The 67,155-nt window shown below is 40.6% G+C and overlaps 1 protein-coding gene across 1 annotated transcript; it reads left to right on the forward strand.

Moving 5' to 3' along the window:
- The first annotated feature begins 5,516 nt into the window (after nucleotides 1-5,516).
- Nucleotides 5,517-39,847, forward strand: LOC109996704 (alpha-2-macroglobulin-like). The gene is made up of 36 exons (XM_020650965.3): nucleotides 5,517-5,669; nucleotides 5,771-5,951; nucleotides 6,689-6,842; nucleotides 7,061-7,113; nucleotides 7,487-7,507; nucleotides 8,328-8,493; nucleotides 8,575-8,659; nucleotides 8,773-8,923; nucleotides 9,158-9,275; nucleotides 9,389-9,498; nucleotides 9,586-9,753; nucleotides 11,576-11,803; nucleotides 11,924-11,987; nucleotides 13,408-13,553; nucleotides 13,639-13,788; nucleotides 13,936-14,082; nucleotides 14,173-14,260; nucleotides 14,437-14,584; nucleotides 15,353-15,578; nucleotides 26,750-26,876; nucleotides 27,489-27,610; nucleotides 28,137-28,188; nucleotides 28,313-28,396; nucleotides 29,726-29,902; nucleotides 30,816-30,891; nucleotides 31,106-31,262; nucleotides 31,458-31,532; nucleotides 33,277-33,439; nucleotides 33,529-33,719; nucleotides 37,236-37,448; nucleotides 37,960-38,084; nucleotides 38,433-38,523; nucleotides 38,611-38,679; nucleotides 38,767-38,872; nucleotides 39,285-39,326; nucleotides 39,779-39,847. Exons 1-36 carry the CDS (start codon nucleotides 5,584-5,586, stop codon nucleotides 39,781-39,783), a joined length of 4,365 nt encoding a protein of 1,454 aa, XP_020506621.2. The 5' UTR covers nucleotides 5,517-5,583; the 3' UTR covers nucleotides 39,784-39,847.
- The last annotated feature ends 27,308 nt before the right edge of the window (nucleotides 39,848-67,155 follow it).

Here is a 67,155-nt window from a genome sequence, read left to right on the forward strand (position 1 = left end):
TCGAACGCACCCGTGGACTAGGGTGGGTTTTGCGAGCGGGTTTGGACACCAGAGAGAAGAGCTTGTTCAGAGATGAGGCTAGTGTGGAGCAGAGTATGTCTGTAGCCTCGTCTGTAGAGAGTGCGGTAAAGACCTTTTGGGCAGGCATGGCAGCCATTACCTCATTAGACAGCTGAGCTGGCTTGAGGGATCACATGTTTTGGTGGTATGACACCATTTGTGGGTGTGCCTGAGGGCGTTCCGGCAAGGAGATTGTGAATTGAATAAAGAAGTGGTCTGATAGATGCAGAGGGGTGACAGTCAGGTTTGCTGTTGAGCAGTTCCGAGTCAGAATTAAATCAAGAGTGTTGCCAGCTTTGTGGGTAGGAGGAGTTGGGACCTGCGTGAGGTCAAATCAGGATAGGAGAGCAAGGAAGTCTGTTGCCTGGGCTTTATCAGTGTGTATATTCATGTCTCCCATTACAATCAGTGGTGTTCCATCATCAGGGATTTCTGAGAGGAGCATGTCCAGTTCCACAACAAAATCATTCAGATTAAACCCTGGTGGGCGGTAAATGATAGCAATGTACATTTTAATAGGAGCAGTAACCAAGATTGTGTGATATTCAAATGAGGAGTTGTTGCTCAGTGGGAAGAGTTTATTGAATTTCCAGGTTTTAGAAATGAGGATACCTGTACCACCTCCACGTCCAACAGAGCGAGGTGTGTGTGAGAACCATAGACTGTAAATATTACTGGACGAACCCTGACCCGTCTGTTACATAGGAAGAAAATGAGTCCAATCGACGGCCGCATCCATATTGGATTTGCAGTCTCAACCTAACTTCGGATCAACCTAACAACAGCAGTAAGGCGGGACCGGCGGGACTTAACTCCGCCCATTCAGCTCAACGTTAGCAGTCCACTTCACAGCATAGCTAACAGCTAGGCTGCTATCATCCCCTATTCCTGCTCGTCCTGAGAAAACTCTACAAACAGTAAGTTAACATTTTACTTTTCTACAACACAGTTAAAACGAATTATATTCAATCCAGATATTTAATTAAAGTCTTAAAACTACACTTTTTTAAATATACAACTATGGTTATTAGTTATTTGTCAGAGCAGTTAGACTTTGTCAGTGTTAGCAGAGAAATACATTAGCAAAGTTTTATCCATAAACTGTAAATAAATGAGACATCCAGAAGAAATCAATATTACAAAGCATACAGTTCATGTTACTGTTCTGAGAAAAAGAGGAATGTCTGTGTCTTATATTTACTGATGTCAACAGCGATGAGGTGAACATGACAATTGAAAAATAAATATTTAGTATTTATTATAAGACATTTGTTTTCTATTGAACCCTGTGAAGTCATGGAGTCTGTGGACAGTGTCAGCTTCACACCAAAAACTTTAAGTATTAGAAAAAATAGTGTTTAAGACTAGCATCTATTATTAGGAGTTGCAGCTACCTTGTTCAATATTATTCCTGCAGATGTGGCTAATAACAAAAAAACAGCCTGAGCTGTCACATGTAGTTAACTGTACATTTTGTCTGAGGCATTAATTGAACACCTTTGTATTTCTCCTATAGACACAGTGTGGATTATTGGTGACTTGTCTGTCGAGGTGCCCAGAGAGCTGCAGAGACAGAGGAAGAAACCTGAGCCTCAACAACATCTGTATTTGTTGGTTCTTCTGGGGTGGACTTCAGTTGCTTCTCTTCAACAGCTCGCTGCGAGGGAGGTCTCCCCCGGATGGCCTGAGTGATGTCACCCACAGGCTGAGAGCTGAGACAGGTTTTAAGCCTCTTGACAAACCGTTACACCGCACCTGCCTGTCAAGCTGGTCAGCTACACGCCTTATTGTGAATAACTCTTATTCTTCATCAAATCAAAACTGATGAGTCATCAGTCATCAGACATGAGCTAATCACACCTATTTGTTTGTTTTGTACCAAGCTGTAAACATGTTAATCTCTGCTGTAAAAACAGACTTTTTTTAATGTTGTTTTTCAGATTAAATAAATATTTCTATATAAATGCACTCTTTTATGTCTACTTATGAGTATACAGTTCAGATTTGAAATGACAAGACTAAAATGTGCATTAATGCTCAACTCAATAGCTAAGAGAAGGAAGTCTACTTTTACACAACTTTTTATTCTTTTGATAAATACTAATGTAGTTCATTTCTTAAAATGCGATGGAACAGAGTCATTGCAAAAATATGCCCTTAAACACAGCCCCACTCTTAAATCAAGATACATGGAGAGTAAATAAAATCAATAACTTGTGAATAAAAACACAGAAAATGGTTTGATTACAAGTTGTTTGGAGGAGATCTATTTTTATTTGAACAGCTGAAGCATGAACACAGTTTTCTAAGGTGCAAACCCTCCTCCTCCTCCTGAAGCCTGTGGAGCTCCTTCATGTACTGCTGTCTTATCTGCTGGCCATCTTCTCTCACCAGAACTTTGACTGTTGAAATGTCATTCAGAAGAAGCTCGAACATGTGACATGGATCCAGGAGAACATGGACTTTTAGTGAGGGGTCTTCAGGATGGAAAAGAAAGAGAGAAAATATCAGTTATTCATTAAATCATTTGTTTGTTCTCATCTATTTTTCTGTATTCATCTGTGTGTAAGAGCACATTTATAAATTCAACAGTGTACTACCCAGACAACAAAGGTACAGTATTCAGATAATCAACATTTAAAGTTAAGAAGATAAACATTATTGTAATCATGCTATTTTCAGCTCTCTCACTCACACAATGATATTCCACATCAAATTGTCTCAGATTTTGTGTGAGGAAAAATTAAGCAGTTTATTGTGGATAGTACTTCATCTTAACATGAAACAAATATAACCTGAATTATTTAAATCATTAACAGGTCCCAACTCTCTGTGCTTTAGTACAGAACATACAGTAACTCATTTATTATTAACATGAGCTCAGTACATGGCTGTAGTCTTCAAACTATTTATTGTACTAATTGCTTTATATCTTATTTTCATTCCACATGTTATTTATATTTTATATTTCTACTGCTATATTCTGTGTATGAGTTCAGTGAAATTTAATATGGTTATGAATATAGTTCTTAATGGTTACAGATGCTCTTACAAAGTGCACTTTTTTAAAAATTTGTTAACAGTTTGCTCAAATCTTAAGACACTACATCAACCATGTAACATTAAAGTCATCCTCTATAACCTACACAGCACATTAGGTTCAGTTTAGTTTATGTTACTGACGGATAATTACTACACAAAGTTTGTTTTTTAATGTCCACATTTACGTGGAGTATAACATTCATCATAACATCAGATAACCATATTTACAGTCTGTGGTTAACCACCGAGGTGAACCTTTAGCTTCTAACATCACACAAACTCATTATTTTCAACAACAACATCTTAACAAACATTTCTAAACCATTGACCGTAAATAATGAGCTACACTGTTAGCCGACTGGTTTACAAGCTAACGCTAAACAAGCTAGGTCCGTAAATATAAACACGAGTAAGCAGTAAATATAACACTACTATATCACTTACCGAAAATAACTGAAGCATCAACTTGTTGGATGGTTTGTTAACCGCACAGCAAGCCATGTATGTTGTCAGATATGTGTTAAACAAACTCTCCAAACGAAGTAAGAAAGAGGAGAAATCAGACGGATCAAGCTGTTAGCCTCCTAACCTGACAGACAGATGCAGCGCGCAGAGCTGTCAATCAAATCTGACACAACCCTAATATGGGCATAGCCGTTTTCCTTAATAGAATAAAATCCGATGAGTTATAAAAAAATTCACCCCCCCCCCCCCCCCCCCCCACAGTGTGAGGAGAAGGGGCCGTCAACTTCTCAGATATATCTCGTTTTTTGAACCACGCTGTAAACATGTTGATTCCTGTGGTAAAAACGGGCTTTTTTGGCTGTGGGCTTATGGCACTTCCGGCGCTTCTGCAGCCAGCCTCAAGCAGAACCTCGAGGAACTGCAGTTTTTTATACTTCCGCATAGGCTTCATTTTTCGAGACCGGAGGTTGCCCCTTGGTGAGAACACTGTGTCAACAGAAAGAGCAGCTGGTGTGACTGTGTTTTCTGGGCGGATCCAGGTTTCAGTAAGGGCAAGTGCCTGAATGTCTGACATTTTTGCAAGTGCTTGGATGAATTCAGTTTTATTCACAGCAGATTGACAGTCCCAGAGGCCAAAAGTAAATGAAGGGTGGGTAGAAGAGGCTTTCTTAAGCAGAGACAAGTTGTTAAGATTTCGTTGTCTATGACAGGTTTGTCTTTTCCTGTTCCCATGAATGACAGAGATTTCTTTGTAGCACATGTTGCGTTTAGCAGATGACCAGAGAAAATAGGCAAAGCAGTAGTCGTGGATGCCCGGGCTCTGTGGCCACAGCTTCCTAGTTTTCAGATCAGAGCTTGTTCTGCTGGCAGTTTCAGATTCAGACTCTTTTAAGCTTGGATTTCTGTGAAAATCCCACCCCAGATTTTCAGCTTGCAATCAACAGAGGGTGTGACACGCGTCAACTGCCTGTACTGTTGATGCTCAGAGAATGAAACTTAAGTGCTCACTCCAAACAAAGCCTGACAACGACCCACTATCAATATCACCCACCTAGCTTACAAGACCTTCCTAGTTTTCAGATCAGAGCTTGTTCAACATCCTCTGTCGAGTGATGTTGTTAAATTTTGCGTTTGTGTCTCCTCTTCCAAACCCTCTGTTATCTCTGCACATTGTGTTTACATTTTACATGCTGGACTTCGCTCTCCAAAGGCATGTTTTGTTTACTGTACTCGTGGAGCAATTCCCAAATTGTGGGCAGAAATGTGGGTGTATCACTTTGGTGTTGTAAGTCTGTTTACAAAGAAGCATCCCACACAGTTTAAAGGGCAATGTTTCAGAGCTAACCTTCAGTTACTTTTAAAAATGCATCTATTTAGCTGTTTTCACAAACAGAAAGCTCTAATTTAACTCCCACTAATTACAGTTTCAACACTGTGTCCTCTCTGTCTTCTTGGTTACCGTAGCGACTGCATGATTTTCTAGCGGTTTGATTTGACACAAACGTTAGACATGTATTTCTGATCAAGGGTACTTTATTTACTTTAAAAGAAATCCAGTTTTTATAGAAAAATGATTGATCTTGCTGTATTTACCTTTCACTTAAGAGGCCAAAAAAAGAAACCTTTCACATATTAATTTGACATATTTGAGCTTTAGAGACCTAGACCATTGTTTTGTTCAGCCTCAAGTGGCCACACGTGGAACTGCAGTTTTTTTGTACTAAAGCACCGGCTTTATTGTTCAGCTCCAGTTGATTTAAGTCAAGTCAAGTCTTTTGCATCTAAATCACTGAATGAAAAAAATTAAATTGTAGGCTAAATGTAAATTGAAAGCCTTATTTTATGCAGGCCTTCTGACTAAAAACCATGACTTTGGCTTCATATGTACGGTAAATGATTGAATAAAAAGCTTTCCAGAATGGATGAGTGGGCGTGTGTGATGTGGGCGAGAGGTGCATTGATTTTTGGCAGAGTTTATTTAACACAGGCCGTCTCTGGGGCTCATCACAGTCAGCCATGGGTCGTCCTGGGGTTCAGAGGTTAACATGGACACTGTTTGTCTACCTGAGTTGGATGTGTGTGGATCAAGCAGTGGCAGGGCCGTAAGTTCACTTTCATTGTCTATAAATTGGATCAAATTCACACTTTTGTTTGATTGTTAGCTCAATGTTAAATATTTCGATGCTCAATTTTATGTGTGTAGGCAGTTCATGGTCACCATTCCTGCAGTCATCGAAGCAGGAGCTGAAACGCCGTTCTGTGCGAGCCTCTTGAAGCCCAACGAGACTCTGGTCATGACCGTCACTCTGAGGTCCCTGCAGCAGAATGTGACTCTCATGGAGGAAACATCCAGTCAGGAGTTTCACACCTGCATTAAGTTCATGGTCAGCTTTTGAGATTCTTTTTGCTTAAATTCTCTGTGGAATTTGTGTTATAACTTCTAAAAACACGACTTCATTTGGACACTAAAAATGGAAAATCATAAGACAGGGGTACCAACAAAATAATCAGCTTTCACAACCAATTGAACCCCTGTGAGCAACTTTCTGTTTGTGTTCATTTTGGCGCCCCCTGTAGACAAAGTGGCACCTCTCATACTTTGCTTATCTTGTTCTGAAATCTCCCTGCATTCATCGAACAATTAAATGTTGAATATCTTAGGTGGAAAATGTCACAAAAGGATGTTTCTGCAACATGCAGGAAATGATCTGTTCTAACACCGACCCCCCAGCAGTGATTACGGGCTTAATACATGACAAAACAAATGAACTAATATCTGATGTTCTTCTTTGTGTTTGCAGCTCATAAAGAGACATTGATATAAATGTCCATCCGTTTCATGATCAATTAATCACCCCACTTTAACCAAACAAGTGTCTCTATTTTGCTTCTAAAACCTATAAAAGCTCATTTTTAAATGTGCTGTTTGAATCAAGAAATTATTTACCAATAAGTGATCTAAAAATATTGAGCTTTCTTATAAATTCTTCAAGATCATTAAAGTAAATATATGTAAACACAAGCCTGACAGTTAGGATTGAAATTCTACCAAAGTATTTGAGAGAGTTTTCATGTGCAAGTGTTTCTCCAGGTGTCTAAGAAAAGTACTCTTCTTCCACAGGCTCCTTTAGTGCAAGATGAAGTCCGAATGTTGGAGGTGGAGGTCCGAGGGGCAACGTTTTACTCAAAAGAAGTCAGAAAAGTTATGATCAAAGCCTACCAGCCAAGCACATTCGTCCAAACAGATAAACCGATCTACCTCCCAGGACAAACAGGTGACGCTGATTAATTTATCTATGATGATGTGAACAGAAGATCTCTGTTTGTGTATGAAATAATCAATAACATTTGAGTAGTTTACAATTGGTATTTAAAGGGTCTGAGAATATTTTTAATGATTTATAAATTGATTTGATTGATTGATTGATGGATTGAATAGAATACTCAGATGATGAGGTGTTTTAACTTCATGATATCTTTTCAAATTCCTCAGTGAATTTCAGAGTCGTCTCACTGGACAGCAAATTGAGACCTGTCAATCGCTTGGTAAGTGTTTCAATTCCTGGATTATTAGATTTTATTCATCTAAAGATTGGTACTTGGGCTGATCTGATTATATATTTGAATAGATTTACTGTAACAGTTAAATATGTGTTGTTTTGTTCAACCATTGTAAAAGTTGTTCCTGAAACTCACTAGAAAGCCAACTCTGTGATTATGATGAGAAGCCTCTTAAAAAGTAGAAATAAAGAAATACATTAACAGTGTTTTATACAATAAAAACTGAAAATAATTAAACAGACTGATTTTCTATGGAAAGTGAAATGTAACTAAGATTCATAAAGACACTGACAACAATGAAAAGAATATAATTCAAAATGCCCTCTAATGCATCTCTCTATTTTTATTTTTTTCACAGTACACTGTCATTGAAATTGAGGTAAGACAATATCGACATGCCTTTTTTAATGTTGCTGAATCAGGACCTGTTTCACAAAAGGATTACATGACTTTTGCAGATGCTAAACCTGTGCAAAAGTGTCAAAAAGACAATGTCTAATTCACAAATCATGCAAAGTGTTCACTGCACCCCTAACTGCACTGCAGAGCAAACAGCGTCTCTACGCGGTGGTGTTTCTTGTGTGTATTAAAATGAGCTTTTATGCTGTCATTTGAGAAAGAAGTTGGCTCCATTTCATGCAAATCGACGTTATTGCAAAAAGCATCTAATTCCCAAACACAGGTGCTAACAGCCACACGTTTTTAGGGAAGTAAAAAGCGCCTGTTGTGAGTTGGTGGTAACTGCGCCGCAGTATTTATAAGAGATGTCAGTCGTAAACTTTCCAGTAGTCAGAAAAACAATTCCCCCCTCTGTCTGTTATAAAAATGAATGAATTGTAAATTAATTCTGTAAATGGGACGTTGACCTTACTTCTATATAAACAGATGTTAAAACTGTCCATAGCTGTCAGCGTCCCCGCACTTCATCCACATGTGTAGAGACGCTCTGGAGCTGTTAGGCACAAGGAAGCATGTGTTTTATTCTTTGAGTTAACCATTCTTGCTTTTTTCAGGGAGGAAGTTTTGTTTGAAAAAGTGAAAGCCATTTTACATTTTTTTACTTTTATGCTAAATGCATTGCCCAATGTTGTCTAACATTTAGAGAAGGATCAACATGAATCAGGGTGGTCTGGGCTTTATTCTGTTTTGAAGACATGTTTTCTCTGTATTTTAATTCCCCACTTTTGTCATGACTACAGGATTCAGCCAGCAACAGGGTTGGACAGTGGTTACAAAAAGAATCCAACGGGAAAATATTGCAGCTTTCATACTCCTTGAACTCTGAGGCCCGCGAAGGAACCTACAATGTCATTGTGTCGATTGGTGATGAGAAGATTATTCATGACTTTAAGGTGGAGAAATATGGTGAGTTATTGTTTGTTTTAATACCTTCTATTGCAATACATTTGTATTGTAGCAATAATAAAAATGAGGTTTTGTCTGCAGTTTTGCCAAGATTTGAGGTAAAAGTAGAAGCACCTGGTGAAGTTAGTATTGGGCATGAAGACATCAAAGTTGAAGTTTGTGCAAAGTAAGTCATGCTTTTTTTCATTCGTTCACTCTTAAACAAACTAACATAGTTACAGTTTGGTGAGAAAATGTCTCTATTCAAACAGCACACGTTTTATTTGTCTATCTATGTAGGTATACATACGGGCAGCCTGTACCAGGAAATGTTAAAATTGAGATGCACCGACCTCTCAGTCGCTATTATACAAGGAACTATGTAGCTACCACTGATAATTCAGATGGCGTCCCTGAGATAACTGCCCCATCTTACATGGAGATAAAACAGGTAGAGTCTGCTGGAACCTTACAAAGCTTGTGCACTATTTCACATACAACATACTGTTTACATCAAAAAACAGAAGAGAATATATAAAGTCACCTGTGTTATCATTCCAAAACAATAACTGAAGATTGTTTTACACCATGGAAACCAGCTTGAACCCAGCTTCAACTCGTTGGGGATTGAACCTAAATGTACTTTATTTGATTTTAATTTATTATCTTTGATTAAACTCTTTAGGCAGATAAGGCCGGCTGCGCAACTTTTCTCATCATGATGTCAACTTTCACAAAACTTGACCAAAAAGTGCTGCGAGATTCACTGCATCTCAAGGCCAGCGTGGAGGAGGAGGGAACAGGCAAGTGTCAATCTTGGATATAAATTTGAGAATGACAGTTAATCCCTCAAGAGAATCAAATGTATTTATTGTTTACATCTTTAAGAGCTTTAACACTGAGGCTTCTTGAACAGGAATTGCACATGATAGTCAGAAGAGACTCGATATATCCTACGCTATCGGAAAGGTTTTCTTCATGGACACACCCAAGATTTACAACAAAGGATCAGATGTGGAGGGAAAAGTAAGTGCACGCTCACCACTTATGCATCAGATCGTGTACACAGTCCAACCTTGTATTCTTAGTCGTACACCTTTGTGCTTTTAACAGGTCAAAGCTGTTACTTACGACAACACGCCCATTCCTGACATGAAGGTGCACCTGTTTGAGGGAGAGAGGTGGTCATCCCGTCTGCTGCAGAATCTCACAACTGACAGTGAGGGTGTCGCAGCTTTCACGATAAGCACAGCTGAGTTTAAACAAGACATCCAGCTTGTCGTAAGTACGATGTGAAACTGCACTAAAAACTAAGACAACATCAAAACACACAAAAAGGCCAAGACCTAAATTATCAATATGCTTCTACTGATCCTCTCAGATCATCTGCACAAATATCTGCATATGACTGGATTTTGGAGTCTTATGAAGAGAAATGTACTGCTTTCTGTTTTGTTGAGACTAAAGCCTGGTACACACTACACGATTTTTTAAATCTTAAACGATTTTGAAAACGTGAGAGACTCCACACATGACAACAATCCTGACTGATTAACAGTTCAGATCGCACAGTGTGTGGAGTGCCGAGTTGATCGTCTTGTTGCACACCACACACTAACCGATTAATTCGCCGACAACCAGAGTCTCGACTATCACAAAGTGTAATCTTGCGCAGTCAGTCGCGATTTAAGAGAAAACAAACATGACGGGCAAACTAAATGTGGCTAGCTGTTAGCTGGTACATCCATTACGGTAAACATTTTGGTCAAAGTGGTTTGTTTTACAGGACACGTTGTATATAACTCGTGTTGTTGCCACAAATCAACAAGTTGGTCCTGACTTCATGACATCCATTTAACTTTATGCTTCGCGATTGCTGTTGTTGCCATGGTAATGTTTGTTGTGCTTCCTGCTTCAGTCAGCTTGCTTCCCTATTGGCTATTGTTCCATTCCACGTGACAATTCACAGAGACCGTGCTTGGCCGTCTACACCACAGGATTTCTGATCGTAAATGTTGAACACGTTTAATATTTACGATTTTAAATCGGGGCGGCACCGATCGTCTTCCTAGAAGATCGGAAAGAGGTTAAAATCAATCTTAACACACCTCACACCACAGGAGAATCTGACCAGATAATCTTTGGAACATCAGATAGTCAGGCCTTTGCTGACTTTGGTCGGAAGGAGGGAATCAGGCCCAAAATCGGCCCGATTATCTTGCAGTGTGAACCCCGCTTTAGTTGAGTTGACCAATCGTGTTGAATGGGATTTGGTTTCTTTGCAGGGAAACAGTCCTTGTCGAGAACAGAATATGTGATATACAGATTTCGTCTTCCATCAGTTATAATGATCAACAGTTATGCCTTTTAGGGATCTGTATCAACATGTATCTACAAACACAAAAACAAAACATACAGACATAAAATCTGATGATTGACATCACTACCCATATACTCCCATGTCGGGATAGTAATAATAAGTTACACAGAGGGTTCTGAAGTTGTATACTGAGTTGACTACCAAGTTGTTTTATACTATGCAGTATATTACTCCATCATAGTTTACCCTGGTTTACTTCAGCGGCATAAACCTGAACAAGATACTGTGTTACTTGCAATAAACAGGTTTAAAGTTCAAACCCAAAAATAACATGATGCAGTGTGCAATATTCCAGAGGAGGGGGGGATGGAATTCAAATTGAAATTATTCTCTCTTTGACTTAGACTTAGACTTTCTTTATTGTCAATCAAACTTATACTTTACAGTGCAGATAAGAACGAAATTTCGTTGCATTTGGCTCGTTGTAGTGCAGGATAAAAACAGCAGCATGTATTTACATATAAAAAATAAAAATAAGGTGCAGATATAAATAGATATAAAAAGAAAAACTATGAGTAAAAATACTATACAGATAAATATATTGCACGTTATATTGTGTTTTACAGTCCAGTGAGGTAGTCCTGTGTGGGGGTTTGAGGGGGAATGGAGGGATTTTTTTTTTCCTGTTCAAAAGTCTTATGGCCTGTGGGAAGAAGCTGTTACAGAACTTGGTTTAAGGTCAACAGACGTAGGCTCATTTCTGAACTTCACTCCACAATCTAGGTAAGCAGTAAACCCTCAGTGAGGTACGACGGGCATCGATCTCCTTACTACCAAACCGGAGAGCACACACTGACCTCGGTCAAACCTTTTGCTCCAGAAACTAAAACAATCAGCTCCCTGGAGGTGCAGAAGAAGGATCAACCACTGGCCTGTGACACAGAAGAAGAAATCTTCATCCGTTTCCTTGTCGTCGGGGAAGCCCAGGGCTCTGCGGATGTGATGTATCTGGTAGGTGAACTGTTTCTAAGTATATTCATATCTTATATCAGTTTATAATCTGCTGTAATGAGAATGAGGTGTCACTGTGAGAGAGTATTACTTATTCTATGTGTCTTTTAAACTCCACAGGTCTTATCCCGAGGAGTCATTGTATGGCAAGGATTCAAACAGGTTGAAGTCCAAGATAAATCAGGTATTAAAATATTGGCTTTAATCATGAATCAGGAACTTTCTTGCCACGAGGGCCCAGAATGTAAATGTTTGTCTAACCTCTCAGGTTAAAGATTTCTTCACTAGAGAGAGGGAGGCAGAATTGCATATCTTTTTGCGTAACCCAGAGGTTGTTCACTCAACAAACACAAACTGAACTTTGTTTTAAAGCCACTGGAAACCTAAATCCATAAAAGTCTTCTTACTTTGTAATACAGGGTCTCCTGTACATAAGAGGGGGCATCTAAAAGTATCAAAATTCCAAGCACTGTTTTTAAGATTCTGTTAACTTTTACTGTAGTGGATTTGGTGTGGTTATATTTGAATATTTATTATGAAATGTTAAACAATAAATTCAAATTCATCCGGTGATTCCCAAAATATGGACTGGGAGCCTAAGGTCAGGCCCGGAGTTATGATAGGGGGACCTGGCAACGCTTAAAGGCAGTGTTGGTAATTTTTGAAAACTAGCATGATTTTGAGAGTAGCATTCCCTCGGTGTTCCGTCTGCACCCACCTCTATGCTCCCTCAAAAGCCACGCCCCTCACTTACATGCGCAAGCGCCATTTGTCAAGAAGCGGACCTCAGCTCATGCTTTGAGTGTGGGCTCGTTCAAGCATGGGGTAGAGAATGAACAGGGAGACAGGGAGGCGTGTGATTGGTTCATCAGATTGGTACCTCGTGCAGACATTGGTCAAAGTTTTTACAGGCTTACAAACTGATACAGATGACGGATTTTCTTCATTCCTTTTTCAGAGCACGAGTTATTAATTTCTGTAAGGACCCAAAGACAAGTTCAACCAAAATATTAAAAAGTGTATTTAGAGAAAATGATCAACCTTACCTTTAACCTAAACAATGCATATTGTTTTTTCACAAAAGCAAAGCATGGGAAATATTTTGAAGACTTTCAGCAAAGATTCAATCACCTTCCAAACCAGACGTCACAAATGTAGGAGTTTCAGTTTAGTCGCTTGCTAGTGTTTTCAGTTTGTCACACACTGAACTGCTATTCTGAACTTTTTGCAGCCAATCTTGACATCACTTCTAAAAATATAGGATTTGTTTTCAAAGCAGTAAAAGTGGATACATCTTGATGTGTTAGATGAAGGGTGGGGGCACATTTTCATCTTCCCGGAAAAGTTCCAGAACCACTGAATTAATCAATCATATGAAGTGTGATATCACATTCAGCCAGCCTGATGAAGCCACAGGCGAAACGTGTTGTTCGATCACAATAAAATGCAGTTATTTTCAGTGTGCCACGGAGTTTTGATTTATTTTTCATGGTTTTTCTTTCAAGTTCCAACCGTGCGTACCTGAGAACATATCAGCTGTGCACGGGGAACCTGTTGACCATTTAGATAATTCTGTCTATTAAAAGCCTGTTTCACTTTTTCAGTGACTGAGGGCGAGATGTCCTTTAAGTTCAGAGTGTCCCCTGAGATGTCCCCAGACGTCCAGGTTGTGGCTTACGCTGTCCTCCCCAGTGAGACGGTGATCGCCCACAGTTCTGACTTCTCCACTGAGAAATGCTTCAGTCACAAGGTCAGTGTTGACATCTCCCAGATTTGTTGGTTTTGAAAATAGTTATTGTTGTCCCATTGACAACATCAGTTTTTCCTTGTGTCAGGTGTCGCTGGAGTTTTCTCCGTCCTCAGCTGTCCCAGGAGAAGAAAACACCCTAAAGTTGACAGCCCAGCCGGACTCTCTGTGTGGTGTGAGCGCTATCGACCAGAGCGTCCTCATCAAGGAGCCCGGGAAAACTCTGGACGCAGAAAAGGTAAATGCTTCAATAAGGTAAGTGCCTATTAGTCTCCTTCAAGAACCAGGTGACTCTTTTTAACATGACAGACCAATATTTCCCCTGTTGGAACCTCATTGGAAACTTGTTGGAAACTTATTTTTGCTGCCATTCCTTTCTTTTCAGATATTTAATCTGTTGCCAGTCAGAAAATCCACCCATATTCCATACTCAGCTGAAGACGCTTTAGAGTGCCTGACAGTGAGATCAAAAAGATCATATCTGCCGTACCGCTCACGGCGTGCCGAAGATGATGCTTACAACGTTTTCCAGGTAATTCTTGTGCAATGTTTCCAATATTAAATGTTGTGTTTAATACATTTTTAAATAATCTTTATTTCTTGTTGTTGTTGGATTATCTAGAATGTTGGGCTGAAGATGGTAACCAATTTGTTTATTCGGACGCCATCGTGCCTCACCTATAGAGGAGAAGAATACCACCGGGGCTATGGTGACTTTTTATCTTTAATTTATCATACTTGCTCGTTGAATTTGTCATTGTTTGGTATTGTTGTTTTTTTGCATCTGTTTGATAAGGAGCCTTTCCCGAGCCATTCAGAAGCTGTCCTAAAATTTAAAGCAGAACATCCTCATGTTCTGATGAAATATTTTCCGGTTTCTCTACAGGACACAGAGTTTATGACATGGATACTCTTATTATGGCAAAGGTGAGCCTGGAACGTCCACCAGGTCCTGGCAATGAGGAGTCTTTAGTTATAGAGACAGTCCGCAGTTTTTTTCCTGAGACTTGGATCTGGGACCTTGTGAAAGTTGGGTGAGCTTTTCAAACTTTTACACATGATGGTATGCAGTGATGCCTGCAGGATTAAATGTTATAGCATGCACTTCACGATAAGGCGCTAGAAATGTTTTGATGTTATATCGTTACGTCATTATGTTACACCAAAGATTCACATTCAAATCCATGTGTCATGTGGTGAGTGGAGCGGCCAAAGACCTCATCTTAAAAACAAAAGGGTGGAAAGAAAACCTTAAGAAGAAAGGAACCAAAATGAAGTTTAGACAATTACAACAAACTGGAAATTTATTTTTAAATGGTATGGGTTTAAGGCTGAGCCTTAAACCCATACCATCTAGAGTGGGACCTTGTTCAGTACTTCCTATTATTTGTTGATGTGAGCGTTTTACAGTAAGCATCTTATTTTAATTTACCAAACAGCTTACAGACTCACATCAAGCCCCCGATGATATGAAATGTTTGTGCTTCATAAAAACATGGCTTAGGTCTTACTCTCCAAGCAGGATCACAACAGCCAATCAGAGGAAAGATAAAAAAAAGGGTTTACTTAAGAAGTGTTTGTTGATCCGTCCCATACAGCTTTGATGCTGATGGTAAGGTTGTAATCAGGTTTGAAAGCACTTAAATAATGCTGGACTGTTTAATTTTTTAACTGTGAAAACTCTTAATGCTGTTATTCAGTGTGACAATTAGTGTCAGATTTCCTGTAGAGAAATCTGAGATCTCTTGAAATTTTCAAGCCATAACGGAGACCGATGTGTTTCTTTGTTTTTGCTGTTTCAGAGAGTCTGGGACAAAGGATGTGCCCCTCACTGTTCCTGACACCATCACCACCTGGGAGACAGAGGCTTATTGTTTGTCCCCTCAGGGTTTCGGTTTAGCTCCTCGTAAAGAGCTCACTGTCTTCCAGCCTTTCTTCCTGGAGCTCAGCCTGCCTTACTCCATCATCCGAGGCGAGAACTTTGAGCTGAAGGCGACTGTCTTCAACTACCTGTCCAGCTGCATCATGGTAATGAATGTTTTTACCCCTACAACATAACAATGTGAAACGTTTGCTTTAATATCCGAAAAGAACCACTACTTGTCTTGGTCTCAACACTTCCACAACCTGAAGAAGAACAGATCTGGTCAGTGCCCGAAGAAGGCCCTTTAGCATCCCTCCTACCTTAGACAATATGATTGTAAACTTCAAGAGCCCCTGGCGTCACCTCGAGTTTACCCCCACTGCACTGACAGCATCCGTTTTTTTTTTATTAAGTCTAACAAAGCTCTTCTGAAAGTGGTGAAACCGGTGTCCTACTGGTTAATCTGTCCCATGTGCAGATTGTAGCGGTGTGGTGAAACATTACATATAGTAAGCACTTCACTGATGATTCAATTTCGTGTAATGTGTCCGTTATCAACGTGTTTAATCAAGGCGTTTATAATTTGTGTGTGAGCGTAATCAACCTGTACAATCAACTGAAGTGGCTCAATGCTTTTGAGTAAATTTATTTAAGGCTAAGCTGCTTTGACTACTTAGAGTGTATCTTTTAATGGTTGTTTAATTATTTTGGAACAGATGTTGTCCGTTTATTTTGATCAGAATATTGTGATTTTCCTAATCTAAGTCACCGAAGTGTAGTTCGACAGTGGATAGAATGATCGAGTTAATAGAGGAAACACAGATGGTTACTATGGTAGTTAGCCAAATTATGTTAAAGTCTGGTTGGTGGACAGAGACCTGGCAGTCTGCGATTTGAAACAATATGGCAGACGAGAGAGGCAAAAGATGAATAGAGAAAGACCAAAATCGAAACAACAACAACAAAAAGGTTTTTTCTGAACTATTCTACGAAGTAAAGTGTAACTTTACTTTCTTTGATACTTTCTAGATTTATGACCTAACTGGGACATTGGAGTCCCCTGCTAGTCCCATAGGGTTTTTGTGTAACTTGATTTGGTTGTGGTGTATCCATTTGAGGGTAGGCATTGTCTGTCCTTTGGTGACCTTGATCTGGTAGACGACAGGTGAAAGTTTCTCTGTGATAACCTAGGGCTTGGCCCAATGAAAAGGGGGCTACCTGTAGAGACTTCAGGATTGCCTTTATGTCTCTGTGTCCTGTGCAAGGGGAGTCATGGGCCTGAGTTAGCATCACCCCCTTGCGGCTCTGAGGCACAACAAACGCAGGTGCAGCGAGTGGGTCAGAGGCAAGTATAAAGTGGTCCTTGACGACCTTAAGAGAGGCACGGAAAAGGAAGCGTAAAGATGTGCTAGCAGCACGATCTTCAGCTGAAATTGGATGTTTAGAAGGATCTGAAAGGAACAAGGTCATGGCACAAATAGAAGGGTCCCCCGCTTGGATCGAGTTGGGGTCTGAGAAAGTGACAGCAGGATCTGCTGCAGGTATGCCTGAAGTAGAGTCTGGAGGCTCTGTCTTGGAGAATGGTGTATTTTGATCGGGGCATGAATTGACTGACATGACATGGGCTGTTTGCAGAACCATTTATGTGCAGTCAGTGAAATCAACTCGACAAACCGCTTCTTGGGTTAGAGTCGCAGCAGGGAAGAGTGTTATAATCTCTGATGGTGCTGTATGCGCCACATGTACATTTTCGTTGCCTGAAAGCACCTGTAGAGGAATAACCCCTATCCCTGGAATTGAAAAATAGAAGCGATGGTTGAAATATCAACTGTGAGTGATGGCGGCATTGCCCTGGTTGGATGTTCAATCTTCTCATCTCTGCCGTGTTGGCAGGTATGACCACATTAAGTTCGTTGACCACCTGACATGCCTCAGGAATGGATTGTCCTGATTTTGGGTTGTCAGTGTCTGGAGTCGCGTCGTTACCGACAGTCTTGAGGGACCACAGCATGTTGTTAGTGCTGTCGACTTGTACATTCAGCCTGACGAGTAGGTCACTGCCTATGTAAGTTGGGTGCGGAAGGTTGGGGATAACGAGGAAGCAATGAGTTAGCGCCCGGTAATTTCACCACACCTTTAAGGCACATGCGCCCTCAGAAGTCATGTTTACCTGTGAATGGGGCAATAGAGGGAAGTGTTTGGTACCTGGATAAAACATGATGTCAGGGTTAGCTTCCATCAAAGAGTTGAATAACTCTTGGCTAATGGCTGTCTGATTAGCCCACAGGGCTAATGCCACTTCTTCAACAGGTGTGCCGTCAAGATTGATTCCTTGTTTCACTAATGGACAGTGTTCATTTGTCTCAGTGGGGTTAGTGAATGCACACAGAAAGTTCTCTCGCTGAGAGAGTGATTCACTCGGGGACAGTTTGATCTTTGATTGATTCCAACTCGTCTTGTTTCTCTTGAAGGGCCTTTCCTAGCTCTTCACTATCTTCCTTCTCTTCTTTATCAGAAGGATTACTAGCATTTTGAAGCTCTGCGATGAGCCTTTCTGCCTTGCTTAGGGACTGGTCTGTCTCTCTAAGTTGCAGCTGGAGTGCGTTATTCTCCTGCTCAAGTTGTGCCACTATCTGTTGAGTGCTTTCTTGCTGTTCTGTTACTCGTTCTAACAGCTTACACCTGAACTTTTCTTGGGCGGGCCTGTCTATGACATCAGTTAAATCTTTGTCTTTCAGAGTTTGGGTTAAAACAGTTACAATAAGAGTCGGCATCATGTCCACCAAAACAGATTTCAACTGTTCTACTGGGTCAGCTATGCCAACCTGCGCTGAGTGGGCAGAGGTCTCCATCTCTGGCTTCTTGTTAAATAATCAAACAAAACCAAAAGAAGAAAAAAATATATATATTTAAATCGTAAAGAAATTGGATTGGAGAATTTTTTTTTAAATAAAATAAATCAAAATTAAACTCAAGATAAAAATTTTGAAACCAAAATAAAAATTTAAGATTAAAATCGAAAATCGAAATCAAAGTTAAGATTTAAGATTTAAGATAAAATTTAAAATTTAAAATTTAAAATTTAAAATTTAAAATAAAACTAATGAGTGGATTTGGTTAATGAGATTGAGCTCAAATTCTAATCTGAGAAGGGAAGTACTAGTTAAAACTAGCAGAAGCTCTTGAGAGCAGGATAAAATTTAGTGAAAATAATTTAGCTGCAAATGAATAAGTTATCACCTAAATTGTAGCAGACTAAATGTTGAAATCAAGTTTATTGAAAGCATTTTGGAGTGAAATAAAACTTGAATTAAAATTGAAGTTGGATTTGAATCTCTGTAGAAATTCAAATTAAATCTGTGATAGAAAAAATAAATTTGCATTCAGGTCACAATTGAGTGTTACCAATGTGAATCACGTTTCAGTTGCCGTAATGTTTGAATTAAATCTGGAATTAATTGTAAACAAACAGCAGACAATTTGGATTGTTATTCAAAATAAAAACTATGAAAAATAACAATAATGATAATTTTCAAGTCAGTATTACACTGTTAAATGTAATACAGGATCAAAATTGAGACCTAAAAATCCTTTATGTTCAATAAATGGTGTGATAAGGCGAATGAGGTTTAATGTAAATTAGAGTTCAAGCCATAAAATAAATCAATTCCTATTCTAGAAGGAAGACTGGTCAATTTACTTAGTGAATTCTTCTGTTTTAATTTTAAATCTCTAGGTGATGAGAAAGCTGTGTCAGTATTTTTCAGGGAACAGACGATTTAATATATCAGTGATTCTTGAGATAAGGGACAAAAGAGGTTTTGATTTTAGAAAAAAATATTTTGATCATTTTCAAAATACATGATTACATTTCTGTTAAATGGTGTTTCGTCTATCCAAATATGTTTTGGTTCAACCTCCCTTGTACATATTTAATATAAACTGTATGTTTGCTGGATCACCACTTGATTTTTGTCAACACCATCAGAAACATTAAAATACTTGAAATATTTTTTTGAATTTTAAAATATGTTCACTCATCAGATTTCCCAGTTCCCCTAATTATGCACACAGGTCTTGAAATCAATAAAAAAAACATTTTTAAAGCCAGAGAAGTCAATGTTTAATGAATATCATTGAAATTTCATAGATGAATTACATTTGTCTTTAACCTTCAGACTTAACAGTAACATTTTTAAGCATAAAAAATACACATGAACATTAGAAATGTGTAAGTCTCTGAACAAATATCATTCATGGAATAAACCAGATGCACTTTTTAAAGAAATAAAGACTATATGACGGAGTTGACAAGCCATTAACGGAGTTGACAAGGCATTGATGGAGTTGACAAATTAAATTGATCATGAACTGGAAAAATCTCATTCAAAATATCTTCTGAACTCTCACAAAACTCTAATACTGGAATAAATGAAGAAAATGTGACGTTATTATTCTTTTCTTGAAAAAGGGCTCAAAAATTGAAAAAAATAACTGGAACTGAAAAACTGCCTTGTATTCTTTTAAAAAACAGATCTCACTGACAAATCTAATTCTAAAGCATATATTCAATGTGAGCATCTCTTTGAAGTTGAGTTTAAACACTAGGTAAGAGATGATTCAGGTGTTCCCCTTCAATGAAACCCATGACCTCAGGAGGTGTTGATATATATGTGATATATTTCCCTGGTGCTGCTTATACGAACTGGGGAAGATGGCTCACTCAGCTTAACCATAATATCTGGAAATGGCACAAAGCAGATATCCAGTCGTCCTTGTTTTTGCTGGAAACGGACATTTGGCCCATGAGGATGAAAAAATTCAACTTGAACATCATGATGCTCTGGGTCAACTGCTAAGGCTTTAGCCAGCCACCAGTACTGGTCATACATGACAACAAGCCAATCTTCACTCTGGATATCACTGGGGCCTATTCCAGTTGCTGTGCCCTCAGGTCCTCCACTGGGTTCTTTCTCCATGGCCTCCATCAACATCGGCAGAGGACTCTGTACTGCAGTGGCAGGGACATCTGAATCCTTAGGGATGCCATCCCAAGCATGGGTAACTGGACTGAAGCAGGGGCAAATATGTGGCTCATTGCAAAAACATGACATGTGCCTACAATGGATGACATTCCCCTCTGCTACAACTTGATGGATCTTCCCTGTTCCGGGGATAGATTTCAAGGGTTGCACAAGGAGATTGTCATAAGTCTTGAAGTTATCACTGGTGACAAGTTGAAGTTTTATGCCACGTAGGCTGTTGGAGACCTTGTCATAAAAGTCCTTGTCATCAATGATGTTCTGACCTCTAAGAACTATACTGTCAGCACATCTCTTCACTGTTGCCCCAATGCCATCAGGGGCACCCTTGCCATGTGACGTTGGAAAAAGATTCCAAGTTGCATTCTTGAATCCAAGCCGGGGAGGGACAGCACAGAGGAGGAGAAAGTTCTTTTTTGTTTTTATACTGTTTGCTTGGACCATCTGACCAAAAGTGTACTGTCTCCACATTTGGAAATCTTGCATGAATATCTGTCAGGATTTGATGCATATGTGTCCAAATGGCTGCAGCATCCTGGCGCTTGGACTGAGAGATGGTGCAGAATCCTGCCTTTTCATGCTTGGTGTGGAACATGCCTGTATGAAGTGTGATCTGTGGAAGGTTTTGACCATAGTGACAGGCTTGTATTTCTGAGGCATATTTACATTTCCAGGCCTCAGAGAAGTCCACATGCACAATAACGGTGGTATCATCACAGTTAGTTATCATGTTCCTGTACTCTTTGGTTTGGTTTTTCACCAAGTGGACATGGGTGGTCGTATCATTTTTTTGTTTGTCTTGGTAGAGAATCATAAGCTCTGATAGAGTACCAGTGTGTTTCACCAGTTTCGTGTTGAAGTGAACTCCAGCTTCTGTTTGCTCCTTAATGCGCTTCCACTGCTCCCATTCCACTTGTGTTTTCCCTAGCTCTGCAGAAAGTCCTGTATATTTGTTTTGGCATTGAGAGCAGGTGCGTAAAAGACATGATTCACTTGCTGGAGAACAACACACAAGATGGAAACTCTCTTCAAGTTTGGTAGTTGATACAACATTGTGGGACTTCAAGACCTCAAGCATCAACTTTGCATTCTCATGGTACTGACATTGACATGTCTTTCGATCAGAGGCTCTTGGGGGTGTGATGTAAAATGGGCGCAATGCACAGAAAGATGAATAACTAAGCCTTACATCTTGGTTCTGGTTGAGAAATGCAGTGTGAAGGTTTAGCATTGTGTCAGTCAGAATCATCCTTTGATGTTTTATTTTCTTCCTAGTGATGGTGTCTTGTTTGTCTGTAGTTATCCTTGCATTGTTTTCCAAAAATGTTTGGACATTATGGGAGATAGTCTTAAGGAATGAAGGCTTCCTTTGGTTCAGTAACTTTTCTCTCAGTGTTTTGTATGTCAAGCCAAATTCATGAACCCGTTGCATCAGTCGATATTTCTTGAGAATTCTACCAGACAACGCCAGCTGTGGATGCTGTGATGCAAGCTTGCTTCTTTTTTTGAGGAGCATTTCTTCTCAGCTCTGCAGTCATTACATGGTGGAAGAGCAATGACTTTTTTATTAAAGGATTTCTGAGTCTGCTCCCTTCAAGCATCTTTTCAGTCTGGGTCCAATGCGAGTCTTGAGCATTCTTATGAGTTGTGCCTTCCTGAGTGTGCTGTGTTCTCAGCTGTGTGCTTGTCAGCTTCTTTTGCCAATTTATCATGTTTGTCTGTCAATGCTTTAATCTCTCTGGAATGTCTTTTTCTGGTTTTAGCTCTCTCCCTCAAACCAGCATACAGTTGCCTGTTGCTCCTCAACGCTGATGTCTAAAGGACTCTCTGGCGGAGTATCTAAATCTTGCTGCCTTTCCTCTGCTCTTTTCTTTCGTTCTCTTGATTCTTTCTGGAACTGTTTCCAATACTTCCTCTTTCGCCTCTTTGCTCTCTTCCAAATCATTGATCTTTTTAATTTAGCCTTTATCAACCCTGTTTCTCCATCTTTCCCTCTCCTTTGTCAGGAACTCCACCTTCAGCTCAGGCTGGCTATTAAGTTTTTCTCTCCTTCTCTTTTGATACTCTCGGTTTATTTTCTTTTGCTCCTCCACTGACAACTTCTGTCTAGCCATTCTAGCCTGAAATGCATACGGATTATGCATTTATTATTATTATTATGGATAAGCATGCAACACTTTATTACATATCAGGTTGAGAGACAACTTCAATGAAATTCAGTTAAACACATTCAAGTAGGCTACTGTACATCAAAACTGGTTTGAATTCGACACATGAAACTACAATAGCAATAAAATGCATAAGTGATATTATTGGTTTTAACTACATTAAAATGCTTAAATTGGACACTAAAATGGCATTAGTCAACACCATCAGAGACTTGCGTCAACACCATCAGACAAAAATTTTGATGGTGTTGACGTCTGATGGTGTTGACAAAATAGCACATTTCTCCATATATCACACATGATTCTCACAGGGGCCATCTTGTTTTTAACATCTGTTGGTCATGACCCAGTTAATCTATATAAATTAAGGCTATATTGCAGAAAACTTTACACAGATGTTGACTTTTAGTCATTTTGGAGTTGATACGCTATGGTTGTGACACATGCACATTAGTAAATAGATATGAAATACAAAGTATTATTAAAAACTTACCAGAGCTAAAATTTTCTCATGGCATAAGGAAGACCAGGGAGAAGGGAAAGGGGTCCTTTGAGATATAGCTGCCCTAAATTATCCTGATTTTTTTCCCAATTTAAAAAAAGTCTGACGGTGTTGACAAAAACTCTGGGCACATGTTCATTGGACCAGAAAGTACATTAAAAAAAAATTCAAAATTGTTTTTTTTAATCCTTGTGAAATAAATACTATACTATTTACACCTAATAATGATAAAGTTACATTTTATATTACTTTTTGGGCTTTTTAAAGTATTATAGTGTAACGAGATCTGCTCCCGGACATGGGTTTTTCTAAGCACTGGTCACATATCATATCATTTAGAATTTAGAAACAAAATGTAAGACAACATAAAAACATACTTTGTTGTGCTACCCTTTTCCTGTTTAGGATTTTTATTATTATTTTTTAAATATATTTTGCTTATTTTAGCTAAAAAACTGTAATGCATGTCACGGACATGTTTTGTCCCAGTTCTCAAGAAGCACTGATATTTTAAAACTCAGTTAACCAAAACAATCACGAGATTGGAGACAGTGTCCAAATGTATTCGCTCTAGTCTAGACAACAATTAAGTTCCAAACCTAGTGTCAAAGCAACTGCCTAAAACAGCCAGCAGATGGTGCTTAAGTACAAGCTACCAGCTGGTTTCACAGGGGGTGTGGTCAGGTTACCACACATAGGTACCACCAGGGGGCGATGAGTGTCAAACATAGACTGTAAATGTACTCAAAGTAGCCTCTAATGCTACACAAAGAAGAACACCTGAAGTGTCCTCGGACCTTTAGCTTTATTGCTGAAAATACGCTAGCTTAGCTTTCCTTGCTAAGGTAAATGCGTTTAAAAGTTTACGATTAGCTATTTCGTTCACTAATAACGGGGTCCCGTGGGTTCGAGAAGATACTAGAAGCTCGTAGTATATCTGTCCTGCACGGCTAAACCTTACTTTAATTCGGAGACTCACAAAAGAAAGCGGTTCAGATTAGGCCTTGATCAATAATTGCGTGTGGCGATGCTCAATAATGTCCGTTTTAGACGGAGTCAAACTGTTACCTGAGTGCATCGGCAGCACTTACAGAAACTCACACACTCGCTCTGACCGCGAGAGCAGTTCAGCTGATAAGCTGTTTACACAGCTCAGCTGATCGGCATACAGTGACGCAAGACAGTGTCACAGCTGACAGGCTGTGACGCACACAATGTTTAGAAATAAACGCACAAGCGCGCACATGAAACATAAGTGAAAGCGATTAAATATCAATTAAGAAAGGAGGCTCAGGAGTTTATAAATGAACGTTTGCTGTTATTCTATAGGGCATGATGTAATTTGTCTGTGTCATTTAATTATTTAGGCGATTTCTGCCTCACATGGGGTACCATTTATGTAGCGTAATTCAATTATTAAGATGTTATTTCTTTATTTAACCTCGGATTTAAGAAGAGGCAGCACTTCCTGTTTAAAGGAAGAAAATAACTTTAATGGTATAAGTTAATTAATTAATCAGTCAGTTTCATATCTTGAAAGAAGTAAGTTCTGGAAATGTTAAGCAAGAAAACACAGACAAAGTTCTGAATTTTATGTGTAAAATATAACATAAAAAGGAGTAAACAATGAGGTATAGATGAAACAGATAAAGAATATGATTATTATGATCAGGATAATGCAATTATAATGTATGGTGACATTATATATTTAGTAATGAGATAAGACGCAATGTTGTTTGAATGACTTAATCAGAAAATGGTCAAAAAGGAAAAAGTTGATAAACGAATTTTGGGATTCTATTTGGATTTAAAGGAGGGCTCTGAATAGACATGACTCAAGACTTAATCTTCCAACACCCCTTGCCACCAGCAGTCTTACTGTGAGATGTGTTCAATTGAACTCCGCCGGCTGGTCCCGCGCTTCAGTCTCTGGCAAGCGGTTCTTTTCAGGCCCAGAGAGGTCCACGGGCCAGATTAGATGCCTTGACAACTTGGTCGGAGTGTGCAGCTGGGGTGGAGATTGTACGTCGGTTCAGCCGTCGTCTCAGAAGCTCCAAGAGGATCCAACAGAAAAAAATTATTAAAGAGTCTTTTGATACGTCGATTTCCAATTCAGATTAGATGACAGATGGCCATCTCAATGAATCCAAACTAAGGAATTGGTGTTCAAAATTGAAGAGCAAAGACTTTGGAGAAGAAAGTTCAAAAACCTTGCTTAAGCCAGAAAGAATTGATGTTTCCAAAAATTGCGCATGAAAAAGAAAGTTCGGCAGAGACTCGTCTCTACGGCACAAAGTTAAAAGAAGTGATTCGGACCGAAGTCCGAAGAGAAGCGAGCTAGAGCTGAAGCTCTAAACTTCAACAAACCAAAAACTAAACTAAAAACTGGAGATCTGAGCTCAGTGTGAACTCTTATCAGCTGCAGGAGAAGGGTCACTCCCACTCTGACCGGAGGACAACTGTTTAAACTAAACCGAGTTTACGCAATAAGATTAAGAATAAGAATCTAAATATATATACGTCACCATACATTCATTTCGATATCATTTCTATCAGATCCACGTTTATGTAGGTTCACGTCATGCTTAGACAAGCATTTCTATCAGATTCATGTTGAGATGAAAATCAAACCATCCGGGAACATCCTCAGTCAATCCCAGCCTGTAGGTGAACAAAAACATGTTATTCAGTCAACATTCTTATTAAGACATATTAATAAAGTAGGAAAAGAAGATGGTGTCTTTAAATAACACCTTCTATAGCTAATATCAAAGAGTATGCTTTATAACACGTCTAAATGTATAATTAAATGTATAATTATGAAGGTTACGTATTCATGGCTATTCTAACACTAGATGGCGCTCCACGTCAAATTTCTATTAAACTAATATAACTCTTATTCCTATTATGAAAATCAGATTTTGAGTTTAAAAAGATGATTATAATACATTCAATGTGAAAATTACAAATATCTAGATGAAGAAAGACATAAATGTTCATTTTGATGCAGAATTGAACGCTGTGGTTTAATCAGTTCTTCAGCAGTCCTTCAACAGATGGTCAATTTTACGACTTTGCAGAGACTGGTTTTGGTCATAGTTCATGTCTTTGAGGTCAATTCATAGATAGCAGAGTGTTTTGTTTCCGCTCGATTGTTTATTCCAGGCGTTGTAAAAGTTCATAATATCCTGTCCTCCAGAGCCTGTCTGAGAGGGAGACTTGGTAAAAAGTAACCCAGATGGTAATCCACAGTCCTGAGTCCTGCAGGAAGAGAGGTTGTAAAACGTGGCTGCTGATGACGGCTACAAGAGGTACAGAGGACGGCCCGGGTTCGAATCAGACCTTTCCTGCATGTCATTCCCCGCTCTCTCTCTATCTCTATCCACAGTCCTGTCTCTCAAATAAAGGCATAACTAGCCCCAAAATTCACCTTAAAAAAAGGAGAGGCTGTAATATGAAGGGGTTAAAGTAAATAGTTGTTAGAAAATACTCCAGTAAAGCAGATATATCTTCAGTACTAACAACATACTTGTATGTCTTTTAATACTTGAAATCAGTTAAAATAACGTGAAACTAACATTAAAATGAACATCATAAAATACAGAGTTGTCTCTTTTGAACAGGTCACTGTGACTCCAGCCTCCTCCTTGGATTACACCCTCACCCCCCTCTCTGGTGACCAGTACACATCCTGTTTGTGTGGCAACGAGCGCAAGACCCTCAGCTGGGTCATGGATCCCACAGCTTTAGGTGAGGGACAAGTTTATTGTTGTCTATGTGACACTAGACGTTTTTACTCGTGCTCCCCTGAAAATGTCGAGTAAGTTTCAGACAGGCTGTTCCTGATATCTTCCCGAGTCGCTTGTGTCCCAGGAGTGGTCCAACGCTATGATAAAAATATGTACCTTTACAATATGTTCAAGTATATCAGTCAGAGGATATTGACATCATCACCGCTTCTTGCTTGCTTGCAGTGAATTGTCCTGAATATTTCCTGCTGAGTTCACCCCAACTTCATGTTGAAAATGTATTGCAGGGCTGGCAGGAATAAGTCTGGGTAAAGTCAGAGTGAAACATTCAGCTGTTTAAGTTCACACATGCACCTCAGCCCTAAAATCTTTAGTTTGTTTTCAGGAGTTTTGTGCATGTGTGTGACAGCACCAACTGTTCTATACAAGCTGCTCAAACTGCCTTCATACTCATCCTCACAAAAGCATTAAAAAAAACTATAAACTAGAACATAAAGTTAGTAAAGTTCCTTTGTATTCCTACACTGAAATGGATTCAAACTTGTTGTTTTACTCTAGTGAAAACAGTCTATCTGGCATATAGTTTATAATGTGTTTTTCCCCTTTGTTTCAGGGGTTGTGAACGTGTCTGTGACCGCTGAGGCTGTGGCGTCTCACGCTTCATGTGACAATGAGATAGTGAGCGTGCCAGAGAGAGGTCGCGTTGACGTGGTCACAAAATCCCTCATTGTAAAGGTTTGTACCTTACAACACAATGAAAAATAATCTGTAACTCATAGAGCGAAACTCAAATTAATATATCTGGATTTTATTTACTTGAATCTATGCACTCACCCTGCTTTTATTTGGGGTTGACCTCTATATGAGACAGCACTCTGGCTTTGTTGTCATCTTTCTTTTTTTCTTGGCTCAACAGAGAAATATCTGGCTGCTGCTTCTCCTGATTTGTATTAGACAAACTTGACAACTGACAGTAGTCAGGTTGTTTCCTCTGAGCCTGCAGAGTGATCAGTAACTTTCACATTTAGCGTCAAGTAAAGAAGAAACAGGCGCTTCACTGCACAGACAACCAAATACTTAAAATCATGTATACATGTGTCTAATTTAGACCAGTGTTTATATGTATCAAAGTGTCATAGCACCAGGCTACAAAAAGACTGGACATGATATTGAGATCAGCTTTTCTTTTGTGTAGTATTACAGTATTATCAATAGCATCACATGCAAAATATGTGGAACTGACATCATCTCTGCTCCTCAGGCTGAAGGAACCGAGGTGATCAAGACCCACAACTGGCTGCTCTGTCCCAAAGGTCAGCGTGGTCAATGACAGAGATTCTTCCCCACATCATCATGTCAATCTTTTTGACATCTTTGTTTGCATACTGAGTCCCTGTTTTTGTTCTTCTCTGTAAAGGATTTGTTCTCTGTTTGCAGATGAGACTTTGACGGAGGAAGTAGAGATATCGCTCCCTGAGAATGTGATTGATGGATCTGCCCGTGCTCTTGTTTCAGTCCTGGGTAAACTGATGATTTCTCTTTGAGTGACCGGAGTGATTGTCTTTAAATTGTGCGTCTAAACAGCTATTAACAGACTTTGATGTGTGGCGTTGCGCTGAAAGGATTTATGGACCTCTGTATTCATGGTTTTTAAAAAGAGCTCGACTAGTAAGGTTGAGAAAAGATCGATGAACCCCAGTCACCAACTCTTCTTAGGAAGATATTTCTCCTCAACTCATTTACAAGTTTTTTTCGTGCCTTTTTAATGCAGAGAGAGGACAATGGATAGAGTCGGAAGCCAGGGAGAGAGAGTGGGGAATGACATGCGGAGGGGGGCCACGGGTGGAGGCGAACCTGGGCCTACCGCTCGAGACGAGAGTCTCAATACATGGGACGCGCGCCCTAACCATTGCGCCACCAGCGCGCCCCAAATCATTTACAAGTTTTTAAGATGACTCATTTCCCAAAGTGTTCTTATCTTATCTGGGATTTGTTGTTACAACTTAAGACAAAATCAACAAACACTCAAGACTCAAGAAGCTTACTTACACTCTTATAATTACTGAAATTATCATTTATTTTGCACATTTAAAATAATCAAATCTCTCTGCTATAAGCCACAGTTTGTTTTGGGGTCTCTCCGAGGGAAAAAAGGTTTAAACTAATTTCTGATGATTTCGAGTCTTCAATGTGCAGTTTCTGTGCAGCTGTGTATCTGTGCATTTTAGACTGGTATGTTGGTCGCACAGGTATACAGTATTCGACACAGCAGACCTTTAAGATGACAAAGTTATTAAAGTGTGTCTTATACACAGAATTTGACGGTATGTTTTAAATGTAGTCCACTTTTATTTGAATCATGCAATGTTTGGTCTAACCTGAAAAATGTTAAATGATGAACAAACTAAAAACTTAGGTCACAATCTCTAAAATTACATTAAAAAAAAGTCAACAGTTATAACCTGCCTTTAGACGCAGATATTTATATGCCAATCTGCCACACGTTCAATCATTTCACAGACGACAGTTTTCGCACAAATTAATCCTTAAAATGTGTTCATTCTTAAGAAATTTGTTTCTCGCTTCTGTTTCACTTTCACCCTCAGATTTCAGATCAAACGATTTCATTTCTCTTAATAATTTCTCAGTTGTGCCTAAATGTCATTTCGAGTATTTGTAGATTTTCTTTTTAGCTGAGAATAAATCCCAGATAAGAAACCGTTGGTGATTGTATGAATGTAAAAACTGTGTAAGTGTGTTTCTGAGTGAGGCTCAGTGTTCTTGATGTGCTCAACATTTAACCATTTGAGCACATTTGCACCAAGAAATGAAGTCAGCGTTTTTGTTCAGGTGACATCCTGGGCCGAGCTCTGAAGAACCTGGACGGTCTGCTGCAGATGCCGTATGGATGCGGCGAGCAGAACATGGCGCTTCTGGCCCCGAACATCTACATCCTCCAATACCTGAAGAACACGCAGCAGCTGACCCCGGCCATCATGGAGAAGGCGGGCAACTTCCTGACCAGTGGTGTGTATCTGTTGTTTTCATATCAATGCAACAAAAAAAAGAGAATTATTCTATCTCCTCTTCTATTCTTCTATCAATGTACCTCACTGTTTTTACTAACTTAAAATAAAGTACATTATGTGTTAAAAACTAAAGATTCCTGCAGGTAGGATAGTTATGCGGATGAAGTACAATGGTTGTCATAGTAACATCACATATAGAAACCAATTGAGAAACACACCTAAACAAAAAAAAAATCTTGTTGTAAGAGAAACCATGGCTCATACTGAGAGACATAATGAAAGGTAATGTGAGATTATAAACATATCCATGACATTTATTAAAAAACATCTTAAAAAGGTGATTTATTAAGATGTTATCATTTATTTGATGCTAAACTTTGAGTTCTGAACGTGTTTCAAAACAGGAAACAGCTATTCTATAAGAAAACTTGTACAGCAGGCCACACATGGATGATAAGCCCCATGATGCTTTGATTTAATCTTTACTGAAGTAAAACATGTGTAGAGCAGATTTAAACACCTGCTGGGCCCGGTTGTTCAAAAGTTTAAAAAGGGTTTTGTAATGGATTTAGATCAGGTGATCTAATCCTGTTTTAACCTGATCAAATCTGAAGTTTGTGTTGTTTAAACCTCTGGGTGGGATTGTGATAACATCGATCATCCTGATTCAGACTACAGGGGGAAATGTGAGAAAGTGCACTGAGAGCAATCACAACAAACATTAGCATACAGTCTAAATCGTGCGACGGTAGTAGAATATAGACGTCAACACTGCCTTCAACTTGCTCACTGTGAATTTTCCTGAATGTTTCCCGCTGTGTTCTCACATCAGCTCACACGTAAAGCAAGTTTTTCTGAGTTTTGAACAAGTGTAATGTGAGTCTGTGTCATCATCTGTGATTGTTCTACAGGCTACCAGAGACAGCTGAACTACAAGCATAGGGGAGGAGCTTACAGCACATTTGGAAGCGGATCAGGGAACACTTGGTGAGAACATTACTGAATCCTTTAAGTCTCTTGTTCTAATGACTTCTCTACAGAGAGACAGGAAATGTGAGGAGACAGTGGGGTATAATGTGCACCAAACAAAGGCAGGATGGGGAGTAAAGAGGTTCATTATCTGGAATAAACAGACACCCTGCAGCCAATCAGAATCAAGCATTCACTTAGATTACAGTGTAACTTTGTTTAATGTCCTCAGGCTGACGGCTTTCGTGCTGAGATCCTTCGCCAAAGCACGGTCTTTCGTCTTCATTGACCCAAAAAATATTGCAGAGTCAAAGTCTTGGCTGGTTCGCAGACAACAGGAACATGGTTGTTTCCAACAGTCGGGGAAACTCTTCAACAACAGAATGAAGGTAAACACAACCCTAACCCTGTGTAGAAATGACATAAGACGAAAATGGGTCAAATTCAAAATAGAAAATATCTTTATCGGCATGGGAACATATTTACATTGCCAGAAACTTATATTTTTTATAAACTTTTGTGTAATTGTCATTGGACATCCCTGTCACAGTAAATACAAATCTCTGTTTGCTCTCTCTCTTCAGGGCGGCGTCTCTGATGAAGTGACTCTCAGTGCGTACATCACTGCTGCCTTCTTGGAGATGAACTCATCCAGTAATGTGAGTAGAGACTTGTTCAAGGACAAACAGCTTCGTCGTTGTTTTCTTATTTCTATTATGAAGTGTGACTCCTGGAGTGAAATTTGTCCCAGACATCGACTGACACACAGCACACCTGTGCTCTAACATCGATGAATGCCATGTCCTTTTTAACTGGAAGCTGAGGCATGTTTTTCCTAAAAGGCTGCACGCACGCGCGCGCACACACACACACACACACACACACACACACACACACACACACACACACACACACACACACACACACACACACACACACACACACACACACACACACACACACACACACACGAATGTCACCAGAATAAGAAAAAGCAGTTTTACTTTGTTTACCTCACGTTCTAAAACACATCCTTTGTGGACTTATTCTCTGCAGGCTGACGTGATTTGAATCAAGCAAACTTTTAATTTCTTCTTGACTTACCCATGAAAAGTACGTCTTTATATGAGAAACAGTTTTGTCATGCTCATTTAACCTCAGGTGTCGGTGCCTACAATCGTTTATTCTCAGCATGATAGCTCACCCATTTTACATTGTGATCCTTCTTTGTGACCCAAATGGCCCATAGTTGGTCGGCCATTCAGGCATTTGACCAAATCCCAGATGGTCAGACTGTCACTGGCCAGTGTATTGTGTTTTTCTGCTGTTCTCCCTAATTAAAGCTGCAAACTCACTTCAGTCAATTAACGGTTAGAGTGCAGGAGGACTGTCAGACAGATATTAGCATGTCTGTGGAGAGGGGCAGAAATGAGCAGTCAGAATCATTTTACACCGACCAGGAAAGAAACAATGGGATCAAGTGTTTGCATGGATATTGATCTGAATAACAAACAGCATTCAGAGTCTTCAGATTGGCCTTTCTAACCTGATCAGGCTTTATTCTGATTCTTAAGCCCAATTCACACATACTCCGTGCGCACTACGGTCCGTCAGCACCGCGCACTACGTTGTACTTAGCTGTCACTCTAGTCAATCATTGTGCTCACACAGCGCGCGCTGCGGTCCGTCTCCGGCACGAGACACCAACGGCACTGCGCTCTGCTCCGTTTCAAATACGCAGCGAGTCTATTTTCGCTGGAGTACGCTGGAGGTTCGTGTCAAGCTGGACAGAATATCACAGCCTGGACAGGGAGTCAGACAAGGAAACGCACAAAGCATCCGGTCAATTTCAAAATAAAACACAATATACGGACTCGCGATCGTATTTTTCATCACTTTATCAACATTACGTCAAAACAGGAACTGAATTAACAACAATGCATCCTCAGAAAGACAAAGAAACATGTTGTTTGCATGTTTTTCTCTTTATTCCTGCGGGATCTTGTGGTTCTCCTGTGATGTGTCATGGGTGCACTGACGTCCCAGAAACGGATCCAGTGTGAATGGGCGCGAGCCGTCCGACGGAGCAAAACCGTGGCGCTGACGGACCGCGGCGCGCACAGAGTATGTGTGAATTGCGGGTTAGAAGTGAATAAAAGCAATAGTCTCAGCTGTATCATTTCTAACAGAACAACACCACAGCCCCTGAGCTGTTTCATCCCCTCACTCTGACGGCTCACTGGTACCATTCAGTGACACACAGAAGACTGTTTATTCAATACTAATAAAACAACATTCTTTTTAAAACTGTGATTGTTTTAACCCCTCATATTTTAATTCTTCATTTATTACAATGATTACTTCCTTATCAGGTCATGTTTTTTTGTTTTTTTATCTTTGCAGGATCCTGTGGTGAAAAGCAGCCTGTCCTGCCTCAGGGAGTCCATCAGTGACCTCAGCAACACCTACGCCACCGCTCTGCTGGCGTACGTCTTCACCCTGGCAGGTGACATGGAGACCCGTGCTCACCTTCTGAGACACCTTGACACAGTTGCAATTCAAAAAGGTGAGTCGTCCTCCTCAAGAAAATCCCTCTGGTCTCGTTACTGTGACAGTATCTCACCTCGTGCCTGTTTGTTCTGTTTGTGTTTTCAGGAGGTTACCTCCACTGGTCTCAGACCGCTGCAGACACCTCGTCCTCTCTGTCTGTGGAGATCAGCTCTTATGTGCTGCTGGCCAAACTCAGCGTCTCTTCTCCTACTGCTGAAGACCTGGGATACTCCACCCGCATCGTCAGATGGCTGACCACTAAGCAGAACTATTATGGAGGCTTCTCCTCCACACAGGTAACCCTCAAATAGAGTCAAAGTGGACTCTTTTAAAAAGAGAACTATGTTGCCAACAATGTTATCAGAATCTCTTTTTATAAACAAGTTACCCAAAACAGATTCAGTTTAGATTTTATTGTATACAAGTACAACAGAAACTGAAGAAGGGAACTACGATTACATTTTAAAACACACAGATATTCAAAGTCTTGATTGTGTCTCTGTTTGGTTAATGTAAAGACTTATACCATGTACTTTGAGTCTCCTTTAGGAAAACAACAAACAAAGGTTTGTCCTGTTGAATTTTACACTTATGGAAGATTGATTTTAATCTTACATTCATATAAAAATTACAATTTGTCTTATTTTATTGTGGTGCTTAATGCAACCAAAAATAAGTATTGCCAGATTTTTTTGTGTGGGAGCACTGCTGTAAAAAAAGACATACAATTTTGTTCACGGAAAGAGAAGTTTGTGTTTATATCCATTTTAAATTTCTGCATGTCATGCCTATGTAGCGTAATTTATTTATTCAAATATTATATCTTTATTTAACCTCAGAGCACCACCTTACAAAGTAAAGAAATTAATATTACTTGTAGTAATTAATTAATCAGTCAGTTTTATATCTTGAAAGAAGTAAGTTCTAGAAATGTTTAAACAAGAAAACACAGACAAAGTTCTGAATTTTATGTGTAAAATTTAATATAGAAATGGTAAACAATAAGGTATAGATGAAACAGATAAAGAATATGATTCTTATGATCGGGATAATGCAATTATAACGTATGGTGACATTATATATTTAGTAATGAGACAAAACGCGGTATTGTTTGAATGACTTAATCAGCAAATTATCAAAGGAGAAAAAGTTGATAAACAAATTTTGGGATTCTATTTGGATTTAAAGGAGCTCTGAATAGACACAGCTCATGACCTAATCTCTCAACAACCACTGCGGAACCAACGCTCTTACTGTGAGGTGGTTCGGATGAACTCCGCCGACTGGTCCTGTTTCAGTCTCCGACTAGTTGTCCCTTCTAGAGCTACCAGAGAGGTCCTTTGGGCCAGATTAGATGCTGAAGCAGCTGGGTCAGAGTGTGCAGCTAGGATGGAGGTGGAATGGCAGTTCAGTGGTTGTGTCGTCATCAGCTCCAAGTGGATCCAACAGGAAAAATATTAAAGAGTCTTTTGATGCGTCGATTTCCAATTTAAATTAACCTGATGGCCATCTCGATGAAACTAAATTAAGAAATTGGCCTTCAAAATTGTAGAGCCAAGACTTTGGAAAAGAAAGTAAAAGGGGCCTTGCTTGAGCCAGAAAGATTTTTTTTGCAGAGACTGGTTTCGGTCACAGTTCATGTCCTTGGGGTCAATTCGTAGATAGCAGGCTGTTCTGTTTCCGCTTGGTTGTAAAAGTTTATAATATCCTGTCCTCCAAAGCCTGTCTCAGAGGGAGACTTAAATCATTGATCAGTTCCTTTGTTTCTTGGTAAAAAGTAACCAAGATGTTAATCTACAGTCCTGAGTCCTATATTCTACAATTCTACAATTCACTTAGCAGACGCTTTTATCCAAAGCGACGTACATCAGAGTACAACACAAGCAAGGATCTAGAAAAAGGGAACAATGTCAGTAAGAGCAAACGATCAGCTTTGAGTCCGATTGGACACACAGGTGCTGACAGGAAGTGACCAGAGGCACAACATTGAGTGCAGTTTTTGAGAGCTCTAATCAGTATAGAAACCATCTTATAAGTCATCGTTATCCAACAAAAACCATCGTCATTACCATCATCATTATCAATAATATGGAGACCATCATCATTAAGTTAGTAGGTATTCATGAAAGAGCTGGGTCTTTAGCTTTTTCTTAAAGGTGCAGAGGGACTCTGCAGATCCAATGGAGTTTGGAAGTTCATTCCACCACCGGGGTGCAACAAAGGAGAAGAGTCTAGTCAGAAACTTAGGACCCTGTTGTGAAGGTTGGATCAGACGCCTTTCATTGGCAGAGCGTAGTGGGCGCGAGGGAGTGTAGACCTGGATTAGAGAGTTAAAGTTTTTGTCGCTGTTTTGTAAGCGAGCAGCAGAGTTTTAAATTTCATGCAAGCAGTAACTGGGAGCCAGTGTAAGGAGATGAAGACCAGTCGTGCTGCTGCATTTTGTATCATTTGCAGAGGTTTGATAGTTCATGTAGGAAGACCTGCCAGTAGAGAGTTGCAATAATCGATGCGTGATATCACAAGAGCCTGTACCAGGAGCTGTGTAGCGTGTTCTGACAGGTAAGGTCTGATCTTCCTGATGTTGTACAGGGCAAATCGACATGACCCGGCAATCGAGGCTACTTGAACCTTAAAAGTTAGCTGGTCATCAATCATGAAACCCAGGTTCCGGGCAGACTTTGTGGGCATGAGTTTGGTTGTTCCAAGCTGGATATTGATCAGTGGTTGCATAGAGGGACTGGCTGGGATGACAAGGAGCTCAGTCTTTGAAAGATTGAGTTGAAGGTGCCGTTCATTCATCCATTTAGAGATATCAGCAAGGCATGATGAGATTCTTGTAGAGACTGTAACGTCGTCTGGTGGGAATGACAGGAAGAGCTGGGTATCGTCAGCATAGCAGTGGTATGAGAAGCCATGAGAGCAGATTATTGAACCAAGTGAGCGTGTGTATATGGAGAAAAGAAGGGGACCAAACACTGACCCTTGAGGTACCCCTGTGGATAAGATGTGCGCTTTGGACACCTCTCCCTTCCACGACACTCTAAAGAATAGCCCAGAGAGGTAGGACACGAACCAGCAGAGGGCAGATCCTGAGATGCCAAGTTCAGAGAGCGTGGATAGGAGGATTTGATGGTTGACTGTGTCAAAGGCAGCAGACAGGTCTAGCAGTAATAGAACTGAGGACTGACCCGCAGCTCTGGCAGCTCGTAGCGATTCTGTTACTGACAGTGGTGCAGTTTCAGTAGAGTGGCCCCGCTTAAAGCCTGACTGATTTGGGTCAAACAGATCGTTTCTGGACAGGAACTCAGAGACTTGCTTGAAAACTTGCTTGAGTCCTGCAGAAAGAGAGGTTGTAAAACGTGGCTGCTAATATCAGCTAGCTGCAAATGAAACAACTTCATACATGCTGCAAATACATTAACAAAGCCTAATCAAAAATACCTTTGTTTTGGACTTTTGCATTTTCTTTTAAACTAATATATCGTTTCTGAATTTTGCTGCACATTGTTCCTAATGAACGTTGTTTCGGCCGTTGCAGAGTGGTAGCCTTTGTCAGCCACCGTACAACTGTAGACTTCAAATTTTAACTCCTCCATGAACACGGGGAAATGTTTCAAAATAAAAGCTCACCTTCTTTTCTGCCTTTTAAAAATATATATTATGTTACAGCGTTGATTCAGCAGAGATGTAAAGTGTTCCCAGTGGTAAAGACATCCTTTCATCGTTATAGAAGTGCTGTCTGCATTTCCTCCCGTAAATATAATGCATTCATAACAAATATTATTGATCTGGTGTGTGTGTGTGTGTTGTAGGACACAGTGGTGGCTCTGCAGGCTTTGGCTCTCTACTCCACCCTGGTGTTCAGTCCAAGAGGTTCCAGCACGGTTGCTGTCCAGTCTCCCAGCATGCAGCTGTTCTTTGACGTGAACCAGGACAACAAGCTGCTCTACCAGGAGCAGGTGCTGATGGGCGGGGCCGGAAAGTACAGCCTGCAGGTGAAGGGATCGGCGTGTGCTTCAGCGCAGGTCAGTAAACGTGCTATTTGTGTTATTAGGAACAATTTGTTTCCACATGATTACCTGGACCCTCAAGAGGATTCTATATTGTATTACTTAATTTAATGGTACCAAAGTTTCATTTGATTTGTTCTTATTCAAACAACTTGTAATCCGCGTCACTCACCATCTTATATTCTTGTTTTGTTTGGGAGTAAATTTACATTTAAGGCAAAATACTGTTCATGGACATTACATTTGTGAAACATTTAAGAGCACACACGTTTATGAATAAAGTCTAAAGTACGAGTACATATTGTTCTTACATTACAACATTTCACATTTGATCCATTTAAAGGCATGTGAGTTTTTTGTCACAAGTCAAAGGGAAAACATCTTTTCTGACATTTGAAATGAGTGTCTCACAGTAACAGCGTCCGGTGTAAATCAGTAAACATTTGGCTTTTAAAAGCTGCAAAGACAAAACTTCAGTCAAAATCAGGTGAGAAGAGTTGAAGATTGTTGTGAACTTGTTTTCCAGATTTCTCTTCACTACAACATCCCAACTCCTATTGATGTCAGCACATTGATGGTGGACGTCCAACCAGAAGCTGACTGTGCCGGCGCCTCTAACAGACGCAGGCTTTCCCTGAAATTCAAGAGCTTGTAAGTTCAATTTAAACACAAACTGGTGCCAATTTTCCCTCCAAATAATTGCATAATGGATCATTCAAATACATGCAAACAGCACAGACTTACAGTTAGAGAAAGATTTAAGACTTGTTGTGTGTTAGTGTGAATTAGACAATGTCTTTTTGACTCATTTTCATTTGCACAAGCATTATCTGACAAAACCTATAATATGTGAAAATGTCAATCTAGTTACCTCTTTGTTATCAGGCTATTACCCAATAACTGTTGTGTGAAGGAGCTTATAATAACAGTGCATGGAGTTCAGGTTAAGGCCCTGTGAGGGATATTCTTTTTAAGTAACTAGTTTACTGCTGTGTACAGATACAGTGGAGAGGAGGGCACTACAAACATGGTGATCCTGGATATCAAAATGCTCTCTGGATTTGTCCCAGACCCAGAGTCTTTGAAGAAGGTCAGTTAATACCTCATTGTTGACCAGAGTGATGATGATGTCATCATGATGGTGATGATAATCCAGCCGGCTGTTGTCTCCTCACAGCTCAAACGTGCCGAGCTGGTGGATCGTGTGGAAGAAAAGAAAGATCATGTTATGGTTTACTTTAAGGAGGTGAGAGGAGTCAAAGTGAGAAATAATAATACTTAATGTTCTGCAGATTAGTTTCTAACAACATTGTCTGTTTGTTTTTCCTTGTAGTTGCAGAAAGACATCCCCATCAATCATGAATTAAGGCTCATACAGGAGCTCCCAGTGCAGAACCTGAAGCCAGCTGTGGTCAAGATCTACGACTACTACCAGCCAAGTAAGCCAGATAGACATACTTTGCACCCAAACCCTGAATCGTTCTGCTAAACACCAAAGCCTTTGTCTTTAAAGTACCTTCAAATCTGTAATGGAGTCTTAAAAGTCACTTCTGTTCGAGGTGGGATTGGGTATCTCAAAGCCAGAGGTAGCCAGAGCCTCGCTAGTATAGCATAGCTGTCTGCTTCAGTAAAATAAAAGTAAGCTTCTAACATGCAGAGCTGTTTAGGCATTAGGAGAAATAGGGTGCTCAGTCAAATTTGCCGAAACATTGCAGAGATGAGCCAAAATTGCAAGGTGCTTCCCTCCACAATCTCTTATTGCAACAACAACAAAGACAAAATGTCTGTGTTTAGTTTGCTCATTAATTTGTCTTTGCTTTTGATTGGTTTCTTCTTCTTTTTTCCTCTCAGGTGACCAGGCTGAGACTCAGTACATCTACCCTTGTGTTGCAGGTAACAATGTGTGGGAGAGTGGATTTCTTTTCAAACATTAAGTTGTTACATTTTTATGCCAGGGAGCTTAATCTTTAGTCGTTTTCACAAATGCATTCTGATGAATTTCTAGAAAATTTTAGACAGGTTGAATCCCAAAATCTTCCAGAGTTGGTTGTTCACACATGCATACAGTCTATGGTCCTGTGCCGGTTGCAGGATGTACATGTCATCGCCCCCTCCTGCTCGCTGGCTGTGAATTTTCTGATTATGTCCTGCTGCGTTCAGCTCACCCAGCAGTAAAGTTACTAGGGGGCTAGTAGGAAAAAGTCTGAGTAATGTCTTCTATCAATTAGTCCTTCAGAAGAAAACATCTGAAAAATGGAGCCCAGGTTTAAAAAAAAGAGTCCATACATGTGTGAAGAAACAAACAAAAAAAAGTGACTCATTTTCATTTTGCTTTTCATTTGCAGCCTGAACACTGATGTTGTCTCGATGCTCCCAGTAAGATTCGAAATAAACCTCCATTTCATTCCAACTCACGCGGATTTGTGTTATTTTCATGTCTGCTTGAGTGTGTTTATTTTGTTATACCAGCATTTATTTATTTAACCATAACCCTAATCCTAAACCTGCCGTGCTAAATACTTCTCATAATTCAAACAAACTGCTCCCACTGTGATACACAGGTGGCGATCTGCGTCGCTCTTTCCAGAGCACAATGAACTCTCAGCGAGCATGGCGTATCCTGAAAGGGTCGTATTATCACGCTTAGATTTGACTGACTTGGTGGAACAGAATACTGAATCTATTTCAACCTCACTCAGACCAACACCACAGTCTAACGTGAATTGAGACATCCTTTTTTTTTTAAATTGTACTTTATTAAACATTTCTTGAAAATGTACAAATGTACAAAAGAGATACAAAATATGGCATCACTAACATCTGACATTCTGTACAGAAATGCAGAGGGAAACAGCTGTCGTAAATAATTAGTACTTAATTTTAAAATATAGAAATGAAATTGTCATGAGTTCTGGTTTAGTTTTGTGTTGTTGTTTATTTTAGTGTTAAGCTTTAAATAACTGTTTTATTATCCAATTGTATCCTTTTGTTTCTCTTTTCACTGTGTGTGCATTTCCTTAGTCTTGTCTTTGATGTTTCCTGTGATATTTTGTATTTCTTGCTTCCTCACTTTGGCTGTTTTTCGAAACCGCATACTATACTACTAGTACATACTGATTTGGCCAAAATACATAATGCAGTATGCGAACAACTGCGAGATCCGCAGTATGCCAAAAATACCAGGATGTCATACTGATTCGGGAAAAATGTACAGTATGCATTGGACCAGTCTACCTCGTGTACTGTTTCCCACAATGCAAAGTGCCAGGTCAGAGATCAAAATGCCGGAGCGCAGCTGTTTGAACTCATCTGTGGCAGTGACTGAATATCTTGCCACATTATGGGCATGAACCAAAAACAAATGACATGTTCATATATTTATAAGTCTTACCACCTCAGATTGCCTTGCTTTGTAGACTATACAGTGCATGTGCCACAGCTGGACAAGCAGCTGCAGTTACAGGGTCCTTGGCTTGCTCTTCATATTATTCACAGCTGAGTAAAAGTTAAACCTGCATGTCTGAAAAGTATACTACAACTTTAAAAGCATGCCAATCATATTTCAACCCAGGGCATTGTGTATAAATGACAGAATATATGAGAGATTGTAGACTTATTTTATTTTAATTATGTTAATTACCTCCAGATGGGCTGTTTTTTACTTCCGCATTCCAGGACCGGAAACCAGTTTAACACTGCCAAGCATACTGCAAAATAACCGACGACTGGCAGTCATACTACATACTACTGTTGAAATCAGTATGCAGTATACAGTATATACTGCATACTGCTTTAGATAGTAGTATGTAGTACACGGTTTCTAAAACAGCCTTTGTCTGGTTTCCCTCCACTTTGATCGCCCTGATTGTCTTCACCTGTGTCTGATTACCCCTGTGCCTACAAAGGATGCAGTCGACTTGTCCCTCCTATCCACTTTACCTTAACCCCGGGGAAAATGTCATGAGGTTAAGGAGAGATGTTAGGAGAATTCATAAAGGACTTAGGGAAAGGCAATTGCATTGTTCTGACAATCCGACCACATTTCCACTAGGCAATGTTATTATTAACGGTGGCGGAGGTTAATGACGTGGGTCTGCCGTGGTGAAACTACAATGTTCAGAAAATGGATTACTGAAAGTGTATCTAAAAAACTTTCCCCTGTGCCTTCTTACTGGTGAAATAATCCTAATTACCAAAAATAATTTAAATAAAAGGCCCATAGGCTACCAGGCTACGAGTAACAAAAGTGAAACCACCACCTTCCTGTCCACTCATAAATCAACATCAAAATAAATATGATTGTATGAAATTAATTGTTACATTAATGCAAGATATACATAATGTTTTAAGCATAAAAATGTACAACTGCTCAAAACATTCTGAAGTGAATGAAATATGTTGAATAAAACATCATCTGGACAAAAATGTCCCTTTGATGATCTGAGCCCCTTTAAAGTCATTGTTCATTTCCGTGAATGGTCGGATGTGCGGCTCGCTTTAAATGTTGCGGCCGCAAGGAATTGTGGCACGGTATATCTCATCTCCTTGGGTAAAGGATGGTCCAGTGTATCTTATGCTAAAGGAGGTTACAAAGGAAGCATTGACCCACCTTTCCTTTGCTTTTAGAGAATTCAGACGGCTCTTATCATGGCCGCCACTTCAATGCTTCCGGGTCATCCCACTCAGTTAGGAATCTTCCTAAGCAAAAATGACAATTCGACCGCACCCTCAGTTTCCTTCCCTCTTGTTGTCAGCTCTTTATATGTCAACCCTTCTTTGTATCTCCTGGTCCAAATCTCTGTGCTCCAGTGTCTTTTAGTTTCTCACTGTGTTTGGACTTTTTGTTGAACATTACTTTTTGGACTATGGACTTTCTTTAGAAAGTAAGTTTTGGTTTTGTCTTTTATTTGTTGTTTTCCATCCATGACAGAACAAACTGACCAAACAATGGACCCAGCAGAAGGATTATTTTCTTTTGAATTATGTGAGGTTACTTATAACCTCACGTCATAAAAATTACTTAAAAATGCTTGCTCTAGCAAGAACAGAGAGGCAGCCATGTCCACGGCGCAAAAGGAAATTATCTGAAGACCGTGGCTCAGACACTTACTCCCTGAGTGGACTAGAGTCTTTAACTCTTCACCTGCTTTCTAGTCATATGCCTCTGAGCTTGTTCTTCATCAATAAAGTATTCGAAGTTGAACAGAACTTGCTTGGCCATTCTTCTGGTAGCCCTGGTGGCCAGAGAAAAAGAAGTGGCCACCATTTCTCCTGTCTCCATGTTCTGTCTTCTCAGTCCAGCACCCCAGAGTCTTTGCTGTCTTTGCTTATGTCATGATTTGGTCTGATTTGGTTTTATATTATGTAGATTATCAGAGTTTTATTTGGTCTCATTCTTCCCTAGTGTTTGTTTCCTAGTTTAGTCTTTAGTGTCTCCCTTTTTTTTTCTTATCCTAGTGTTCCTCTATGTTTTAGTGTTTTTTTACATTCTTGAGTTCTGTGTCTTCAGTGTTTCATGATATGTTTTGTAGTTGTCCCCAGTCTTTTTTGTTCTATTTCGTATAAGTAAGGCTATCGCTATTGGGTTTATCGTTCGCGCACCTGCGCAGCACTGAAAGAGTTGTAGTCCACGCCCACCCACGAGGTGGGCCCCACCCACGGTCCACATCCCCGGTATATAACCGGCTGAGACCGTGTGATATGTTCCCTCTTTTCTTCAGTGCTCGAGTGGGCACTGTGAGTTCGAAAATAGCAAGTTGCATAAGCACAAGATGTCGACGATTCGTGTTTGTCCCGAATGTTGTACAGGGTACATCATGCCCACTGACCACCATACCCTCTGCTCAAATAAAATGTTATTGATATATACTTACACTCCTCTGGGGTGACTGAAGTTGACTGGAGACTGGAGGGCAGGGGGTCTGATCGTGGACTTGATTGCTTGCAAGTTGGGGATTGGGGAATGCTAGGACATGTCAAGGGGTTGGATTCCAGTGCTAAAGGGGCAGATGAAGTCGTGGCAATCCATTTCGCTGGGATTCGTGGCTCGGGTTCCACATACTTCTTGAGCTGGTCAATGTTGATTTTTAAGATGGTTTTTCCTGTTGTTGAATTGAGATCAGCACTTTTCCCATCAATGTGTTTGATTGTGAAGGGCCCAAAGAAATCCGTTTCTAATTTCCCCCCCTTTCTTTGTTCTTGGCAGATATTTTTCCTTAATACTTTGTCCCCCACCACAAAGTTATCATCGTCACCCTTTGCCAATTTCCTTTTTCGCACCCTTGTTTGTGCTGCTGTAATATTGGCCTCCACTTTATTGTACACAACTTCAAGGTTGGAAGTGTTGTTGCATACATCCTCATTGTCAATTAGATTGTTGACCTTTTCATCACTGATCTGTAACATAGTTTTAGATAAATAAACACATAAAGTACACATAATAGCAAATAAATAGATATGGTTGCCAAAGCAGCTCCAACAGCAGGGACATGCCATCTCATACCTTACACATGACTGGAATTTCAGACGGGTAACGGGCCTCCCTTCCATACATGAGGAAATACGGTGAATACTTTGTTGTGATTTGTTTTTTGGTGCGTAGTCCAAACACAGTGGGTTTGATTAAATTTTCCCAATCACTTTGGTGGTCATGCACCATTTTTATCAAAGCCCTGAAATAGGAAAACATACTGTCATTCTCCATACATACACATGATAAGAGAGGATAAGTACAAACATGTAGAAAAGTGTATTTTCACCCTTCAATCGTGCCATTAAGTTTTTCCACCAAGCCATTTGTTTGGGGGTGGTATGGTGCGCAGAGGCTTCTGGCAATGCCAAGCTTTTCACACAATCCCTGGTTAGTCTAGAATATGCATTGGATATTAAAAAGAAGAACACAATTTTGATGTATTGTTTTGTTGTTGCAGTGTAAAGTAACAGTTATTACATGTCTCACTATTCTACTTACTTTGTTGACAAATTCTTTTCCCCGGTCAGTTAGGATCCGTTTTGGTGCACCGTACGAGGATACACTTCCAACCATTTAGTGAAATAGTCCACCATGACGCAAATGTACATGTATCCGCTGTTTGAGCGTTTCAATGGACCGACATGGTCCATCCCCACGAGTTCAAAGGGCTCTGACACCTTAAATGCAAACGAAAGCATTACATAAACTACTACTTCCATGTTAAGCAGCATGTTCAATTTAATGAGATTATTTACCTGTATGGGTTTGTACTGCATTTTCTCCTTTAAGCAAGCCTTCTTCTTTTGATAGTGGTCACATTGGGAAATCTGAACGCGCACGCACGCACGCACACGCACGCACGCACACGCACGCACACACACATGCACGCGCACGCACGCGCGCGCACACACACACACTATGCTGATTAAGCGAACTTTAAGCATGACTTTTTCTTTAGCACAGCCTTCTTAGGCTCATTTAAGGGACCGATATGATAATTCGAAAATGTCCTCTGGCAAATGTGAGCTATATTGAATTAACACAGCCAAAATGGCTTGCACGAAATGTCCCTAGGAACTCCAGAGGGTTAAGTAATTACTTCCATGAGCTCCAAATGAATACAGAACAAATAATGCACTCACCCATTTCATGATGTCTGCTCTCATTCCAGGCCAGTAATATCTTTGGATAATTGCATGCATCGTTTTGTCAATGCCACAGTGAGCCCCAATGGCACTGCCATGAAACTCCACAAAGATGTCGTTTGCTTCCTGTGGAGTACGAACCACCTTGGCAATGTGATGCTGCTGCTCATCTTGTGTTCTATGGCACTGGTAATACAGTTCCTCATCTAGATAAATTGCCATGAACATTTGAAATGATTAGTGTGATTAGGGGTGGGAAGGAAGTGTGAAGGGGGGGGGGGCATGCATGTATTGTGATGCCAAAAATGCTCTGTTAACTTTGACTGAATAAAGGATTGTTCACACTAACAATTCAATCAGGCAATGAACACAGTGCTGCTGTATGGTTTGACTTACTTATTAAATGGTAACTCTCTGCCCTTCTTTTCAGAACATACCACTCACTTTTGGAGGGAAGATGTTCTTCAGCTTCAAGTCCAACAGTCCTTTACCATCTGTGGGTCCATAGCTGCTTCCTTCCTTTGCTAGATTACTAATTGTGCGTTTGGACAACCTGCTGCTGTAATCCCACAATTTCCCAGTTTGGGATCAATTATACTATTCTATTCTATTATTCTATTATATTCTATCTGCTATTCTGTTTTTTGCTACTAATTTTTTGCTACTACTTACTTGCTACTCAGCAAAGGGCCTATCACCTGCCCCATTTGACTTTTATACTTCCCTTCTATGCCTGATTACTTGATTGCTTCATCCTGGCATTTTTAATCCTGACTATAGTAATACTATGAAAATTATTTAGACAACGTGGACTTGGACATTTATCATTTGCAAAGCAATACAATTGGAATGAAACCCCAGCAGCAAATGCCTTTATATGTGCGGTATTTTAAGATGGACCTGGTGTAACCAGTTGATTTAATTGCAACCAAACCAAAATGTGACCTGGTCATCGTCTAACAATACATGACAGATTCAAATGAAACAGTAGAGCTCAGTTGGCATGTGGTTTAAGTCAGCACACAGGTGATTAGTTTGCACTTTTGCTCTGGTGAGATCAAATCCAGCTCGACACGATCATGCATACATTTTATTTTATTTTCTCGCAAGTGGTGTGTATAGTGCCCATTATACAATCACAGGTGGCCGTGGACATTTACATTTGAAAAGCATGGCAATAGAAATGTTCAGGTAGTTTTTCTAAGTTCAACCCAGCAGTCTCCTGTCATGTGAATCAAACAGTGGCTCAGTGTTTGTTTTGAAATAGATTGTCACTGTTTCAAAGTATTTATTTGTCAAAATGGGTAGTGGTGTAGAGGTCTGTTATGTTGTGGTCTGTAAGACTGTAGCCTCGAGTAAAAACCTTTATATGTGCAGGTATTTGAAGATAAACCGAGGTAACCAGTTGCTGTAGAAGCAGCCAAACTAAAATGTGACCAGGAGGCTGACATCATAAAATGATACGTAATGGAATTGATGAAATGTCACTGTTCAGGTGGTGCACGCTGTAAGGCAGGGCACAGGTGATTAGGGGATATTTTAGTTTTAGTGAGATCGAATCCAGCTCGGCGCGATCATGAACACGGATTATATTTTCTTTATTTTATATTTTTCTTAGGTGGCTGGGATGAAGCGCTCACTCATACAATCAAATTTACCGCAGTAGATATGAGTTGCGACTTGGAATCAGTTAAATTATAATCTTAATCATTCAGGCATTCGCCAGGTCAGCTACGTTTCCTCTCGGTGATTGTAACATCTGCTGTCGCCATGACAAACCTTTGACGTTTGTAAACAAAGGTAACCAGTTAAACTGAAAACCAGACAACATACAACACCGGCTGTCAGCTGCTCGGTGGAGGAGGCTAGTTTAGCGGTTGGAGACGTGGTGGGTTACGGCAGCGTGAGGTCTGCCTCCCGCATGAACGGGGCCATTGTTATGTTTTTAGATAGCACGGCTAAAGTTAATGATGTGGTCGAACAAGGTGTCGTCATTAAGGACACTTTCACCTCTGTTCTCCCCCTGATCAACCCGGCTAAAAGAGTCACCATCTCTAACGCCCCCCCGTTCATTAAAAATGAAATGTTAGTAAAAGAGCTGTCCAGGTATGGGCAGATAGTATCCCAGGTTAAAATGGTGTCTCTGGGATGCAAGTCCCCCCTGCTCAAACACGTAGTTTGTCACAGAAGACAAGTGTTCATGGTCATGAAAAACAATTCGGATGATCTCAATTTGTCTTTTAATTTCAAAGTCGATGGTTTTAATTACATGGTATTCGCAACATCAGCAACCATGAAGTGTTTTGGGTGTGGTGTAGAGGGACATTTAATCCGCTCATGCCTGGAAAAAATTGTTCATGTGCGGGGAAATGCTCAGGCAGCACTGCTGAGGTCACGGCGGCTGCTGTGACCCCCGGGCCGGCTGCTGTGACCTTGGCATTTTAACACCACACTGCTGCACGATAAAGCTGGGATCAGAAAACATGCAGCTGGTTTTTATAAGGATCTGTACACGAGCGAGTTCGTTGATCGTCCAGAGGTGTGTGAGTCTTTCTACACTGGTCTTCCTCAAGTCAGCGCTGAAAACAACACAGAGCTTAAGGCCCAGCTGTCTCTGTCTGAACTCTACTCTGCTGTCATGAGTCTGCAGAATGGAAAAGCTCCAGGTATTGATTGCCTTCCTGTTGACTTTTATAAAGTGTTTTGGTGTGTGCTGGGAGAGGATCTCCTGGAGGTTTTAAGAGACAGTTTGGAGAGGGGTCGTCTGCCTCTGAGCTGCAGGAGAGCAGTCATCACTCTGCTGCCAAAGAAAGGCGACCTTCAGGATCTAAAGAACTGGAGACCAGTTTCATTACTTTGTACAGACTACAAAATCCTGTCTAAGGTCCTGGCATCCAGACTAAGGCAGGTGATGGAGTCGATCATCCACGCAGACCAGACCTACTGTGTGCCCGGCAGGCTCATCAGTGATAACATCACTCTTATTCGGCATGTTTTGGAAGTCTCTGGTTCATTGGCTGTAGACACTGGTCTGATTTCACTAGACCAGGAAAAGGCTTTTGATCGGGTTGAACACCAGTATCTATGGTGGACTCTAACCGCCTTTGGGTTCAACCCATGTTTCTTAGCTAAGATCCAGGTTTTGTACCGTGACATTGCGAGTGTGCTAAAGATCAACGGAGGCCTGAGTGCTCCTTTTAGTGTACAGAGGGGGGTGAGGCAGGGCTGCTCTTTATCTGGAATGTTATATTCCTTAGCCATCGAACCCCTGCTTCACAGACTGAGGGCAGGTCTCTCTGGTGTTCGTTTTCCTGCCTCTAAAGTCAGTTTTAAATTGTCAGCGTATGCTGATGACGTCATTGTTTTTGTCAACCAGCAGAGAGATACCGATGTTTTAAAAGAAACTGTGATTTTGTTTGGGTCAATATCTTCTGCCAAAGTGAACTGGCTGAAAAGTGAAGCACTGATGGTGGGAGAGAAGCTGAGGGGTCGGCTCAGTCTGCCTGGAGGCCTCTTTTGGAAGTCAGGAGGTTTTAAATATTTGGGAGTGTTTTTGGGGAATGAAACTTTTGTCAGTAAAAACTGGGAGGGTGTTTTAGAAAAAGTAAAAGGACGTCTTGATAAATGGAGGTGGCTGTTGCCAAAGATGTCTTTTAAAGGTCGTGTACTTGTGGCCAATAATCTTGTTTCCTCTGCCCTGTGGCACAGACTGACCTGTATCGACCCTCCGTCCTCTCTCCTGTGTAACATTCAAAGAGTGTTAGTTGATTTTTTTGGGACAGGTTACACTGGATTCCTCAGAGTGTGCTCTTCCTCCCTAAAGAGGAAGGAGGACATGGACTAGTTCACCTGGCCAGCAGGGGGGCTACTCTCCGCCTGCAGTTCCTCCAGAGACAACTCACTGGGCCTGCAGACTTGGTCTGGAGACCGCTGGCCTGCTGTCTTCTACAGCGGTTTGGAGAACTGGGGCTGAGCTCGTCTCTGTTTTTAATGGATTTACAGCAAGTGAACATTTCCCCTGTCACTGGATTTTATCGAAGTGTTTTTAACGTGTGGAGTCTGGTGAACAGGCAGAGACAGGGACACTCCCACTCTTTGTACTGGCTGCTTAAAGAGCCTGTACTGTTTGGAGGTCGTTTTCATCTTCCTGACTGGGCTGGACCTCAGCTGGACTGTCCTGCTGGTCTGGCTGCTCGTCTGGGGGTGAGGTCGACCAGAGTCGTTGATCGGTTGCTGAAGCACTGGAGACATCAGCTGACAGGACAAGAGATGTCTCTGATGTCGGACTATGGGGACGGTTCTCTGCTGCCCGACCAAACTGACCCGTTTCCTGAGTTCACTCTGTCTGCAGACCTGAAGGACTGTTCTGGTCCTCTACTGGCCAACGCTGCAGGCTGCTCTTTTAGTGACGCTGCAGGAAAGACTCTTTACAAACTGATTGTTAAGACTTTGAATAAAAAGACACTGAACGCACGCAGTGACACCCCCTGGAGGATTTATTTGGGGCTAGCTCCTGAGTTTAGACCCTCCTGGGAGTCTTTGTACAAACCCCCCTTGTGTAAGAGACATGCAGATCTCCAGTGGAGAATCCTGCATGGAATCATTGCTGTGAACTCTTTTATCTCTGTTCTTAATGTGAATGTTGTTGATCAGTGTCCTTTCTGTGTGCACAGGGAGACGGTGTTTCACTGTTTTTTACAGTGCAGGTGGCTGAAACCTCTGTTTGATCTTCTGGAGAAGGTTTTTAGTGGTTTTAAAGAGTTTTTTACTAAGCAGGTTTTTATTTGCGGTTTTAAATACACTCGACAACACAAACATAAATGCCAGCTGATAAACTTTGTCCTTGGTCAGGCTAAGATGGCCGTGTACGTGAGTAGGAGGAGGAAGGTGGAGGAGCCAGACGATGTTGTTGATGTGAAGCTGTTGTTTGTAAAAATGTTAAAATCCAGGTTGTTTTTGGACTACAGCTTCTACAGAGCAAATCAGGACCTGGAGACTTTCCAGTCAGTGTGGACTCATGACAGTGTGCTGTGCTCTGTAGAGCATGATCAGTTAGTTCATGGACATGTGCTGATGTAACATCTGTTTATTTTGTGAATGTTATCTGTGAATTTTAGGAATGTATATTATTGTTGAACAGTAAGAAGACTGAAAAATAAAGGTATGTTTAAAAATCAATCAATCTCCCTCTTCCTTCCCCTCTCTCTCTCTCTCCTCCCCCTCTCTCTCTCTCTATCCCTCTCTATCTCCCTCCCTCTCTCTCTCTCTCTCTCTTTATCCCTCCCTCTCTCTTTCTCTCTCCCTCCCTCTCTATCCCCTCTCTCTCTCTCTCTCTCTGTCTCTCTCTCCTTCTCTCTCTCTATCTCCCTCTCTCTATCTCTCTCTCTCTCTCCATCTTCTCCTTCTCTATCCCTCTCTCTCCCTCTCCCTCCCTCTCTATCTCCCTCCCTCTCTCTCTATCCCTCCCTTTCCCTCTTCTCCCTCGCTCTCTCTCTCCCTCTCTCTCTCCCTCTTCTCCCTTTCTCTCTCTCGCTCCCTCTCTCTCCCTCTCTCTCTCCCTCTTCCTTCCCCTCTCTCTCTCTCTCTCCTCCCCCTCTCTCTCTCTCTCTCTCCCTCTCTCTGTCTCCCTCTCTCTCTCCCTCTCTCTGTCTCCCTCCCTCTCTCTCTCTCTACCCTCTCTCTCCCTCTTCCTTCCCCTCTCTCTCTATCCCTCTCTCTCTCTATCCCTCTCTCTCTCTCTCCCTCTCTCTCTCTCTCTCTCCCTCTTCCTCCCCCTCGCTCTCTCTCTCCCTCTCCCTCTCTCTCCCTCTTCTCCCTCTCTCTCTCTCTCTCTCTCTCTCTCCCCCCTCTCCCTCTCTCTTCACCTCCCTCTCCCTTTCTCTCTTGTGTGTTTTTTTCTGTGTACACTGAGGATTTAAATCTGTTTTCCCATCTCTAGTTTTGTGGTCGAGCAGAGCTCATCATACGAGTGCTGAGGACCGAACTGTACAGACAGGAATTTATTCACGTTGTGGTGGTCCACAACCCAGCCCAGCACATGTATGATAACCATCCATTACTGACAGACGACCCAGACTCTGTCTGCACTTACAGAGATGTCCACTTCAGGTGGAGGCCTGAGGCCATGTGTGAGACGCACAGGTACGCAGCTGTCTGAGTGACTGACCTTTGATAATATTAACTTTATTTATATAGCACCTTGAAAAACACAGGTTTACAAAGGGCAAAGGCAAAAACAAGAAAAAAGCCAACCAAATACAAAAGAACAAGACAATACTACAGAAAAGAAGATACCCAACAGACATATATAACCTGTCCATTATAATCAGGCAAGACAAGAACCCAACAACACGGGCTGAGACCAAGAGGACCAAAGTTTTAAAAACATGTAAGAAACTAAAAGAGCTAAAAGCAAATACAAATAGATAACAGCAATAAGAAGGTAAGAGCAGTAAAAGAAATAGAACAGCTTAGTTGAGTTGTGGTGTCTCTGAAGACTTCATTCTAGAGGTGTAATGGGGGACGAAGTCATCCCCCTCTGTACCGTCTTCAGAAGTAGTAACAGAGGCGTTACAGAGGAGAGACGGGATCAGCTGAGCCAGCGGGGAGAACAGTAGAGACAGACTAATGAATCAGCCAGCCAATAATATCGTATCCAGTGACTCTCTGTATCGACTAATTTTTATGGCAGATATGTGCCGATATTACTCGATTTATTCACCATTCAAATAACATTTCATGTAAGTTTCAGAGAAAGCCCGAGACACACAAGCCCTTCCAAAGAGGGGCGTGGTCAGACACAGCTCATTTACATATTTAAAGGTACAGCCACAGAAACAGCCTGTTCTGAGCAGGGCTGAAATAGAGGGGTTTATAGACATGATCAAATACAGGATCAGAGTGGATTTAGAACTAGAAACTTCCACACATGTTTTGAGGAGCTCTGAGACTTATTTACACTGATTGAAGAGGAGGAGAATATGTGACCTTTAAGTACTAACTAAGGTTAATTCATAAAAATAATTTGTGCTGAAAAAGTGCTGAAATTTGATGTGGATCGACTGAGAGAGAGGCTGACATTCTGTTATGGTGATTACCCTCCGATCGAAAAGAACATCCCTTTTGATTCCTTCAAGGATGCAGAACAGTTTGTGAAGAAGTTATGGCCTGACTATCCTTCAGCACTGAAGAGAGATGAAGGTGTTTCAATTGATGATGGAGACGCTCAGGAATAGAGGGCCCCTTGAAAGTTGATCACAACCAGAGCCCAAACCAACCCTGCACAACTCCATTATGAAGAAACAACTGCAGTGGAAAAATACTATCTGTCTGTCGTCTTCGTTTGAACATAAAAGATTTATATGTTCGTGCGTCATTTAGCAATGAAAAACTGTTTCCCTGTATGGCCTTGGTCTGTATCTCCAACAGGAACTCTTCTCATTATCTGAGTACAGCATGATCCTAAATCAGTGCCCTCCTGACAAAGGAGTTTCTGTTGGTGTTCCTCCGTACCAGGTACCTTATAGAAAGAAGCTTGCATAGATAAATCATCAGGCAAACTAGCAGAAGGCGTAGTCACTAGGGCAAAATGAAACCAATGATGATGTTTTACTCATGTATATGTAATATACCTACACACTGTGAAAGTATAAATATGCTCTGCAGCCGGGACTGCCCAGGGAATCTTTGATGCACTTGTTGTGACTGATGTTACTTTTGTAGCTGATTACCCCTTTTGCAAAAGAACTCTTTACTATATGCAATAAAATACACAAAGACAAAATACTTTAACTTGAGATCTTTTATTACCAACAGAAAAATCCACAACACAACACTTAAAGCTTAAATAACTGTAACTTGTGTGAACTGACGACTTTATACACTCTATAACTATATAACTATAAGTGATTCTTTAAACTATATGTGATTAAAGCGTGTCTCTGGAGCGTTTAAAGCATGTAGCAGATTTTTTAATTATGATTTATTTTAGATTCAATCAGCCCTCATGAAATTACGATCTTTTAACCCAATCACAGATTTTAAGAAACCTTCAGATTGTAATTTATTTCACTTTATAGCCTGTAACAGTCTCTGACTCTTTTATTTGAAACTGTCATAGAGAGTTTCTAGCAAACAGACGAATGTCCTCCATGAGAAATGATCTAAAGGGTTAGGGTTATTTGTTGGTTAGATTTTTCAGATTCAGACACACTTTGTATTCCTTTTGTCGACATGATAATAATTATTCCCCCTGTTTTTATTTAACCATCCTTCTTTTGAAGCTGAAAATGCTCCAACTGCTGTTGGAAATGTGTATCTGTTGTTAATGGATCATTGCTGTGTGAAGTCAGGTACCGGTAATTAAATTGATTAATTTAAGACAACAAAGAAGAGAGTATTTATTCATAATTTATTTATTTATACTTTCCACAACATGTTCTCCCCCAAGGTTCAAATGGTTTCAGTTTGGATGAACACAGACGGTCTTATTTTGAAGGGTTGTTATGGCTGGAAACAGTAAACTTCACCTTGCATTCACGTGTTGTCAAAACAATCGGAATTCTGAGTTTCTAACTAGAATTGTTTCACGACAAGGCTACTTAAATCGGAACAAGAGCGCGAAAAGTCTGTGGGTTTCATTATTAACCACTTGTTGACAGACTTTAGTTTTCTTTACGCAAGAAAACTTACCAAAGTACACATTGGCTCGCAGGACAAAACAAACAGTATCAATAAACGATTTGGCTAAATATTGTCCATTTGTAATGTGTAATGTAGTACTACGACATAAGCATTAGTTGTCGACCTAACTATGGTACAGCACACATAAAATATAACCCATGTATTACTATTTTCCTCATGGCGAGTTGATAAAAGGATAAGAAACGACTTTCCAGCTCGGGGAATAGGACCGTCCGAGTGTACAGTGGTAATGAATGCAGCATTACCACAGCTAGCCCACAGCCTTTAGGAGCTAGCCTATGCCGGTAAACGTCTGTCTGGATTAGAAACAACAAACCTACAGAAAAAAAACAACATAAAGTTTTGTCAGTGACATTAAATGGACCAGAGAAGCTTTAAAGACGCCAAACATCAACTGTAGAAACTGTGTTAGAAGTTTAAAAGAGCATTTAACATCAGTGCGGACTAGGGGTGCAGAAATGCAAAATTTTCTCTAAACGATTACTATTCCCATTATTAAAGCGAGTACTCGAGTAATCGTTTTGTAGTTCTTTTTTTTTCTGTGATCTAAAACAGTTGCAATGCACGTTGGAATCAATGCAGGCAGCATTGTACTATTGTCTATTGTGCTCAGTGGTTAATTTGTAAATCCTGAAGTCCTGGAGCAGAGACAGTAGCCAACTGATCCGGCGGGGCAGGAGTATACAAAAAAAAAAATCACGCAGTAGTCAAAAATGCACAGAGCCTCTGGCACCGCTGAGCATTAACAATTATCGCTCAAAATCAACTGGAGAGAGTGCGTATAAAATCACGGTGTACATCTGTTTCCCTCGCTCTGATTAACATGCTGACTATTTTCAGTAGAGAAGTCATTCTATGACGACATCATACTATGTGCTGCGCGAATTGCTACATGACCACACAGCAAACTTTCCAGTAAAAATGCACACAGATGTTGCATATGACCGTTTTATAGTTTATAAGATTAGAGCAGTGAGGATGGCGAGCGGACACGCAGACTTCAATGCTCACTCATCGCACGTTGAAGCTGTTTTGACAGCATCATTCTGTAGTCTGCAGTGTGGATCACACTCTACTCTGGTAAATTAGGTTAGAATAGAACAGGTGAACGATTTAAGTGTCTGTCTGTTTCATGTGTGCGTAATGACACACTCGCTCGTCAGTCCGCTATATGAGCTAACTTTCCCTATAAGGTTGTTCCGTAGTTTTGTAGTTATTACAAGAATAATCATCTAAAATTGCAAAATATAGGAAAACATCTAATTATGATGCTCTGTCCAGTATGATCAAACATCTTTGGTTTATTTGATAATGCTGTACCATACACAAACCACAACAATTTCATCGTCACACATGTCACTCTTCTAATTATTAACACTATCAGCAGCACAGCAGAGAATAACATTAAAAACGTGCTCCTCCTACCCGTTTATGTTGACAAAAGAAACCAAGCAAGAATATACACATTAGTACAACAGTTGGCCATTTTGGTATAAAAAATAAAGGTATCGCCGCAAGGGTGTAGGTTTGATTTTGACATTGGTGGGGACATAGCCCCCCCCCACCACCACCACCATGCGCTGCCGCCAGGGGAGAAAAATTGTATACGTTGTTAAGCGGTGTAATGACACTAATGTAATGACAGACAAGGAGGCTGTGTAATAACGATGTCTGAACTTTACTTCAGTCATAGTGCAAACCACTGCATTAAACTTTGCATTATACATAGCATTAACATTGACAACAAAACACAAGCATGTAGACTGCTATTATACAGAAACACATTGTCTGCCTGCTCCTTATATTTATATACAATTTCACAGACCTACCACAGAGTGCCTTAGTCTTTTTTTTTACATAAATCCCAATATACACTCCTATACACTGCTATCACACCTTCAATCCAAATAGCCCAACATCTACTGCCTTGATCTCTTGAGCCAAGCAAATGGCGACGCCTCTCATTAACACCAATGAACTGCTGGCATATTTGTTTAATGTCAACATTATCCAACTTCTCTTGGTGGACATGGCACACAGCAGCATGGTTCAAACTCATCTGTGTCATTGTGGTTCTGAGCCATGTTTTAAGTCTCCTCAGAGCGCTGAAACTTCGCTCTGCCTCTGACGATGATACAGGGATGACTAGAAAAAAAGCCTCAGAAGGGTTTCTACTTGATCAAATAGGCCCCTGACCTCAACTGGCATCTCTCTCATGAGATCAGCCACATCTGTGGTGGACTGAATTTTGTATTTAGACCTGAACATTGACAGCTGAATTTTAAGGCTGTTGATGTTTAGCTCTGGGTACCGACCAACAATTTCACTGACTTCCCCAGTGACCAGCACATCCTCAAGTTCCTGTAAGATTCTCAGATCAGGCTGGTTAAATCTTGCCTCAAACTGGACATCTATACAATCTAGCATTTTGTATTATTCTGCCCTGTAGTATTCCTCTGGCATTTTTTGGAATATGCTGGCTTGCCCCTCCAGTATAGCGTTTTGGAGGAGGCCTTTGGTAGGGAACCTGAATTGGTTCAATCCCAACGGATTCAACCATTTCCACTGCTTTATCAAAAATCACATGGAAGCTTGTCTCACTCCTCTTACCCTGTACAGTGGATCTTACACAATCAATCGCACTCTTCATGCCTGTGATAGTTTCAGTCAGTTTCTGCAGGGACTTGTTCAGACATTCAAGGACCTCAATTACCTCTACTGCCAAAAGAAGTCCTAGCACTGTTTTGCCCTTTTCAAAACGATCTTTGAGCCCATTTGCCTTCGCACCTGTGCTGGTGCCATTGTTGGCTCCCATCTCCTCTAAGCTAGTCAAAACATTCTCATACTGGGAGAGCACTGCTCTGATTGCTTTCCCTCTCACTGTCCACCGGGTGGGGCACAGTGGTCTTAGTGAGGCTGATGGTCCGTCCCCTGAAGCTGCTGCTATCGCTGAAAAGATGGCTTTGAATTTCCCTGAGAGCTTGCTTAATTTCTAATTCATGCACCCATTGCAAAGCATCACATATTAAAGGACTAGATTCACATGCAGACTGCGTTATCAAGTTAATACAGTGTGTCCCACAATGCACATACAATGCCAATGGTTGCATTTCTGCTTGTACTCCTGAATGCATCCCTGACATATTTGCTGCCCCATCGTAGGTTTGACCTCTTAAATAAGCAATGGGAATGTCAAGCCTCAAGAGAACATCCCTAGCCACTCTAGCAATTGCCTCTCCAGTAGTACCTGAGACCTAGGTCGTGGTCCACATATCTGATACATATGGACTCCTGCTCTACACCACAGATATCCTGAGTCCCATCTATAATGATGGAGTACTGCATGACAGGTAAAGCCTGAATTGACTGTGCAATACCTCTGACAATGCTGTTTCCTAACAACTGCAAAATCTCATTTTGCACTTGTGGAGATGTATAGTCATGACAGCGGGACAGCCAGTCAGAGAGGTGGGTATCTCGCTTGGCTTTCTGTTTCAAATGTTGGTAAAAATTACCTTCTTCAGAACTGTGCCCTCGCAATGCCAAGCCCTGTCTAGCAAGGTACCGTACAGAATCTACAATGCTCTCTAGGCAGTGCCTAGCATTTTCTTGCTGTTTTGCCCATGCACTTGAGAGTTGTGACTCTATTGGGGCTGCCTCTTGGCTACTGACTGTGACTGCATGGTGGTGAGCTTTGCTATTCTGATGGCATTCAAATCTATGAAGAGCATTTTTCCAATTAGCAAATCCCTTTGAGGAGAATGCAGGGTCTGCTTTTTTGGACAATGTACTTTTCTTTATTGTGTATGTTTTCACACAGTGGAAGCAAAGAATTCCCTTCACGGTTGGGCTATAGTGAAGCCACGGATATTGTCTGTACCAATCTTCCTGAAAGTGGAGGACCTTATTGGGCAATGTCTGAACACAAATGAATTTGGGATGAGGTTGATTTGGCTTACTCTCAATATCAAGAATGTCTCCAGTTCTACACTGTTCTTCATTGTCGTCAGACTCCTCATCCTCACTGCTTCTCTCCCTGTTGCTGCCTACAGCTGGACCAGTTTCCTTAGAAATAGACCACACTATATAATTAACCACTCTCTATGACTGCATGTGAAAATATGCAGGCAGGCAGCATCACATTTATAAAGTTAATAATTACACATTTTATATTTTGTGTAAATACAAATTTACATTTGAATTACATTAAAGTGTTATAGCCTATGTTGAGGTCTCACCTGTAACTCCACCTAGCCTCTCCCTGAAATAGTTCTACAACCAGGCAAGATTGCTGCAGCACCCTAATGAAATAACACATGAAGCCTGACATTAACTTTGTACAATGCATTACCTACTGTACATAAGCAGTTAAACATATGCAGCAAAACATTTAGTATAGCACCATGTCAAGTTTACCTGTAGCCCTGAATATTCTCTAGATGAGCTACAACCTGGCCGGTGTTCCTCTGTCACCTAATAAATAAAATATTGATGCTATGAGCAGTGACACATGTCACAACCTGGCTCAACAGATCAGTAACAAAAGAGGGAGGCCACACATAGTCGGCAACATTATTCAAAGGAGTTTAATTAAATTATTAAATTAAACAGTGTTAGATCTGTGAGGAGTATCAAACTCCAACCAAAGCACAAACAAATGTTAACAGCAGTATGCAGGAGAGAAGAGAGCGGTAGATTGAGCAGGTCTGCTTTGCAGACTCCCAAACCAGCCAGCTCAGGTGTGCTGCATTAGAGTCCTCCCTGACTCCACCCACATCTACCTGCAATAAGGAGAACACAGCCAGCAAAGGGAGACAAACAGGAAGAGGCCAACCTTGAGGCCGTCACACTCCCCCCCATAAGTCAAGGGTTCTACCCTGGACAAAAACAATAATTACAGTAATAGGTAGCTATCAATAAGTACAGATATTTAGTATCTACAAACACATTTGATAAATTGCACTTTATGATGCACATTTTGTTTAAATGTTTGAATACTCACAATAACTCCAATCAAACTGTCCTCACTCTTGACACACCTCCCCTGTCAGACTCAGCATCTCCAACCTCAGCAGCCATGGCGCCTAGGAGCAGTTTAAGAGGAAGGAAAGTAGAGACTGCAGAGGACTGTAACAAGAAGTGAAGAGGATGTGTGGAAAGTTAAAGAGTTACAAACGATAGGATAGGATAGGATAGTACTTTATTGATCCCCAGAGGGGAAATTTGGGCGTTACAGCAGCACAGACAAGAAAGCTACAAAATACACATTAAACAGAATAGATAAGATAAATAAAAATAAAAATAAAAACGGGGTATATACAGTACAAAATGAATGATGAAGTTAACTGGGGGGAATTGAGAATTGAGACAGTATTTGCAGAGAATGACAAGTTAAAGTGACAAGTGATGATTAAAGTAACGTGGTATGATAAATAGTAGCAAGTAATGTAAACAGCAGAGAAGAGAGGCAGTGTTGTACCACAGTAATGCAGAGTGCAGTTATGGACTCATGCCTGTATCACAGTTCTCAAGCCTGACTAGAGAATTTTGGAGGGAACTAAACAAAGGGGTCTTAGCCCAGCAACCCCCCAACAGAAACTAACAAATAGGTGTGAAAAGTGGGGGGGTGGGGGTTGTCTGAATTCTCTATCCTCATTGGAGGAGGCCTGAGGTAAACCCACAGGCAGCTCCAGTCTTTAAAAGCAATCACCAGGCATTGCTTCCTTCTCTTCAAGTGTTGTCTGCTGACACCAGAGGATACCCGCTCCATATGATGGACTCCAGCATTCAAGACAAAGCCTTTCCTCCTCTTGACTTACATAGGTTAAACTCCAGAGCTGAGGTTGTTCAGTATAGGTAGCTCTTCACATGCTGAATTCAAGCATCAGAGGATTCAGCTGACTACTTCCACGGCATATTTTTAGGAGTTTTGGGCTGATGTGGATTTCCTTGTTGTTGATATGTTTGATGATAAAGAAATTTGCTGTTGAGACTGACTTGCTTTCAAAAAGTATAATTTTATTTAAGCAAGAAACAGAGTCACTGGTCACGTCTGACCAGGAGGATCAAGAAGCCAAATAATGATCTCTCGCGAACATACAGAGACAATCGCCTATATGCATGTAAACATCTGCTTTTCGTCATGGGTCATAAAAAACATCATGTAACACATCCATATTTGGCAATACTCCTACACAACACCTCAATGTAAACATTCAACTTGAAGGGACTCCTAAATCTCCTTAAGATACAAATTCTCTCCAGATGTATACTTTATAAACTTAAAGAAGCAGTATATTATCTCTGTCCTAGTTACGTCAGACACTTCAGGGCGCAATCAGATGCTATCAGGTTCGAGCAAAAAGAAGAGATTCTTTCCTTTGATTTTTCGTAAGACGTCATTGAACGCAACTGGACAGGACCGCTGAAGGAAGCCCACTGATCCCTGAATCCACAAGGACACAAAGAACTCGGCTCCTGCAGCCAGAAGACCCTATAGAGCAGCGCTCTGGTTGAAGATCTGAATCCCGCTACCCTCCTCCTACATCTGCCACGAAGGAAACCTGCCTGAATCTGTTGATTTAACATTCAACAGAGTGACGATTTAACCAACTTTGCAACGATCACCAGGAGTTACCCCAAGTAAGAGCTTTGGTCTGGGCAAAAATAGTTTCGGAAATAGTTATATTTCTTTTACCACTGATAATTATGCATCATTGTTGACGACACGTCACATTCTGTTTATTATTTGTTGTAAGCTGCTGCATTTGTTTTATTGTAATGAACTGCTGTGTTCGTCTATGTGTTTAATGCTATGCTAGTTTACCTTCAGTCAACGGCTTTCACAATCAGAAAGACCAGTGAACCCGCCGTTGAATCAAAGTCTGGCCACTGGCTTTCTGGTGTTTAAGTAACAGTTACTGAACTCAGCTCAGAGAGCTCAAACTATTTCAAAAGGTAGCCACACGGCTTCCTTTGTTGTCCACCATTTTGTTACCATGTGACAAAGCCACATGGTGCATTGTCTCTCTCCACCATCTTGTTCTCTCTCTCTCTCTCTCTCTCGCTCTCATCTACATACACACTTATCTACACACACACACACACACACACACACCCCCACACATTTACACCTCATCCACAAGCCTTGCTTGAGAATGTTTGTTGCTTAGATTAGTTTATGATAGTGATTTGTTGATTAAGTTCATTGATTTTGGATTGATGTTGCTTTGTTTAAATAAATTCTGTTATAATTTAAGAGAGCAGTTGTTTGTGATTACTGGTTGTATTTACATTGTGATATAAGCTGGGTGCGAAGGCTTTGTGTACGTATTTCACTCCTTCAATTTATTAAATATAGTTATTAATTATTAATAATATTAGTAATTAAATAACTAATTTGAGACTGATTTTAGTGATATTTTGGTTATATTTACCTGAGTACAGGTTGGTGCCCCAAAATGAGATTAAACATAGTTTAATGATATTTTATTTATATTATTAATAATGAAGTATAATTATTAAAGAATATAACCAAAGTTGACTTGATACAACCCCAACACAGGTCATGTGGGAAGTGTTTTATGGGGGTGAAGTTTAGTTTCAAGGACGTACTGTTATTGTTGGTGCACGTGACAGAGCATCAGCCATTATTTTATCTTTTCCTTTAATGTGCTGTATGTCCAAGTTATAAGGCTGCAAAAACAGAGCCCATCTCATGAGTCTCTGATTTGGATTTTGCAGAGAGTTCAAAAATGTTAAAGGATTATGATCAATCCATACTCTGATCGGCATTCCAGAGTCAAGGTAGACATAGAAGTGCTGTAAAGCCAAAACCAGTGCCAGCACTTCCTTTTCTACAACGGAATAGTTGAACTGATGCGAAGTAAACTTCTTGGAAAAGAAGCTAACTGGACGTTCAATGCCTCTCTTATCAGCCTGTAGGAGAACAGCACCTGCACCAACATTGCTTGCATCAACCTGGAGTGTAAAAGGCTGATCACATCGGGGAGCTAGTAATACAGGAGCTGAACACAACAGAGCCTTAATGTTGCAAAAAGCTTGCTGACAGGAGGTAGACCAAATAAACTTTGATTTTGCCTTAATTAAATCAGTCAAAGGAGCAACCACAGACGAGAAGTTGCGACAAAAACAGCAACAATAGCCGACTAAACCCAAAAACCTTTCCTCTTCTCTTCAGAGACTCTGTAGTATCTTTGTTGAATTGGTTGTGCATCACCAACGTCAATGTCATGCTCAATCAGAGTTGTTTTTGAAGGAGTGTCCTGAAATAAAGATGTATAACTCTGTATCACCGCAATCAACTCTGAATGTTTGTCAACACTCAAATGAGCCAACAACACATCTAAATTGTGAAGAGTTTCAGAATTCTTCAAATGACCACAGAGAACAGAATCCTCCGGTGTTGCCACATCCTCCTCTCCCCTAAAGATGACTGCACCACTGTACAAGAAGCCAAAATTGGACCTACTTCTGAGGGAGAAGAAACCGAAACATCTGACTTAGGCTGAGACAAAGAACGCACATAATAAGGCTTCAATAAATGAATGTGGCAAAGTTGATTTCTTTTTCTTTGATCTGGCGTTGCAATTAAATAGTTTTGCTCAGACAACTGCCGCACTACAGTACAAGGACCCACAAACTTGGCTTGAAATGGTGACCCAAGTATTGGTAATACAGCCAGTACTTGATCACCCTCACTAAACTGACGCTTCTCAGAATGCTGGTCATACAGATGCTTCATCTTAGCCTGAGATTTCACTAGTTTTTGTTTTGCTAATTGACCAGCTTGATTGATTATGCTTGATGTTTAACTGCTTAAGGACTTGTGAAAACAAGTGTGATGAGAAATTTGACCCCTGGCCACTGAATGATTTTCAGTATACTGAATACGGCAATAAACTGAGTCAGTGCTTTAACGACTGATTTGGCTGTGATAGTACGCAATGGATATGCGGCAGGATAGATACTCAGAACCAGATTTTGATCTAGGCAAAGGTCCAACACAATCTACAATCAAATGTTCAATTGGATTATCCACAACCGGGATTGGATAGAGACGTGCAGGCTTAATACACTGGTTAGGTTTACCTGTCACTTGACCTGTATGACACGTCTTAATGTAAGCTGCCACATCATGCTTGAGGTGGGGCCAGAAAAAATAACGCAAAATGTTTACAGTACGTTTTACCAACTCCCAAATGCCCAGTTTGGTCATGAGAACACTTCAACACTTAATTTCGTAATTTAGTAGGAACCACTATTTGGACAACTGGATCGCCAACACTTTCGGGACCCTTGGACACCCACTTATGTACCAATACATCACTCCGCAGAAAGTAGCCAGAGGCTGCACTTTTAGCTTCACTGCTGGGTCGTACTTGGTCAAACATATCACTCAAAGATTCATCAGCTTTCTGCTCAGTGATAAGCTCTTGCTGGGAAACAGGAAGAGATTCAGGGACATGCAAATCAAATCCCACTTCACAATCTTCCTTCTCATCTGAAGAAATGGACTTCGCTTTAGACATTGCCCTTGTAACAGCACAAGCCACAAATACATCAGGAAACTCTTTTTCACAATCATTGGTTTCATTTTTCACAGAGCTAAACTCAGTAGGTGAGCAACCATCAGCCCAAACACAGTTGCCAGCCAAATCATTACCAAGAATAACTTCTATCCCATCTATTGGCAAGGCAGGCCGAACACCAATGTGGACATCACCATCCACCAGGCCACAAGACAGAATTGCTTTGTATAAAGGAACACAGACAGTGGTCAAACCCATTCCCCATACCAGTACACAGTCCCCAGTATCTGTGTCCTGAGAAAAAGGCAGCACAGAAGCAAGAATAAAAGAATCTTTTGCTCCTGTATCCCGCAGGATTTTAACAGGCACCTTACTGTCACTACCCTGGAGTGCTACAAACCCATCAGACACAAAAGCTTCAAAACCAGAATACTTCTCAGTTTCAGGTTTAACTGAATCAACTTTTTCTGAGGCATTGTCTTGACATGTGACCTTTGACATGTGACCATTAGCTTTAGCATTATCTGAAAAACATTGTCACCCAAATTTACCTGAACGGGCCAGCACATACTCATCTGCGAGAGTGGAAGCTTCAGAAGCAGTTTTTACACCTCGCTCAGCAATATGAGTAGCAACTTCAGGTGGAATTAAATTTTTAAGCTGTTCTAACACCATGAGATTATACAGGTCTTCAAAAGTGTGTACCTCCAAAGCAGAGCACCATCTGTGGAAATGTTTATTTAGATCCCTTGAAAACTCAACATGTGATTGTTTATCAGATTTTCTCCAGGACCTAAAACGTTGCCGATAAGCCTCTGGTACCAACTCATAAGTCTTCAACACAGCGTCTTTAACAGTAGAATACTTCTGACTTTCAACTGCACTGAGTGCTGAATACGCTTCCTGGGCCTTTCCTGTGAAAACAGACTGCAACATAACTACCTGGTCAGCTTCAGGCCATCCTCTTCCATTGGCAACACGCTCAAAAAGAGAGAAGAAAGTGTCCAGGTCTCTCTCATCAAACTATGGAACAAGACGCAAGTTACCAGCCACATCAAACATCCTTGGACTTTGTGCAACAGATGCCACAGGCTCCTCTGAAAACCCTGACAATCTACCAGCCTTGATGAGGTCTAACCGGTACTGCTGCAATTCTAACTTCTCCTTTTCTAGAGAATGCTTAAGCCGTTCTCTTTCAATGCCCAATTTATCTCTCTCCATTTGCAACTGCAATAGCTCCTTTTGCTGCTCAAATGACAAAACAACCGAAGGAGAAACAACAGACACCCCTACACTCTCACTCATGACTGACAAAACATCCTTTTCAATTAAAGTAGACCTCAAAAGCTCTTTAATGTCTTTTTTCAACCGTCTGTTTTCAAGATCAACATGATAATGCTCAGCGAGCTCCAAAAGCTGCTCTCTATTCAAACAATTCAAAAGCTCCTCAGAGGGAGAATCAACAAAACAAGAAACAGTAGCCATAACCAGACAGTATCAATCTATGTGGTGCAAATAGAAACTAGAGCTTTCCCGCTATCTACCTACCCAAAAATCTGACTAACTACCCCCTAGTCTTCATGCAGCTAGTGGCAGTGGGTATTTATGCACTCGAAACCACTGGAGGAAAAAGGCAACTGCTATGCAGCGACCCCTTCGATTCCAGGGAGGTGCCCCCGAGACAACTGCTCCAACCACTTTCACTGCAACACTACCCCAATCAATAAACGAATCCAAAAGGAGAAACGTCACCCTACAAGGGAAAGCTTTAATTTGAGCGTTCGCACAACAAAAAATTAACACTTTCAAAATGGCTCAAATAAACTCAAACTATCTCCAGCCCTGTAACAACAGCACAAATGCTCTATCCCTATCTGCAAACCTAACAAATTGAAAACCTAGGCAGAAAACTCAATACAAATGAATCAAATCTGTGAAAACAGTCAAACTAATTGCATTCACAAACAAAAAAGTCAAAGCCAGACTATGAGGCCTCCCAAACTAGTATTTAGCAAATTCAACGCTCAAAGTCAAAATACTTATACTAATTCACCCTCTAATTTCTAAAGGTAAGCCCCAGACCTTTACAAGTGCAACTAAATGAAAAAGTAGAGGTGACAAAAATACTAGTTCCAAACTAACAGCATACAACAAACAAGCTTCTTACTTAACAAAAGAAACTTACCAGACCAAAAGACTGAGTAAGACGAGCCCCCATTTTGTCACAACCTGGCTCAACGGAGCAGCGACAAAAGAGGGAGACCACACATAGTCGGCAACATTATTCAAAGGAGTTTAATTAAATTATTAAATTAAACAGTGTTAGATCTGTGAGGAGTATCAAACTCCAACCAAAGCACAAACAAACAAATGTTAACAGCAGTATGCAGGAGAGAAGAGAGCAAGTAGATTGAGCAGGTCTGCTTTGTAGACTCCCAAACCAGCCAGCTCAGGTGTGCTCCCTGACTCCACCCACATCTACCTGCAATAAGGAGAACACAGCCAACAAACAGGACGAGGCCAACCTTGAGGCCGTCACACACAGCACGACTCAAATCTAGAAGATAAGTAGTATTAACTAGGCCTACTTTTAATATTACAACTAGCTAACACTTAAAATTAAATTAACCACCATGTCCTTATTCAAGTTCACCTGCTACCGTGACCCTGCCACTCCACCGCTCTCTGATAATGGGGACGGCTGTGCCTGTGTTGCTTCTTCTGTCACCTGACAAAGTAAAAAATCAATCGCCATTAATAGTGAGAAAACGGTTGGAAACAATGTTTTGCATTCATTAGCGGTAGCCTATGAGGGGGGACTATTTTCCTCAGGTGACTTACACTTTGTTTCGTGAAATATCTTCCACCTTTCTTTTCTTGCCCGACATCCTCGTACATGTGTTGCACACCAACAGTATCGACCTCCCTCTCGTCAACACTGGCAAAGCCTGCAAGCAAAACAACTTAGACAGCCTACAGGAAGCTAAGCCAATCAAAAAACAGACCTGTCTCAAAGACGTATTTGAGAGGCGATGTCAAAGTAGGAATGGATTTAACCCTTTGTGTGCCGCATGAGGCGCCTTTTTTTCCTTCAACCTTAATATTAGTGTGGACATTTCAGCCATTAATTGAGATTGGTATGGACACGTCCATACATATTTCTACGTATCGCCGACAGAGGGAGCGGTCGGTATTTGCCTTAATTTAATTCACATTTCAGCAAGCAACACAATGAATACACATTTGAATGAGGGTATCTGATAAATGAACACGTTGGTATATGACGAAGAATCAGAATCAGAAATAATAACAATGAATTTAATGAATAACAAGGCCAATAAAACAATATTGCAACTTAGAGCAGCTCGAATGAATAAGAATAATAATTAGGCAAAATTTAATTATAAACCACCAACACTACTCCCTGGTTGTTGTCAGAAAAAATGCCAGTCTTGAACACTGTAGTGCCTTAATAAAAATATATACCATTACCCGCGATGTCATTCACAACAGAAAAAAATAAACGTTGTAGCCTATCGCTGACAGCGGCGTCTGTTTTCCTTAACTTCAGCAACACAAAAATAAACATTTCAATGAATGAAGTTTTCAGAGTCGAATAAATGTCTAACTGTTCCTTTATTTTACTGTCTGTTCTGTGTTTGTGAATAATTAAAGAGTCAAATGTGTCTGGTTGGTTAACGAGCTGTGTGTGTGTCTGCAGGTGTTCATAAAAACACTTTCATTGTGTTCATCGGCAGCTCGCTGCTGCACATGCTCATTACCTGCAGTGATCAGGAGACACTACGTGAACCCAGAGGTAAACAATACGGATGCTGATACCTGTTTGATAC

The sequence above is a fragment of the Labrus bergylta genome, chromosome 11 (assembly GCF_963930695.1).
Source record: "Labrus bergylta chromosome 11, fLabBer1.1, whole genome shotgun sequence".
Lineage (NCBI taxonomy): Eukaryota > Metazoa > Chordata > Actinopteri > Labriformes > Labridae > Labrus > Labrus bergylta.

Excerpts from the sequence above, each read along its gene's own strand:
- LOC109996704 (XM_020650965.3), top strand. The coding sequence starts at position 5,584 with ATGGGTCGTCCTGGGGTTCAGAGGTTAACATGGACACTGTTTGTCTAC. Across the intron at positions 5,952-6,688 it reads ACACCTGCATTAAGTTCATG|GCTCCTTTAGTGCAAGATGA; the intron begins GTCAGCTTTTGA and ends CTTCTTCCACAG. Across the intron at positions 29,903-30,815 it reads GGGCAACTTCCTGACCAGTG|GCTACCAGAGACAGCTGAAC; the intron begins GTGTGTATCTGT and ends ATTGTTCTACAG.